This window comes from Microcaecilia unicolor, chromosome 3 (genome assembly GCF_901765095.1).
Source record: "Microcaecilia unicolor chromosome 3, aMicUni1.1, whole genome shotgun sequence".
Taxonomy (NCBI): Eukaryota; Metazoa; Chordata; class Amphibia; order Gymnophiona; family Siphonopidae; genus Microcaecilia; species Microcaecilia unicolor.
In genome coordinates, this window is record NC_044033.1 from 319,873,471 (window position 1) to 319,945,559 (window position 72,089).

The 72,089-nt window shown below is 40.2% G+C and overlaps 2 protein-coding genes and 1 long non-coding RNA gene across 3 annotated transcripts in view; all 3 read left to right on the plus strand.

Moving 5' to 3' along the window:
- Window positions 1–5,930, plus strand: part of LOC115464659 (olfactory receptor 2AP1-like) — a 6,681-nt gene extending 751 nt beyond the window's left edge. The window contains exon 2 of the mRNA XM_030195020.1: window positions 4,974–5,930. Coding sequence (XP_030050880.1) covers window positions 4,974–5,930 — 957 coding nt within the window. The remainder of the gene's footprint in view (window positions 1–4,973) is intronic.
- A 34,210-nt stretch (window positions 5,931–40,140) lies between these two features.
- LOC115464660 (olfactory receptor 2K2-like) lies at window positions 40,141–41,082 on the plus strand. The gene has a single exon (XM_030195022.1). The coding sequence runs from the start codon at window positions 40,141–40,143 to the stop codon at window positions 41,080–41,082; it is 942 nt and encodes a 313-aa protein (XP_030050882.1).
- Window positions 41,083–62,406: 21,324 nt separating this feature from the next.
- LOC115465082 lies at window positions 62,407–64,875 on the plus strand. The gene is made up of 3 exons (XR_003941318.1): window positions 62,407–62,491; window positions 62,663–62,665; window positions 64,864–64,875. It is a non-coding gene; the product is annotated as an uncharacterized LOC115465082 (long non-coding RNA).
- The last annotated feature ends 7,214 nt before the right edge of the window (window positions 64,876–72,089 follow it).

Genomic DNA, 72,089 nt, shown 5'->3' on the forward strand with positions numbered 1-72,089 from the left:
AAATAAAAACAGACATGGTTTTGTTTGCTAACAACAGGTTTGCAAACAACAGTCCCTGTCCCAAGCACTTCCCTCCCCTCCAACACACACAATCCAAACACCCCCTCGCATTTGGCCTACCACTCTAGTAGTCTAGAGGAGTCCATTGGGCAGGAGCAATGCTGATCTGCTTCTGTCTATAGCCACAATCACATCCAATATGGCAGCCATGACCTTCCTTCATAGTCTCACAATACTAATGGTACCATGAGACTATGAAGAAAGATCATGGCCACCATATTGAATGTTGCCATGGTCATTGGCAGGAGCAGATCAGAATAACTCCTGGCCCAACAGACCTCACTAGACTATCAGAAAGAAGAGACCAAGGAAGGCTTGGATGATGGGCAGTGTGGGGTGTGGGAAGAGCTTGGTTCAGGGGGAACCGACACATTGCTTGAGAAATGAGACATACATTTTCTGGCTGTCCAGCCCTACTAAGCTATGTTCTAACAGCTTTTATAATCAAACTCTGAGTTTAGTATCTGATAGGTTATGCTCTAAGTGGTGTTTATTTATTAGGTCTGCCATCTCTGTTTGGAATACCAATGATAAGACCCTTGATTGGCCTGCCTCTGGTTCTTTTGAACCTGCTAAATTGCGTGCCCTAATTGCCTATAATGACTCCCTTAAAACAGGGAAGTCCAGGGATAAACATCTCAATGCCATAAATAAATTTATCCTTATTGGAGAGCAAGAAGGCAAGTCCAGACCTCTGCTCACCTCCCAAACCCCAGCACATCCACCTTCCGATGGATAGACATGATCATCAAATGTACCTGGTACAGAGGCCTGTTTCTTCAGTCGGTGTGAAGAGGGTGAATGGAGTGAACCTAAGGAGGCAATTACTAGGGGAATTACCAATTTAACAAGGGCACAAGTTCCCTTCCAACTTCGGTGCAGGGTGTGATAAAGAGTGTTCGTTCCACAATACCACCATACATCAGTACGGGCTTGAGAAAAGGCAGTAAAATTTACCTGTTCAATACTGTAATGGGTAGTTTTGCAGGAAGTCAAATTACCTACAGTGGGCAGTTTATAATTGAGTGCCATGATTTAGGCATGCTGATGCTGCGTGCTGAGTGCTATTTCTATAATGGCATCTGTGAGTCAAGATAGCTGGCACAAATGTTAGCACCTTAGTTGCGACACTTTATTACATAACTTACAATATTCTATGTTGCATGTGTAACTGGGAGCTCCACCCATGTCTCACCCATGCTCCATCCACATCTGCACCCCCTTACACTTATACACTATCCCCAGATTCTGCACATGGCACCCAAAATTAGGCCTGCCATTCATTTGCCTGCATTTATGAGACTAGTGTTGAAATTAGTGCTATGCACCTAACTTTTTTCCCAATAGCCTACCTGTATATCCTCTCCTGTTGCCACCCATTTTTTATAGTCCTAAATTTCAGAGTTTAGCGAAATGTTGAGGTCAATATTTAAAGGTATTTAACTAGACAGGAGAGCCTAATGCCTGGTTAAACCCTGCTGAGCTGACCAGCTGCCAATATTCAGCAGCACAAACATACAATAGTTAAAAAAATCCTGCACAAACAATTAAGTAATTTCCAAGGCAGTTCAATGATAAATAAACATAAATGATTAAATACAAGTTTTGGCATGGCCATAAGGTAGATGCTGTTTAAACAGGCCAAGTGCATAGTGTCAACTATTCAAGACAAATCAAACATTAATTACTAGGACTGTCAAAATGGCAACTCGGCAGTACAAGAAAGCAGCTGTGTTGATTAGACATGCTACAAATACAGTAATAATCAGAATTTGTCATATCAATGAAAAAATCAGGGGTGGGCAACTTTATACACAGAAGGCCACAAGAATGACAGTACTATCCCTAGCGGGTTGGACACAGAAAATTAACAAATACACCATATAATTCACTGCCAAAAAGCTTAAAGCGATGACTGAATTATTACCAGAATGGTCTGCTACCATATACTGTTATTACTTTAAACGTTTAATGAGATCTCATCCACTATTCTGTAAATATTTGTGAAATGCATTATTTAAAATCACCAAAACTCTGGTTATTGAAGTTTGTATGGATATTTTCTGTGTATGCTATTTATTTATTTATTTATGTGTAGCATTTGTATCCCACATTTTCCCACCAATTTGCAGGCTCAACGTGGCTTACATTTGCCGTAGTGGCGGTTGCCATTTCCAGTTAACAGAATTACAAATGGTATTGCATAATGTGCGAATCAACAAAAAGAAGGTCCAAATCTCCTGTAGAATAAAATGAAAACAACAAAAAGGGCGGAAGATGAAACAAAACAAAACAGACCAGAAAAGGACCATAAGGAGTAAGAGCACCAGAAAAAGTTTTACCAGAAAAATGTTATTGGGACCCTACACGGTCCGTGTTTCGGCCAACAGGCCTTCCTCAGGGGTCCTGAATCTGACGTTTAAAGATGCACCTCCGAGATACTCATGAAACGAAAAGCAAAATATTGGACATTGAGGCATCCTCTGGCTTCATGGTTTTCTGGGTTCTGCTGGCTAGTCCAGCTCTTCTACACTACGTCAAGAAAGGGTCCCAATAAAATTTTTCTGGTGCTCTTACTCCTTATGGTCCTTTTCTGGTCTGTTTTGTTTCATTTTCCGCCCTTTTTGTTGTTTTCATTGCATAATGTGCGTACATACATGGTAAGGAATAATACATTATGGTATTGTATAAAGGTTTCTGAGTGATAGATTAGATTGTGGCATATGTTAGGTCATCAATTATAGAGAGATCGTTTCGACATAAGGATTAAAGTGGTATTGCATTAAGGTGCGTACATACATGGTAGAGAAGAATATGTAATGGTATTGCATATAGTCTTGTGGGCTGCCTAAAATTCAATGGTGGGTTGCAGGTTGCCTACTCCTGATAGAGATGCATCAGTTTGATAGGCTACATTTTTCATGTAGATCCAGTCTGTTGTAAAGGATACATTTCCCAGGACAATTTTCCTAATGGCCCACATTTTTTGCACAGTCCACATATACTTTTACCTACTACTACTACTATTTAACATTTCTAGAGCGCTACAAAGTGTACGCAGCGCTGTACAAACACAGAAGAAAGACAGTCCCTGCTCAAAGAGCTTACAATCTAATAGACAAAAAGTAAAGCATTTAAATTTAAAATATTTAAGCAGTCAAGCACAAGAGAACAGTCACAGAAGGACAGAAGATGTTGAAGGGTGGTCAGTGTGATTAGGTGTAACTCTGGTTGGAGTAGTGGGAGATCTTGTACCAATTTTCAGAGGGAAATTGAAAGAGATGTACTCTGTGAACACTGTCCCACCAAAAAGTAGCTGTAAACATTTGTATCTTCTTTTCTTGTATATATTTTTTTCTAAGGAAAATAACACATGTAGAGCTTCTTTTATTAAGCTGCATTTCATATGTTAGAGATTAGCACAGACCTGCATTATTATCTGCCATGCTTTAAAACTAGCAGCTTGGGACAAAACTCAGGCTAGTTGCTTAATCCAGGTAGGTTGTAGGAACCAGGCATGCCACATAGGTTGAAAGCATGGCCAGCTCTGACAGCTATAACTTAGTATGGTATCATGCGCTCCATGGCACAATTGCTGATAGCATGTCTGCTCTTTCTGCCACCTCAACCACAGGCAGTAAGTGCAGCTGCCCTGCTAGCAATCCTGTAGAACAGCTTCAATGAAGCTGCCACAGCAGCTGATTCTGCCATTCAACTCCCCCCCCCCCCATAGTATTCCTCTCTAATCTGATTCTCCCGGACACCCCTCAATCTGATCCCCCCCAAACTCTAATCCAATACTCCTTTTGACTCCACCACCCCTTTATCCAGTTTTCCCTATACCCTCAGTGCCCAAATGTAATGCCACCTGCATCTAAAAACCACCCACAGGTTGTAAAGCTAATTCTCTCCTCTGAACCCCCCCCCCCCCCCCCATTACAGAACTGCCATCATTCCCAACAGTTACCTGAAGGTGTTTCCTGGAAGTCTAGTAGGAACGGGTGGGTGTGGTCCCCCTCCACTTTTGCCCCAATTGGCTCCAGTGCCCATCGACACCTAGCTGTAGTCTTGTGGTACAATCTCGTCAACAATTAGGAGTGGCTTTACCTAGGTCTACCTTAATAACAGTTTATGAGCTTCACCTCCAGGAATTTGTCTATACATTTTTAAGAGCAATTTGCCTTTATATGGAAGGCTGACCCCAGCAGTAGAACTGTGAGAATACCATTAGGGGTCAGCAAATGCTATTTTACAAAAAGAGCCAGATGAGGAAGGAGTTGAGAGGGACCACCTCGTTCCAGCAGGCCACCAGGGAAGGCCCTCGGGTAAGTCCTGGTGATGTCTGTGGGTCCGGGGAAGGGGACTGGGGAGGAAGGTTGAATTTTCAATCTAGGGGTATGGCTTGGATGTGAGTAGAGGGATTGGATCAGGGGTGGGGGGATTCAGAGGATCAGATTGGAGGATCCAGAGGATTGGGTTAGGAGTGTTGTGGGGGATCAGGAGGATTGGATCATGAAGTGGAGGATCAGGAGAAGGGATGAGATGCGGTGTATGTGTAGGGAGGGGATAAAACCAATGTGGCAGAGGTGTGATTTTTTTTTTTTTAATGGTGAGTGGGCCTGCACCATGTTACCTGCATTTGCAGATATCACAGGCTCTCTGGCACCACAGGTAATGCAGTGCCATGTGGTAAGTGTGTACCCTGTGCGATAAATGCAGGGCTGATGCTTGACATGCCTCCCCCCCCCCCCCCCCCCGGCAGTAAATAGTTTTTGAAAATTGTTCTACCTATGTATTATACAGGTCTTTTATTCAATGATATATTATGAGTGACAATCTATCATCTGCTATGCAGAGATATTTTATGTCTGATACATTGTTAAAGACATTTTTCTTCTTTTATATCCCAACAGATTATGGATGTTGAATCAATAGGAAAGGAAAACAAGACTTCCATTACAGAATTCATTCTCCTGGGATTTTCTGACATTCCTCACCTGCAGCTCCTCATATCTGTCACAGTTTTTCTGATCTTCATGATCTCTGTGCTGGGAAACTTTATGTTTTTAATTTTAGTGTCTACTGACCCTCACCTGCAAAAACCTATGTACTTCTTCCTCAGTAACCTGTCCTTCCTCGATATCTGTAACACCTCTGTCTCTCTCTCTACACTGCTGCATAGCCTATTGACAGGGAAGACACTGATTTCTTTTTCTCTATGTTTAACACAGCTCTACTTCTTTATTTCATTCCTTGGTATAGAAATCTTCCTTCTCACTGCCATGGCCTACGATCGCTATGTTGCAATCTGTAACCCTTTGCGTTATGTGCTCATCATGAACAGGAGAATCTGTGTCCTTCTGTCATCGGTTTCTTGGATAATTGGTTTTATGGATGTAATACCTCATATATTTTTGACATCTCAGTTCTCTTTCTGTAGGGGCAATGAAATAAACCATTTCTTCTGTGATTTCTCAGTACTGTTAAAGCTGTCCTGCAGTGATATGAGCTACATTGAAACTGTGGTATTTACTGAAGGGGTTTTTGTATCATTTATTCCTTTTGGATTAACTCTGACATCCTACGTCTGCATCATCTCCAGCATCCTGAAAATGTGTTCCACAAAGGGGAGATATAAAGCCTTCTCCACCTGCTCCTCCCATCTCACCATTGTTATTCTATTCTATGGGACTTTAATATGCGTCTACATAAGACCAAGTTCAACGTATGCACCAGATCAAGACAAATTTTTCTCTCTTCTTTTCACAGCTCTGATTCCAATGTTAAACCCCATTATTTATAGCTTGAGAAATGAAGAAGTGAAAAGGGCCTTGAGAAAATATGTACCTATGAGTCACAATGGGGAATAATTGTATAAGAATTTATTGTATATAAGACAGCATTTTACATGCGGATGGGCAGCTCCATTTTAAATAGTCAAAACCAAAAGAACCAATCCCAATTTACCTTAAGGCAGTGGTTCCCAAACCTGGTCCTGGAGGCACCCCAGCCAGTCAGGTTTTAAAGATATCCACAATGAATATTTATAAGAGAGATTTGCATGTACTGCCTCCACTGCATGTACATTTATTTCATGCATATTCATTGTGGATATTCTGAAAATCTGACTGGCTGGGGTGCCTTCAGGACCAGGTTTGGGGACCACTGCCCTAAGGCAAACACAAGTACTGACAATATTGTAAATTTATGAAAGGAGTATAGGAGAATTCAGTATAGCTTCACCTGCAGCAGAGCTTAAGTTTCAGTGAACCTAGTCGATAAACAGCACACTTAACTGCTCTATACATCACCAATCTCCGTAACTTACTCCAATCTTGTGTATGGATTTTTTCAAGAAGAACGAGCAGGGCAGCGAATGTGGCTGCGCTGGAGACCGGCGCTGAAGAAGGTTTCGGCTGGCGGGGTTGAGGGGAAGTGGCAAGGAGGTGAGAGGGAATGACGAGGAGGTGAGGGGGAATGAAAAGGAGGTGTGGGGAGCAGCGAGGTGGCAGGGAGGCAAGGTGGCAGGGCAGCAGACTAAAATGTGCCCTCCCACCTTGGGCTCTGGCCCCCTCCCACCGCGAGGTCTGGCTACACCCCTGGTTGTAAGGAAGGGGAAGCAAACATCCAACTTGTCTTTCTCAGCTCAGCCTGCAATTTAGGTAGTGCACTCAAGGATTTTTCTCACTAACAGGAGATTAATATAATATTTTTTTAGCTCTGCAGATATCCATCAAATGGGATCTTCCAGTATTACCTTTAAAGAGCACAATTTAGAATAATCAATTAGAATCACTAATTTACACTACAATGCATTGTTTTACCCATATTAGTTGATGGAATTTCCTCTTTTTGCAGTACTGACAGCAGAGGCTGTTTTTTTTTTCTTTTTTGCAATATAGGCCCCCTTTTTGTCAAGCCGTGCTAGCAGCTGCCAGTGCAGTAATGCAGACAAGCTAATGTGGCTTGATAAACGAGGGGGATAGTAAGCTGTTGAATTTGTTTTCTAATTTCCTAACCTTAGTACTTTCCCCAGACCAGCATTTAAACCTTTCTCTCTCTCTCATTTCTAATTCTGTGTGGTTTCCTTTCACAACAGAATTTCTAGTCATTGTTTTTCCAATCCCCGGTACAGTCTCAGACTGTCAGGGGCGTAGCCAGACCTTACGGTGAGAGAGTGCCAGAGTCCGAGGTTGGGGGCACATTTTGAGTGCCCCCACCCCCACCGCCATGCCTCGCCTCACCTCCTCATCCCGCCCACTCCCCGTGCAGGACGTCAGGACTCACAGAAACAGAATCCAGATCAGCGAATGTGCTGGACTCGGACACCGGCGCTGAAGGGGACTTCGGCTGGTGGGAGTTGGGGAGGGGGTCAAAAGGGACGGGGGAGGGGCGGCGGTGCCGGAGGGGTCAAAAGTGGAGGAGGGGTCAGCAGTGCCGGGGGGGGGCTAAAATGTGCCCCCTCAGTTCCTGTTCTGGACCCCCCTCCCGCTGAAGTCTGGCTACACCCCTGCTTGAATCAGTTTCAGAACCAACACTGATTTGTACACTCTAAATACAGTTTGTATTCATTTTCATGCATTTTGAATAAACAGCAGAGCAAAGGAAGACATTAACAGGACAACACTCAGCAACACTGCTAAGTGCATTTCTGATTTTTATTCTTATAATTTCAACTGTCTGGCTATAGGTTCAGCTACCTATCTATTCTCTGGACTTTAATTGCTTAGTCAGATTGTACTGACTGTATCTATATTATGCTGTACTACTCTGTCTTCTATCCTTAAAATAAAAAAAAATCCACCTTTCTCTTCCTCTGCCTGGTCCCCTAGCTCAAAGAGGGATAGGCATTTCAAACTGTCTCTGATCTATCACTTTGTTAACTCTTGCTGAAGTTTCTAAATTTTGGTTCTGCAAAGTTTATTTTCTATTGTTAGGCCTAGTTAAAGAGAGTAGCTTTAATCTTCAACTGGTCTAATTTGTAATTAGAGATTACATTAAAGAAACTGCAACATTTATTGGGACCCTGAACATTGGGATTAAAGAAACTGTAATATTTATTGAGATTATTTGGTTTAAAGGAGAAAAAAGTTGAATTTCTAGCAAAACCTGGACTTTGTTTTACATTGTCTCATTGCTTGCCCCTCCCAAAGAACATTTTAATTGCAGGTACTTGGCTGAATCACTGTAGGATTTATAGTCCCACCCACTCCTGTGTTTTCTATTCACTATCTGGCAGCTTAGGTCTTGACCCATCTGTCTTCAATTTGCTAGCCTAAAAGAGGAGCTAAGCAAACTTAGGCAAGAATTGGATGCAATTAAAGCAGCTTCCAACACTACACAGAATCTTACCAATTTACCCTCCCCCCCCACCCACCCCCAGCCTCAAAGAATAAAACAACCCAGGAATATATGGTAAAAGTAGGATCAGGCAGATTAAGACATGTGACACAGAAGCACCCACCCTCACAACTGCTGTCCTTACATTTTTTTTTTTTACTGCACTAGAGCATTGTGAGGTACAAGAAAATAGAACTGAGATGGAACAAGAACTAATGAAGGTATCTCAAGAGAAAAGACACTCCCAAAGCACAAATAAAACTCAAACCAGAAAATTGTTACTGTTTGGAGATTCCATTATCAGAGGATTTATTTATATATTTATTTATTTGTTGCATTTGTATCCCACATTTTCCCACCTATTTGCAGGCTCAATGTGGCTTACATAGTACCGTGATGGCGAACGCCAATTCCGGTATGAGAAATACAGAGTGGTAATTGCGTTAAAGTACAGAGTGAATTAGCTGGTTAAGAGGAGAAATTAAGTGTCCTGGTCTGGTAACAAGTTTCGTTGTGTTGCATGATTTGGGTGTTTAGGTTGGATCATTATGGTATGCCTTCTTGAACAAATTGGTCTTTAATGATTTCCAAAAGATTGTTATGTCATGCATTGTTTTCAAGACGTTTGGTAATGCATTCCATAGTTGTGTGCTTATGTAGGAGAAGCTGGATGCATATGTTGATTTATATTTTAGTCCTTTGCAGCTTGGGTAGTGGAGGATTAGGTATGTGCGTGCTGAACATTTTGTATTTCTGGTTGGTAGATCTATTAGGTCTGCCATGTAGGTCGGAGCCTCGCCGTGAATAATTTTGTGAACCAGGGTGCAGATTTTGAATGCAATTCGTTCTTTGATTGGGAACCAATGTAGTTTTTCACGTAGGGATTTAGCTTTGGAACACAATTCAAAGGGCACAGCAACGTAAAATGCCTTCCTGGATCCTCAGATAGCAGGACTACTAGACAAATACTGATTATAATCAGAGAAGAGACTAATGGTTCTAACACTGATGTTGTTATCCACCTAGGTACAAATGATATAGCCAATAATACCCTGCTTAAAGCACAGAGAGCTTTCCAGGAGTTGGGGGGAGGAGTTAAAACCTTTAGTATAGACTGTAGCTTTTTCTGACGTTCTACCTACTTATGGAAAGGGAGAGGAAAGACTACAAAATACTGAGAACTTCAGTAAGTGGCTCAAAGCCTAGTGTTACCAAGAAGGTTTTAAGTACATTGGAGGAACAGGGCAATACATGGAAAAACAAATAACTATATCGCAATGATGGGGTGCATCTCACTGCGGGAAGAAAAAGAATCCTTGGTGAGAGATTCAGACAATATGTGTCAAGGCATTTAAACTGGAAGCTGGGGATGGCAGTTGGAAGCAGGTCAATTCAGGTAGGCACCCCCAGCAAAAGACCAGCTCCAAAAATCTTAACAATTCACTTCTTAGCAATACTACAGCAGGTGAGACTAAACAAAAAACTACACAGAAGATTAGACTGCTACTAAAATGCAGCTGGAAAGCGATGACCACAAATGCTCGCAGTCTAAGCAACAAAGTTCATGATCTGCAAGCCCTGAAGGCAGAGGCAGATTTAAATGTAGTCCCTAAAACTGAGAAATGGTTTAGTGACTCCTATGAATGGGACACAAACATACCAAGCTATAATCTATTTAGGAAGGATAGAGATGGTAGAAAAGGTGGAGGAGTAGCTCTGTATGTCAGAAACAATTATAAAAGCAACCTGAAATGCAGGGGGTCTGGGGAAAGGAAGAAGTGATATGGATTGCCTTGAAAAGAGAAGATGGAACCTCTATCCACATGGGTGATGTCTACAGACTTCCGACACAATCGGAACAGCTTGATCAAGATCTGGTTGCAGATGTCTAAAAGTTGGGAAAGAAAGGGGAAGTGCTGTTACTGGGTGATTTCAACTTTCCGGATGTGGACTGGAAATTTCCATCTGCAGAATTGGAAGGATGTAGGGAGTTAGTGGATGCCCTTCATAGTGCTCTGCTCAAATGGTGATGTATCCCACAAGGGAAGAAGTGACTCTGGATCTGGTGCTTACAAATGAGGAAAGTGAGTCTAATGTCAGAGTAGGTGCCCACCTGGGCAGTAGTGATCATAAAATGGTTTGGTTTGATATAACAGCTAGAGCAGAGGGCAGCCACTCAAAACTCAAACTCCTGGATTTAAAACAAACTGACTTTAACAAAATGGGAGCATATCTGAAAAAAAGAACTGATGGGATGTGAAGACATAGAAGTGGAAAGACAGTGGGTCCAGGCTAAAAGAAGCTATTAAAATAGTTAATGACATTTACATAAGTAGAGTAAATAAAAACAAGAAGAAAAGGTCACCGATATGGTTCTCCAAACAAGTGGCTGAGAAAATAAAGGCAAAAGAGGTGGCATTCATTACATAGAGGAAAACTCAAGAAGTGGAACACAGAAAAGTATACTGGGAGAAACTGAAAGAAGCCAAGAAGGAGACGCATCTAGTGAAAGTAGAGGCGGAACAGCAAATGCCTGGAAGTTCAAGGAGGAGACAAAAACTTTTTTCAGGTATATTAGTGAAAGATGGAAGGCTAGAAATGGAGACTGAAAGATGCTGTGGATGGCTATGTGGAGAGTGATGAAGAAAAAACGAACGTGCTAAACAAGTACTTTTCTTCTGTGTTCACGTAAGAAAATCCTGGAGAGGGACCACAAAGCCGCTCTAGCGATTCCCATGCAGCAAATGAGAGGAAGCCCATAGGAATTGAATGGGCTTCCACTCATTTACCATGTGGGAATCGCTAGTGTGGTTTGGTGAAAGAGGCCCCTAGTTCACTAACTTAAAAAAAAAAAGGCAAAGAATACAAATACAAAGTGATTCCTGCATGGAAAATAAATAACTAAATATAAAAGTAATGCACCATAAGTCTAATTAGCAATATATTTGTAGAGCAAACCATAATGAATGTACATTAGAGAATGTACCCATTTTTCTGCAATGTGTAATTCAAATTTGTGTGAGAATGCCACCAAAAGTGATTTTTTTTAAGCAAGTGTAGAGATTTCCAATTATGTAGAATTTGTTTTTGACCAACAGTAAGAAGTATATCAGACAGGTTTTTCTGAGAGTCAGGTAAGCAAATATGTGTTGAAGCAGATTTGACTATCACAGTTTGGGCCCAGTTTACCAAGCCGTGCTATAGGCACACAAACCTTTTAGCGTGCACTAAAAATTAGCACATGCTAACACAAGAGACACCCATAGGAATATAATGGGTGACTCTATTGTTAGTGCGTGCTAATTTTTAAGGTGTTCTAAAAAGATAGCACACCTACAGCATGGCTTAGTAAACAGGGCCCTTTATGTTTATGATTATTACAAGATTTGATATACCACTTTAGCTAATAAAAGATCAAAGTGGTGTATAACATTAACAATTCCAAACAAAATATAAATGGAAAAGAACTCCAAATTATGACAGGAAAGATCAGGTACGTACAGACAACAACATACAAAATTGCATGATTAAAATAAATTAAAGATAGAATTAAAATAAACACAAATGATTTGGATACTCTTCTAAGAAAATTGCCCAAGCGGCATCTCACAATAGTTAATGAATGGGCAAATTAAATGCCAGCTGAAAATAATACATTTTTAATGAAGATTTAAATTTTGGTAAAGAAAACTCAGCTCTGATATTGGGGGGGGGGGGGGGGGCGTCATTCCATAGCCTTGGTAGCAAGTAAAGAAAATGCTGAAGATCTGGTACTCTCGTAAGGTGTGAATTTTAGTGATGGCAGGAGTAAACGGTGGGCACCTAAGGAATGAAGGAATGTGTTGGGATATATGAAATAATTTTAGAGAAAAAGGAGACAGGTCATTAGAAAGACTAAGAGGACCTTTCACTTAGCCACATAGGTGCCAATGCACACCCAATGCATGCCAATTCAGAGTTACTACCCATCTACCGCATGGCCCGTGCGGTAATTTAAGTTTTTACATTAGTCTGCTACGCAAGCCAGAAAATATATTTTATTTTCTGGCGTGCGGTGAAAATTGGGCAGCAACTCCAACTTGGCATGTGTAGGCTATTACCACATGGTTAACACGAGAGACCTTACCACTAAGTCAATGGCTGGCATTAAGGTCTTAGACCCAAAATGGGCACGCGCCAATTTAAATTTTGCCGCATGTCCATTTTCGGCAAAAATTTTAAAAAGGCATTTTTTACAGGTGTGCTGAAAAATGGATCTGCGCACACCCAAAACCTGCGCCTACACTACCGCAAGCCATTTTCCAGCGCACCTTAGTAAAAGGACCCCTAAATGTATCTTTCATTGTTAATATATATCATTACAAAAATGTTTAGCAAAATTGCATTCATATAAAATATGGAGCAACATACCAGTTGAAGAGTTACAGCTTAAACATGTGTTACTTGTGATTAATTCAGCAATTGAAAATTTGTGAGGTGTCCATAAAGTTCTATGATATAACATATACATTGATTGAAGCATAGATACCAAAGAGAGAGGTCTCACTGTTTTAGTCCAAAAAAGATACCAGTGTTCTTCGGAGAGCTGTCCCTTCTCCACTACTGCCAACTCCAGACTTCGCGCCTTCTGTCTCGCTGCACCCTACGCCTGGAATAAACTTCCTGAGCCCCTACGTCTTGCCCCATCCTTGGCCACCTTTAAATCTAGACTGAAAGCCCACCTCTTTAACATTGCTTTTGACTCGTAACCACTTGTAACCACTTGCCTCCACCTACCCTCCTCTCTTCCTTCCGTTCACATTAATTGATTTGATTTGCTTACTTTATTTATTTTTGTCTATTAGATTGTAAGCTCTTTGAGCAGGGACTGTCTTTCTTCTATGTTTGTGCAGCACTGTGTACGCCTTGTAGCATTATAGAAATGCTAAATAGTAGTAGTAGTAGTAGTAGTAGTAGCTGTATATGAAGGTCAGATTCCCAGACATGTTGGAGATAGTAACTTGCTTAGGTGCTGACAAAATGAGATTTGATATATATAGAAGAGGCAATGTGACCACATGATAAAAGCCATAGTGCCTTGGTTATTACAGAAGGAATTTCTTTATGAGCTGTAATGAGAATTGTAACCACTTAAATATGTAAGAATTTGTAAGGGTGTACTGAGACTTTAATTTATCAAAGGGAAGCAAAATGGATTTTTGTCACATAGGTCCTTTAGAGTCCAAATCTCTTTATCTGCCCAGTTTTTCCAATATACAGTAGAATTATCTATTGTTATAAAAGGATTGTACCACAAAGAGAAGTATAAAGCAGTTTTAAAGGAAAATTGAAACAAGTGATCAAACTGCAATAGACAATAATATGTATCTCTTATTAAATAATTGCTTTACACTAATAAATGTATTCAAGTGGAGATGAGTAGATGTAATGGGATTGCTCTGAATAAAGATTTTTTTTCGAAGGATAACCAAAGTGGAACATATTGTATTTCAGTGGATAACCAATTACAACCTTGTTATAGTATGAATGTTTTATGATAAAATCTGGAAAAAAACACATCTACCTCCTTTTTTTTTTTATAAGTTTAATTAGAGCAATTTTGGGGTTGCCTGATTTCCACAGAAAGGAAGACAGCATCTTACCTATCTAAATATAAAAAGTGTTTGAAAAAAAGAATAGGGATTATAATTTGAACACAATTAATTTTGGGTGCTATCATCATTTTTATAGTTTCTAATCTCACCCACCATAAGAGATGTAAAGGATGCCATAAATGAAGGAGATCTTTCACATTTTTCATAATTCTATTATTCCCTAAGGTGACATTTAAGTCTATAAAGAAATCTATGCCTAAATACATGATCTTAGAGGAGGACCACATTAAATTGAATAGTTTAATCTGTTTTTTATAATCCCTATGTCCACTGAAGATCGTATTCTTCTTTTGCTTTCACTCGCTGCCAGCTGACACTCAGACAAGCACTTTATTTTCACACTTCCATTACAAACCTTATTAGGTTTCCACACTAACCCTTCAAATTCCAGGAAGTCTCAGGAATTTGGTCATCTGTTATACAATTCAGTCAAATGTTCTGATTTTTTTTTTCATTCACACTTCAAGCAGGCTAACTTTCACACATCCCAAGACCAAAATACACTTTTAAAAACTTTAAAACAAACTGGTCACACTTGGGACTTGTTCCAGATTTCACAGAAACACACTTTAACCACTTTGACTATACTCAGCCCACTTCAACTGAGCTTTCTTCTCTCACACTTCAGAGACATTGGAAAACACTTCTGCTTCTCTCAGTCTCCACAGCTCTTCTGACCAACAGCCAGAGAATCTGTTTCATAGGAGACACTTCCTCAGCTGGGCCACCTGACCTGGCTCGGCCAATCACACAGCCTGCATGGAACCTTTAAGTTTTTTTTTTCTCCAAACACTTGGAACACTGTTTGAACTAAGCCAGTCTCAATTTTGGATTTAACTTTTCCCACAGGAAACAACGGTAAAATTACTGTTAATGACATTTACCACAAAACTCTCATTAATTTTAATAAAAATCATTTCCCTGATCTATCCATTTCATACTGTCCATACCATGCTTTAACATTTTCAAATACATAAAATAGTGAGTATTATTCATTTTCCATCAATAAAGTGACTTAAATCCACTTAAAACCTTTCAACATACCCCTTAAAAATGTAAATAATATCTCAGACTGTAGTCTGTTGAGGAATTCACAAAAGAACTCACCATAAGCCTTAAAACCATTACCTTGGTTTTATTTAGGTAAATTAATGAGTGAGATCCCACAGGGTGAGCATATCACAGAGATTTTCTTGGCAGCTATAGATTATCCAATGAGATGTGTCTGAATGTAAAGGGATTGCACTCAACAGTGAAAACTGTGATAAATGAATTTTTAGTTTAAAAGAGCTAGTCTTGGACTGCAAACCTGATGTCCCCCCCAACAGAACAGAAAAAATAATCTAGCAAAAAGGGATTGTAAGGAACAAACCCTAGTGGCTCATAGAGAGTCATGTACTTATAAAAATTCTAGAGTCATCTATGACAAAAGAGCTTTGGGTCATGGTTTTAGCACACTGCCATATGGTTACTGATCAGGTCCATTTCCTCAAATCTTCTTTGTTAAAAACTGCTAGCGAAGCAACACATGTATAAGAATTAACATTAAACTACTCTTACATTCCACAACTTTAATTACAAATTTTTCTTCACTCAACGTGGAATTAAACATTGGAATTCATTGCCAGAGAATGTGGTAAAGGCGGTTAGCTTAGTGGGGTTTAGAAAAGGTCTGGATGGTTTCCTAAAGGAAACGTTCATAGACTTGGGGAAAATCCACTGCTTATTTCTGGGATAAGTAGCATAAAATGTATTGAACTTTTTTGGGATCTTGCCAGGTATTTGTGACCTGGATTGGCCACTGTTGGAAACAGGATGCTGGGCTTGATGAACCTTTGGTCTGTCCCAGTGTGGCAATACTTATGTACTTATAACCACCGTGAGGTTCAATGCAGATTCCAGTTGAAAGAACCAGGCATTACTGGAAAAAATTGCAATTGTGCTTTAAATTGGTCATAACAATTGAATCCCAAATGTTTCTCTAAAAAAAAGGTTCAATATCTTCTTGAAGTGCAAATAAGCTTGTATCATCCTGGTCTGAGGTAGTAACATATTTTATACCATCACTGTTTGATAGACTAAGTTAGAAGTAAAAATACTCTTAAATTGTACAGATTTAGGATTCAGAAAATGATGCTGCAATGTATTCTGCAAAGTTATAGATTCTTGCATATAAGATGGGGCTCTTACATATAAGAATCTGAAAATCATAGCACATAATTTAAAATGGACTTGAGCTTCAATGGGCAACCAGTGAAGTAAAGGGGTAATCCTGTCATGTCTATGAGCCACTACTATCCATAGAGCACACCAATTTGATCACATCTCTCCATTGCTCCAATTTGTACAGTGACTCCCTGTGTCGCCATTCAGTCTCTTCAAAATTTTGTTCTTGGTCTTTAAGGGCTGTCAACCATCAGCTCTTACCTATCTCAACTGTTTACTACAACCATATTGTCCAAATGACATACTTCACTCCTCTCAGCAGTCACTCTTATACCTCACACTTCCCTTGTGCCTCACCTACAGATTTCCCATGAGTCAGCATTTAGCTATTTAGGTCTGAAACTGTGGAACTCTATTCCACTGGCTCTAAAAATGAAAAATCTTATTCAAAATTCAAAATATTTGCTCAAAACACACCTATTCCATCAGTTGTTTCTCACCACTCTAACTTCTCTTCTACTCCTCTGTCCTAACTCTAACTCTAATTTCTCTCTCTCTCTCTCTCTCTCTCTCTCTCTCTCTTTCTTTCTTTCTTTGTAAACCACATTGAAGCATTATTGCTTAGCAAATAGAGATATACCAAAACATTTGTATCTAAAATAACCAAAAGGCTATTGGGTTTAATAGCTTCATATCCTCTTTAATTTGCTAAGTAACAACAAAGATTTCTTCTCCAGTGCATTAACCTGAAGTTGAAAACTCAAAGAACTGGTCAGAAAAACTCCCCAAATCTTTAAACAGGCCTCAAATTTGAAACTAGGATTACCCAGTATATTATTAATTCCAAATTACTTCTGATTGTCCAATCATCAGGAATTGTTCTATAAGTATTATTCCATAAAATCAATTTGCTTACCTGTAACTTTTCCAATAAATAAAAACAGTATAGATGAAATGCTTTTCAAATGCATGGGGGCTGCCATGTTTTTGTGATCAGCAACATTCGTTCAGACAGTCAACCTCTGCCCCCACCCCTCTCTCTTTTCAAGCAGGTCAGTCCCTGTCTCATGACAGTGTTTCCCCAGTGAGGACTGGGCTCCAGTTCCTTCCTCTTCCCCCCACTTCCTGGCACTGCACTAACTTTGGGATTCTGTTCCCCCTGGGTTGGGTAGCCCATTTACCCCTTGTTTTTAGATCTTTTTACCACCACCCCAAATTATTATGTACAAGCCACCCACAATTTGGAATGATAAAAGACCAAGGCAACGTATGAGAAAAGCAATTTTTTTATTACTTACACAATACAGATATCATTAATGATTTTCTCAATGGGAGAACAGAACTACTACACAAAAGCGTATGCTGCCCTCACTTCTCCAAAGTAATACTCTGATCAAGCTGCTTATATACTGAAATTGACAAGCTAACAATTCATTTACTTCTGCAAGTTATTTTCTACTTTTACTGGGTACTTTCCACAGAGGTTCCTACAGTTCTCTTTTTCCAAGGATCTATTTCCCTTATGTATTCCCCTTAGGTTGTTAAACCACATTATCTTGTTTATGAGGTTTTTATGACTTCTCTTTTCTCTGAAATGCCTGTACCCTTTTGGTACTTCTGTTTTCCCAGAACAAAGGGTGTCTTCAGCATCTCATAAGTTTCTCAAGTCATGCAGGTTGGTTAACTGTTTATTCTTTTAGGCCCTGGTCTTAAGGCTCATGGCTGTGTCCATATTCTACACCCTGTAGCCAGTTCTCCGTGAGAAATGTCTCTCCTTTCCTTAGGCAGATTGCTCTCCTTCCTCTGTCTCACTCTTTCAGGCAACAGTAGGCTTTTTACCTAGGTATCTTCCATGAGAGAACAGGCCCAATCCATTTCCTAGCCTCACTTTGGCTTCCAGTATATACTGCTTAGTGAGCCAGAGGAAATGGCTTTCATCTAAACCCTGGCTCATCCCTAAGGACTGACTCCTTTCCTTTCAGGAAAGCACTATAGGTGTGGCGCACCTCCCTTCCTGAGGCCATGCCAGGTTTTCTCCCTTCCTGGGGTTCTGTGCCTGTCCTGGGAAGGACAGCATTAAACATTACGGGGAAGGGTTTTGAACCTTGGGAGACTACCTCATGGTATTATGATCACCCTTCTTGTGCTGCAACCATTCAAAGGATGCAGCCTTAGCTATTAAGGTAAATTCTTCTCCCCTCAAATTGTATTTGTAGTGGCAGTCAGGTATGAAAAAGACAACAGGAAGACCAGGAGGGTATCCTATACATCACAATGTGCATAACTTTGGATATAAGGTGACAGTTTTCAAAGAATAAAGTAGTATGCTTGCCTTTTTGAAAGCTAGTCAAAAAATGTATTACGTTAGTACAGTAAGAAAGGTATCATCTTCTTTTCTTTGACTTTGTTTTGTTTTATTTCTATTAGCTTTCAAATGGAAACCCCACATGGATTTTGCCTTTGAAAACGGGCTTATAGGAACAATATCTCCACAAGCCTACATGTCCTGGTGACTGTGTAAAGGTTATCCTGCAAATTATTCCAAATAAAGAAACATAATTGCCTGTCCTCTGAGTTTCCACAACTATGACGTTCCCAGAGTCTCAGCCATCTGGTCCCATAAGCATTTGTAGTCTTTTTAAAGGAGCCAATCACAACCTCTGCATCTTTGAGGAAGAAGTTACTGTCTGTCCTGCAGATAGAGCCAGTAAGTCAGCCTCAGAAATGTGTTATTATGTATTATGTTTGTCTGTTTAAGATTTAAATTTGAATATCTTATGTCTTCTGTCCATTATTTAGGAACATATTCCTGGCAGTAAAAATCAGTGATGAACAATCTTAGACATAACACATAAAATTTCCAGGCAGAGAATTTGCCTTTAGAATAGATTATGACAAAGTATTATTTGGACTATTTTGTAATAAGGGTTCTTTTTCATAATTACATTTCATTTATATATGGTAAATGGCAAAAACACTGCAGCATTTGTACTAGGGAAAGAAATGTCTATCTTAGGTCAAACAAAATCCCATATTACTATTTGTGTATATATTACTATTGTAGTAATTCTCTGTTTAATTTACTGTACTTTTGATGAGTCATCAAATCAACAGTGTTTACTAGTATAATATTATTAGGTGCTCATAGACTTACAAAGTTACATGGTAACCTATGTAAGTCAGGGGCCTTTTTACTAAGATGCGGGAAAAGAGAGCTTGCGCTAGCATCAGCACATGTTTTTGATGTGCACTGAGGCCCCCTTTTACCATAGCGGATAAAAGGCTGTCTTTTGCTGTCCAAAGGAAATGACCATGCATTGCCGCTTACCGCACAGCCATTTCAGGGAAGAGCCCTTACTGCCACCCATTGAGTTAGCAGTAAGGGCTCCTACGCTAGCCTGATGGTAACTTGGCAGCGTGCAGCGCTGGCCGATTATTGCCGGTTAAGTTCCGGAGCTACAAAAATAGAAAATATTTCTATAGACAGAAATGGTGCACGCTGGAGGTGGGAACTATCGCCAGGCTCATCCAGTAACTTGGCAGTAGTTTTGTATTGACGCACACCAACCCTTTAGTGAAAGAGTGCTTTGAAAATGAGCCTCCACATTTTACTTATTTATTTTATTTCTATAGTTACCATATCACATTAACCACTCATTTTTGAGTTCAAATCTTCTTTATTAAAGTATTTAGAAAAGAAAACAATAAGTATTAACAAGAAAGAGGGAATAATATCATTGTATTAGTTTACAGTTTATGAAGCAGAACATCTTAAGTAGAGGAGTGTGTTAGCTTATTTTCTTTTCCATGTTATATTTTGTTTGATTTCTATTGAAGCAGAACATAAAGTTCAGAGGTATTTTTCAAATGGTAACAATATTCACAGTATCATAAAATCATAAAATGAAATATATATATATATACAGAGAGAGAGGGATGTATTATTGACAATGCAGCAACTAGTAATAACAACAAACAGAAGAACATAAGAGTAGCCATACTGGATCAGACCAATGGTCCATCTAGCCCAGTATCCTGTTTCCAACAGTGGGCAAGCCAGGTCACAAGTACCTGGCAGAAATCCCAAATCGTGGCAACACTCCATACTACAAATCCCAGACAAGCAGGTTGCTTCCCATATCTGTCTCAAGCAGAATGATTCCAGTGGTTCCCATAAGAAATTTGCAAGTAGCGTTAGATTTCTCTGCTAACTTTGCCTCATATTTTATATATAAGGCATACCTAATTCCACCAGAGGTGAAAGATACTTTACCATTATTTATTATTTATTTGTTTACATTTGTATCCCACATTTTCCCACCTATTTGCAGGCTCAATGTGGCTTACATATACCACTAGAGGCGCCATATCCTTCCATTCATTTAGAATAGTTTTCAAAGCAATAGTAAGTAAATATCATACAGTTTGCCCTTTTTCAGGAGACAAATATTCCTCAGGGCAAAGAGAATGGAAAATAATGGTTTTATATTCTAATGAGGAATTTTCTATTCAATAATTTTGAAATTCTATACCATCCATAGTCCAAAAAAGATTGCAAATTGGAAGAAGAGAATAACATATGCTGCAGTGCACCTATATCTGGGTTGCATGACCAACATAAATTAGACAATTTGTTATTGACTATTAATAGGAGTCCAGATGGCCTTATACAAGATAAAGTAAAGTGATTCTAGTATAGAAGCTGAAGCTATAGGTCTATTAATTTTTAGACCAAAAAAGTGACCACTGAGAAACATCAATGAAACAGAGACAGTCCTCACTCCAGAGATGCTATACATGTATTATTGTGATGCTGAGATTTGGACAGAAATAAATTATAAAACTGAGATGCAGATTTACCCTTGACAAGGACATCTGAGAGAACATAATGATCTCTGGAGAACAGCTTTATTTGTATCAAGGCGCTTAGTAGAACTTAAAGCAGATTTAATTTGTAAGTATTTAAAGAATTTTAATTTGGTTAGAGAAAACTCTATTTGAAAATAGGTCAAAAATAAATTACGTTATCCAAGATATCAGAAATACAATGTATACTTTGTGAAATCTATAGGTTCCATGTAACCATTCTCCTGTTTAATGAATAGATTTTCCCATAAAAGGGCAAAAGTTGTGCATAGAATAGGATGATTTTGAACCTTGTCTTGCAATAAATCCTTCTCATCATGCTTATTAATGATAGTAGTCTCTATTCTATATTTTTAAGGAATGAGATATGATAATTGTGGGAGGAGTAGCCTAGTGGTTAGTGCAGTGGACTTTGACCCTGGGAGGAGTAGCCTAGTGGTTAGTGCAGTGGACTTTGATCCTGGGGAACTGAGTTCATTTCCCCCTGCAGCTTCCTGTGACTCTGGGGAAGTCACTTAACCCTCTATTGCCCCAGGTACAAAATAAATACCTGAATATATGTAAACTGCTTTGAATGTAGTTGCAAAAACCTCAGAAAGACAGTATATCAAGTTCCATTTCTCTTCCCTAATGTGCTATGACCCACCAAGTGGTGGCTATTTATAAGAAAGCTTGGTTATGAATTCAAATTTAGGGAATTTGAAAACTCCCCCAATTTTTGGAAGATCTCAGTCTGTAGAGAACAATCTGAGATATTTTATTGTTCTATAAGAATTGAGAACATATTTTATCAATTTTTACAACAAAAATGATTTGGGGAATTATATAGGCACATGCTCAAGAAATATAATATCTGGGTTGACAGCATCATTTTTATAGTTTCCAGTTTCCCCACCAAGAGAGATGTAAGGGATTCCACTTCTGACAGGAGGATTTAACTAAGTTAAGTACCTTATTCATATTTTCAGTCATGGTTTCTTGTTATAGATTTAAATAATAATCCTAAATATTTAATACCAGATTTACACCAGCATATAGGGATAGATGGACATTTTTCTTGAATACAATATACATTGTGGAAATATTTCAGTTTTTGTCCAGTTAATAGTGTATTCAGACAATGCACCAATGTCTTCAATAATTTGAAAAATATTGGGCATTGAGATGTTTGGGGAGGACGCATATAATAAAACATCAGCATAAGCTGATAGATTGGTTAACATGTTTATAATGTTAATACCATGGATAAGGTGTGAGATATGAATAGTAATTAACAGTGGCTCCAGAACTAATATAAAAAGAATTGGGAAAAGTGAGCAACCATGCCTAGTACCTCTAGTTAATGGGAATTGTTGAGTAATAGTAATAAACAGACAGGCAGAAGGATTGGAATATACACTTTTTATCATACTGATAAACGTATCTCCCAAATTAAATCAATCTAATACTGAAAAAAGGAATTTCCTTTCTATGTAATCAACTGCTTTTTGGCGTCTACTGATATTACACTGTCAGGCTTATTTTCGAAAGACAAGGCTGCCCATCTTTTGACACAAACCGGGAGATAGGCGTCCTTCTCTCAGGGTCGCCCAAATTGGCATAATCGAAAGCCGATTTTGGGTGTCCCCAACTGCTTCCCGTCGCAGGGATGACCAAAGTTCCTGGGGCGTGTCAGAGGCGTAGCGAAGGCGGTACTGGGGGCGTGCCTAACAGATGGGCATCCTCGAGTGATAATGGAAAAAAGAAGGGTGTCCCTGATGAGCACTTGGCCAACTTTACTTGGTCCATTTTTTTCTTACGACCAAGCCTGAAAATGGTGCCCGACTGACCAGATGACAACCGGAGGGAATCGGGGATGACCTGCCCCTATTCCCCCAGTGGTCACTAACCTACTTTTCTTAACTCTGTAATCCATGTAGAACGTGGTGGTTATTGCAGACTAAAAGAATACATTGTATTGTATTGTTTCTGTGTATATGACTGTCTTTCTAAAATCAGGATTTCATGTGAGGTAGTTTGCAATTTCTATGTGCAAATCTTGATAAGCCTTGTTAAAATTACCTCCATGATGTAGCTGGATTTTTAGAAGACATTAATAAAGGTCTTAGGGATGGCAAGGAGCAAAGAATGTTTGATTCATTCGAATGGTGGGGGGGTAGTCCTGATTTTTATATATTTTTCCATTTGTTTCACATTGGTTTCATAAAACTATTTAATGCACATCAGAAATGTTTGTGCAGATCAGTTTAACTTGCTTGAGTTCATAGGTAAATGTATGATAAAATATGTTTGCATGAATTTAATTTTTTTTAGGATCACAAATGAACCAAATATATATATCCCTACAAAGCCCCTCACGAAAGATTTCCTCAAACACTGAAAAGTCATAGGATAAAGGCAGCATTCTGTTGTTTTTTTCTTTTAATATGGCATTTTATTTGTTACTCCAAATGTTCTACTTCATACCAGTATGGCTTGTTTTTCTTGAAGTTTATATTATATTGATTTTATTTTGGAATGGTCAAGTGTTTTAATTGTTTTTAGATGTAGCATACCTGATGCAGACATTATGTGGCTAAGTCAGGTTTTTTCTTGACATTAGCATGCGTTGACACTAGAGACACCTATAGGAATATATGGGTGTTTCTAACATTAGCGTGCGCTAATTTTTAGCATGTGCTAAAAATGCTATCAAACCTACAGTGGAGCTTTGTAAACAGGGCCCCAAATTTTTTCTTTCTGTCATACTGGTCATTCTTGATTTCTTGTGTGGTTTTCCTAGTGTCTCCCAATTAGGTTGTCCTGGGTCAGAATTGTTTACGCCTTTGATGGGTCAAGATTTTACGCACATTTGGTGAACTGTTGGAGAATAAAGAGTTTTTAAGCTTGGACTTCATTTTTGTCTAATCTCTTCGGAACATCCTCCTTTGACCATTTTTGTTTTCTTCTCAATTAGGTTGGACTTCTTTGATTGCCTATGAATAAAGTGTGGGCATTGAATAAGTAAGCCAAGCACGTACTGCCCTATTCAACTAAGACAAGGAAAGTGGTAAGTGTTAGAATTATCAGAATGGCAACACGGCAATAAGTCAAACAGATGCGTTCATCTACAATACTGCAATTAGAGAAGGGAAGTATACCCAGAAAGTTGTATTTGATATTTTTAAAAATAATTTCCATGCAGAAATGAACGGTATTAAGAGTGTGCACTGTCCCCCAGATGCTATATAAGTAGCCCAAAAATGGGCATGCAAATTAGAGCACAGATCAAACGTCCACGGTAAACTAATTACAGTACAATCTTGATTATCCAAACCAAATGGGACCGAGCTGTTGTCGGATAAGTGAACAGTTGGATAATATGGAAAACAATGGTAACCCCTGAAAAAATGCATGGAAAATATACTTTATGCATAAATAACAGGCATAGGATATCTGTATCTAAAATAAAGAAATGTTTATTAACACTAACCAGCCACATGTGAAGCTGGAAAACAGGACAAGATCTCGCACACTTCTTAACAGCAATGCAATGATGTCACCTGGGGGTCTGTAGAATATGATGGATGGTCAGATTAGCAAATGTTAGATAATTGAGACTGTATTGTAGTTAATAAGGCATTAACAATCAATAATTGGTGTTAATTGGCATCATTTGGAGTTACCTGTGGATCTGCCTTATGCTTAGTTCTATAATAGATGCCTCTAGATTGCATAGTGTGCAACTCAAAAGGGGGTATGTCCATGGGAAGGGCAAGGATGGGCCAGGGGCTTTCCCAAAATTAAGCATGATGTTACAGATCAGTGTTCCCAAGTCCGGTCCCAGAGTACCCCTTGCCAGTCAGGTTTTCAGGATATCCATGATGAATATAAATGAAAGAGATTTGCATATAATTTAGGCATTGTATGCAAATCATTCAATGTGGAAATCCTGAAAACCTGACTGGCAAGAGATACTCCAGGACTGGAGTTAGGAAACACTATTATAGAATGCCTGATTTTGCGTGCCTAACTGCTATCAGCTGGGTATGAGCATTTACACTAGCTTTTGGCAGCCATAAGTGCTTGCACTCAAAGTGAGGTGCAAAAAGCATGTGTATAAGTACATAAGTATTGCCATACTGGGACAGACTGAAGGTCCATCAAGCCCAGCATCCTGTTTCCAACAGTGGCCAATCCAGGTCACAAATACCTGGTAAGATCCCCCCAAAAAGTACAAAACATTTTATGCTGCTTATCCCAGAAATAAGCAGTGGATTTTCCCCAAATCCATTTTAATAATGCTAAGCTAATATTCTGTAAAGGTTGCTCCGCACAGAGTAACCTTTACAGAATACGATTTTAGTGCAAAGCATAATGGTGACTATGAGCAGGCCTAATTCCAGATGCCTACATTTAGGAGTGGATATGCGCTACGCGCAAACCTATAAAGGATGCATACCTGTTATAGAATCACACTAAGCGTGTTTTTTTGGTGCAGATTTTGTAGAGGCCAAATATAGAATTTGGTCCATAGTGTGTGCCCTTTGCTCATGCGTGTTCTTTTCCATACCGGAACCATTGTGCATGTGTAAACCACTGTGCACTATGTCAAATAGTGTACAGTTTTAAAGGAGAGCATTCACTATGTGTGCATAGTGCACACTCATATTGGTGGATGACATTAATTTCAAACAACAGTCTATCCCAAAAGTACAGTAACTGCAAGGGCTGGTGGTCAGTCTGGCAGGCTACACAGTCCTCATTTTGATCCGGTCTAGGAAGTAGACAGGTAGGTGAGATGGTTACAATCTGAGGAATTAGGGTAATCCTGACTATCTGACTATGTTTATGAAACTAAGGCTGAATCTAGGGCAGTGTTTCCCAAGTCCGGTCCTGGAGTACCCCTTGTCAGTCAGGTTTTCAGGATATCCACAATGAATATGTATGAACTTGATTTACATATACTGCCGCCATTATATGCTAATCTCTTTCATGCATATTCATTGTGAATAGGGTCCAAGAAAACAAAGGGGCAGACGATCTGCAAACTCCAAAGTGGAAACTGTACAAAGCAGATCGTTGATAAACCAAGATATGTTTTATTAATGTAGCAAAATTAAAATATGCATACAGAAACTCATATGCATATACATATAATAGCCCGACACAGGCCGTGTTTCGCCCTACTGGGCTGCTTCAGGGGCTAGAAAATAAGATAATAAATAATAAATAATACGTCTTAACATCTAAATAAAAACGTAAAGTAATAACATAGAAATTACATAAATTAAACATTTAAATTTTTTTTTTAAAAAGAATGACATTAAAATCAAATATAAATTTGTAACATCAGAAACCAAATAACAATAAAAAAAAAAAAAATAAAAAAAATATATATATATATATATATATATATATGATCACATATAAATTCATACCATTAAAATCTATAACATCAAAATCCCACAGACTCATTGTACATGATGAAGAGACATGATAGTTAAGTTATCAAAAATTGCATATATTGGTCACAAATAATTAATATATCTACAACATATATATACAGATACATGTTACAGAAATCCAAAAGGGGTGATTATGGAGCGTCCAAAGAAACACACGAAAAATATATACAGGAAAGTAATTATAGACATAACAATACATTTAGACATCAGACAGCCATCTTTAATAATATGATTCAAAAGGCACCCACCTATATAGTGGTACTCCACCATCAAACCAGAAATTTGCAGGTAAAAGCAGCTAGAGAAATGCAAAAAATAGAAAAATGTAAAAATAAAAATAAAAATGAGTATGACCAACTATGAGGAAGGAGAGTAATGTGATAGAAAAATGATATAAGAAAGGATCCATAATAGAGTAAAAAAACTCACGTATGAACCAAGATGGCGGCCTGAAGGGAGGACTGCGAGGCAGCTCGGCGGTGTTTTGCTTACCTAACTACTGTTTGCCTGGAGAATGCCAAAGAGGAAGGGTAAGCGGGTGCCTGGTCCTGGGGCACTCGCGGGACCCGCTCTGGGAACGCTGGACCGCTTCGTTGTGGTGGGCGGCAGCCAGCTGAGTTCGGGTGTCTCGTTGTCGGGAGGGGCGGAGAGAGGCGAAGCGTCCCTGCTGCCTGAGATGGACCTCAGCCAGGAGGTGCGGGAACCGCCTCCCATGCCTGCGTCGGTTCGGGCTGTAAGCGGACCGGGTTTCCTGGCTCCCGAAGAAGGGGCGGTTGGCTCTGTGATGGGACCCGCTGCAGCTGGGAGCACGCAAGATTCCCCGGAAGGGGGGAGTTTCAGCTTGCAGGGAGAAACTGCTTTGGTGGGATCGCTTCTGGAGGAGGGAGCTGGTATTGCCTTGGGATCCGAGAGGAGTGCTGCAGTCTTGAGTAAGTCCTCACTGTTGCCTAAGCCTCCTAACTTTACGTTGGAAACGATTTGGGATGCTTTACTAACACTGGAAACTTCATTATCTACTAAAATGTTGTTACTGTCGCAGGCCTCTCAGCTTCCAACTGAGACTGTTACTCAGTTGGGTCTGCAAGTGAAGAAGGTGGGAGACAGAATTGAGGCCCATGACCGGGCCATTCAATCGGTTCAAGAGGTGCAAGCAACCATGATAACGGAAAATAAATGGTTGCATAGGAAGATTGAGGCGCTTGAAAACCGGCAGAGGGTAAATACTCTGCGGTTGATTAATTTTCCTAAGGTACAGCTGACTGCACCGCTACAGTCTTTTACAAAATACCTTATTGAAGTGTTAAAAGTGCCTGAACCGGCATGCCCGCCTATCTCGCAGATTTATTATCTGCAGCCCTTTAAGCGAGCGGTCCAGGGTGAGCGGGCTGCTGGTGAGGATATCACTGGGCAGTTTGACACATTGGACTTTATTCGGGAGTTGGAGGGTGAAGAGGAGCGGCAGGAGCGAGCTACTCTTATAGTGACATTTGTTTCTCAGTTTGATAGAGATAGGATTTTGAAGTTATTCTTTAAGTTTCGGAAAGAAAAGTTTCTGAATGTACAAGTACGGATGTATCCTGATGTGACCAAGGTAACGCAGAGGAGGCGACAAGCTTTTCTTAAGTTGCGCCCTACTGTGTTTCAGTTGGGGGGCCTCTTTTGGCTCAATTATCCCTGTAAATGTGTGGTGAAGATGAACGCTGTTAAGTATGTGTTTTTTGACCCTATGCAGTTGAAAGCATTCCTGGAGTCCTGGGGGGATAGGGGAGCGCCTTCTCTGGAGGCAGGGGCAGAGAATGCATCCCCACCTCAGTTATAATTGCTGCCACTACTCCCTTCAGAGTCATTTTTTGTGTTGGATTATATGGTTTTAATTTGCCCAAGATGGTGATTGGTTCCTTGGCTCTATTTGTGGACTAATGGGGGAGGCGGGTGAGTGTGTGTGGGTTGTGATTTCCTGTGAAAAGATGTTCTTACAGTTCTCCTAGATTGTACAAGAGGTGTTCTTGTTCTTGTATATGTGAAATGTATAAATAAAGAATTAAAAAAAAAACTCACGTATACAATCAATATTCTGAAAAAACGGCTCATCTGGAAATGCAGAAACAATTGGTTATGGACCTGTGTAAAATGATATTATATATAAAAATTAATATGATAAGGAAAGAGATAAAAATGTGTATGATTATATATTTAAAGATATATAGTAGAAACAGCCCACAGCCAGTCTTCAGAGATACCCAAAGGGAAGCTGTATAATTAGAGGTCAGTCACAACGATCTTCTTTAATATGTATGAACTGAGGTGAAAAAAGTTTCCAAAGCCTCTAAAAACCATTATAGCGTTACTCTATATATGTACGAACTGAGGTGAAAAAAGTTTCCAAAGCCTCTAAAAACCATTATAGCGTCACTCTATTTGGTCCTGCTTAATATAGAGGAAGAGGGATATCCCTCTTCCTCTATATTAAGCAGGACCAAATAGAGTGACGCTATAATGGTTTTTAGAGGCTTTGGAAACTTTTTTCACCTCAGTTCATACATATTAAAGAAGATCGTTGTGACTGACCTCTAATTATACAGCTTCCCTTTGGGTATCTCTGAAGACTGGCTGTGGGCTGTTTCTACTATATATCTTTAAATATATAATCATACACATTTTTATCTCTTTCCTTATCATATTAATTTTTATATATAATATCATTTTACACAGGTCCATAACCAATTGTTTCTGCATTTCCAGATGAGCCGTTTTTTCAGAATATTGATTGTATACGTGAGTTTTTTTACTCTATTATGGATCCTTTCTTATATCATTTTTCTATCACATTACTCTCCTTCCTCATAGTTGGTCATGCTCATTTTTATTTTTACATTTTTCTATTTTTTGCATTTCTCTAGCTGCTTTTACCTGCAAATTTCTGGTTTGATGGTGGAGTACCACTATATAGGTGGGTGCCTTTTGAATCATATTATTGAAGATGGCTGTCTGATGTCTAAATGTATTGTTATGTCTATAATTACTTTCCTGTATATATTTTTCGTGTGTTTCTTTGGACGCTCCATAATCACCCCTTTTGGATTTCTGTAACATGTATCTGTATATATATGTTGTAGGTATATTAATTATTTGTGACCAATATACGCAATTTTTGATAACTTAACTGTCATGTCTCTTCATCATGTACAATGAGTCTGTGGGATTTTGATGTTATAGATTTTAATGGTATGAATTTATATGTGATCATATATATATATATATATTTTTTTTATTGTTATTTGGTTTCTGATGTTACAAATTTATATTTGATTTTAATGTCATTCTTTTTTAAAAAAAAATGTTTAAATGTTTAATTTATGTAATTTCTATGTTATTACTTTACGTTTTTATTTAGATGTTAAGACGTATTATTTATTATTTATTATCTTATTTTCTAGCCCCTGAAGCAGCCCAGTAGGGCGAAACACGGCCTGTGTCGGGCTATTATATGTATATTCATATGAGTTTCTGTATGCATATATTCATTGTGAATATCCTGAAAACCTGACTGGCAAGGGGTAATCCAGGACCGGACCTGGGAAACACCGATCTAGGGAAGTTAGAGTTAGGATGTAGTAATCAGTATTTTATTTAATAAAGTTTATGGTCTGTTAATTTTGTTATGCTTGCCTTGTGTTCATTTTCTTAAACATCAAAGGAAAAAGGAAGAGAACAGAACTGGGAACATGGGAAGGACACACACAGACCATGCTGGAAAGGAAAACAAGACCTCTGTTACAGAATTCATTCTCCTGGGATTCTCTGACCATCCTCACCTGCAGCTCTTCATTTCTGTCACAGTTTTCTTGATCTTCCTGATGTCTGTGCTGGGAAACTTGATGTTTTTAATGTTAGTATGCGCTGACTCTCACTTGCAAAAACCCATGTACTTCTTCCTCAGTAATCTGTCCTTCCTCGATATCTGTAACACCTCTGTCACTCTCTCTACACTGCTGCACAGTCTATTGACAGGAGAGAAACTGATTTCTTTTTCTTTATGTATGGCACAGCTCTACTTTTTTATTTGTTTCACAAGCATAGAATTCTTCCTTCTTGCTGTCATGGCCTACGATCGCTATGTTGCTATCTGTAACCCTTTACGTTATATGCTCGTCATGAACAGGAAAGTCTGTGTCCTTCTGGCATCTTCTTCTTGGGTCATAGGCTTTATGGACAGTGTACCCCATGTATTTTTGACATCTCAGTTTTCTTTCTGCAAGGGCAATGAGATTAACCATTTCTACTGTGATTTCACAGTATTAATGAAACTCTCCTGTAGTGATATACTTACTCTTGAAATTGTGCTATTTACTGAGGGTGTGATTCTGGCAGTTATTCCCTCTGTATTAACTCTGACATCATATGTGCATATCATCTCTACCATTCTGAAAATCCAGTCCGCAAAGGGAAGACACAAAGCCTTCTCTACCTGCTCCTCCCACCTTACGGTGGTTTTGCTATTTTATGGGACTCTAATGTCTGTCTACATGAGACCAGCTTCAATGTATTCACCAGACCAAGACAAACTGTTCTCCCTATTGTACACAGCTTTGATTCCAATGTTAAATCCCATTATTTATAGTATGAGAAATGAAGAAGTGAAAAAAGCCCTGAGAAAACTCATATTCAGTGCTTAACCAGATGAGTTTAACTGTCAAATAACACCGCATAAATAGCTGTCATATCATTAACCACTGCAAATTAACTGGTTAGCACTGAATATTGGCAAAACCAGTTAACTTTTTAAAAAAATGGATTTTCAATAATGGTTGCAGGAAATGGCCCAACATTGAAAATTCAGGTTTAACGCCGACAACGGACAGCAGAAGTGCTCCGAGCTGCCAACTGAATATCGGGCCCTAAATGACCAAATACGTCTTCTTTTCCCCACAATTATATACAAACAGATATTATGATGTTCACAGATGAAGCTTCATATTTAGTAAAATTTATTGCACATAAAAAAGATAAAACAATTAAAATTTAGCAAGAAGAGAACACTGTTTGGAGGTGGGGTTTTTTGAGCTAATGATAGAAAAAATGCTAGATGTGGTTGAGGATATTAAATGAATTCCCTTCGAACAAACTATATTTGTAGTAATGAATAAGACAACATTGATTCTTCAGTGAAGACTATCAGTCATTCCACTGTTTTATAAAGAAAGCAAATACTTTGGCCACAATTCTATAACTGGGCACTTCCAGTTAGGTGACCTGAGACAATTTAGTAAGAGCCTGTTCTAGAACAGAACCTAGTACTGTAAGGCTGTTATTAGAAGTGGCAGTGGCCATTTTGAGGCTGGAGCCATGAGGGGCAGGTGAGAATAAGGCATCGCTACTACCCATAGCACTCTCTAGACCACCAGGGATATAAAAGTAGGCTCAGGGGGCCTACAGCAATTAGGGGGAAGGGGCTTGTCAGATATTTTTTTGCTTTGAGGGGGGCTTTGGAGGAAGAGGGATCTTGGAGGTGATTAGGGCACCTGTTCCCCTTATATGGGTCCAAATTAATATTCAGCCAGTGCTCGCATACCTGTCTCATGCAGGTGCCATCTGAATATTGGTCCTGGACCTGTGTAAGATACGACTGCCAGCACATGCTAGGATGACCCTAGATATTCAATACTGGTTCTCCAACATTGTCTGGCATTGAATATTGAGGTCTAATTCTGCCTTTGTTGGCCAGCCTTTAAAAAAAAACACTGTTCATCATCAGATGAATATTGACCAGGTAAAATTTAGAATTTTAGTTGTGAGTTTTTAATAGTGAACACTCTTCAGAAAGAATGTGCCCTTTTTTGAAAGAAAATGTACACTTTTTGCAAAAACGACAAACATATGACAAAGCCTGTGTACTCTTACTGAACGAGTGCATTTTTTCCTGATAGTGTACACAGGATTACACCATTGTGATTGTGACAATAGTGAACATGTGCACACACTAACAGAAAAGAGTGCACACTACTGACAATATTGTTCCTGTAACAAAATAAATAAATAAATAAATAAGACATAGCAATGATTCAAAACAAAAATTTGGGGGCTACATACCTCTATCAGTTGCTTGTATATTCAGCAATATTTTACTTAATCCACTTTGTTCTAGTTGTTGAGGAATGCCATCACCCACCTTCCAGTTTATTTTAAGTTTTACTACCTTGCCCTATGGAAAACCTTCAGAGAGGCTTACAATTTAAACACAGAAAGATTTAAAAGTATCATGAGGACATAATGTGAGCAGAGAAGGATAGGAGGGTTGGAATTACAATATTAATAGGATAGCGTGTATGTGAAAAACAAAAGGGGTGCTTCAAATGCTCGCTAATAAGACTGAGGGGGGAATTAATAAAAAGTGTCTGTAAATAGATAAGTCTTAAGATCAGCCTTGAAGTTATGTGAGATAGTCTGCAGCTGAAGGGAGATCCATAACTGTGGACTGTGAACAGAGAAAATTGCATGTCTAGCATTTTCATGCACTGTTTTGCAGTAGCTGGGCTGATTCTGATGAGCCGATCTGAGTGTTGTGGCTGGAGTAGCTTCATTGTGTGCCCTCTAGTCCTAGTATTTTTGGAAAGAGTAAACAAGTGATTCATGTCTACCCATTCCACTGCACTCAGTATTTTTTAGATCCCTATCATATATCCCCTCAGCTAGTGGTGTGCTGGAGCAGGCTCTCACAGGCTCGCAAGAGCCGGTTGTTAAGTTTTTAAGAATTTTGGGAGCCGGTTGTTAAAGAAGGGCCCTCCATGGCTACTTTAACAACTGGCTCCCAAAATGTGGGCTTGGGCCCCCTGCTGAATTATCTTTTACTTTGCTGGTGGGGATGCTGAGCCCTGCCAGCCAAGTCAATAGACTACTGCTGCTCCCCGCTCCTTGTTTCCAGCTCTTGGCAGCAGGCTGGAACTTCTCAAGCATGTGAGAGAAGTTCCAGCATGCTGCTCAGAGCAAGATGTTGGGAGTGGTGGCAGTCCATTTATTGGCTGCCAGCAAAGGTATGCCTAGCATGCCCGCACGAAGGGAGGGAGGAGAGAGAGAGGCAAGTGTTGCTCCCCCACCCCACCCCACCCCTGGCCCTTCCAACTGCAGAGCTGGCTATGTCCGGAGAAAGAGCCTGTTGTTAAAAATTTACCAGCACACCCCTGCCCTCAGCTGTCTCTTCTCCAAGCTGAAGAGCCTTAGTTGCTTTAGCCTTTCCTCATAGGGAAGCAGGACCCAGTGATGTGCTGGAGCCGGCTTGCACCAGCTCACCAGAGCCGGTTGTTATTTTTTTCAAAAATTTAGCAATCCAGCTGTTAAAACAGGAACCTGGCTCTATCAGCAGCAATTGCAACAGGCTCTCTTCAGCCAGCCTCTGGTCCTTCCCTCTGTTGCAATTTTCTGTTGCTGTGTGGGAAGGATCCCACAGAGGGAAAGATTTTTAGCAACTGCTGGAGGGAGGCAGATGTTCCACTCAATGTGGAAACTAAAAAGAATAAGACCTTTCTTCCCAAGAACCGTCTTCCGCAACCTGATACAATCAATGGTACTCAGTCATCTAGATTACTGCAATGCACTCTATGCCGGCTGCAAAGAGCAAATAATCAAGAAACTTCAGACAGCTCAGAATACTGCAGCTAGATTCATATTCGGTAAAACAAAATACGAAAGCGCTAAACCCCTACAAGAAAAACTGCACTGGCTCCCACTCAAAGAACATTTCACGTTCAAAATATGCACCGTAGTTCACAAAATTATTCACGGAGACGCACCAGCCTACATGTCAGACCTGATAGAATTACCACCCAGGAATGCTAAAAAATCATCCCGCACATTCCTTAATCTTCACTTCCCAAATTGTAAAGGTCTTAAATACAAACTAACGCATGCGTCAACCTTTTCCTACCTGAGCACACAATTCTGGAATGCGCTGCCGCGAAACCTAAAAATGATCTATGAACAAGCCAACTTCCGAATTCTACTGAAGACCCATCTCTTCAACAAGGCATACAACAAGGATCAACAAATATGAACTCCTGTACACATATCCAGAACTGCCCTTGCTATTACCAAATGCACATTTTCTATATAATTCTTAATATTTCTTACTATGATTGCTTGCTAAAATACTATCATGTTTTATCATTATCATGTTACCCAAAATCCTTTTGTTATTACTAAATGTATACTTTCTCATGTATTCTCACTATTCATGATGTATTGTAAGCCACATTGAGCCTGCAAAGAGGTGGGAAAATGTGGGATACAAATGCAACAAATAAATATGCCCTACTTCCCTCTGCAGCTTCACACTCAGAAACTGCAGGAGGGAAGGAAGGAGTGAGAGAAAGTGAGAGATAGAAAGAGAAGCAGACTGGTATAGAGAGAAAAGCCAGCACTGAACTCCCTGATTCATGCCCTCCCCTCATGATGGGTGTTACGTGTGTAACAGTCCTCTTAAGTGCACAGAAGTGTATCCTCTTTGATTGCCTGGTTTTGTAGCCCTGAACTAAGTGCAGGATGTGAGGGCAAGCAACCAATTAAAAAGGAGGCAGCCTGTAGGAGTGGAGCAGCAGGGAGTCAGCCCCACCAGACTGTAGAAAGGGCAGTGGTGTTTACAGAGCCAGTGAGCTGGGCTGCTGGTGCAGGGCTTTGCAATCACTCCTTGCCTGGGCAGAGGCAGCACAAACCCTCCAGTGTCTTGGATCCCGCTGCCCAATGGAGGCCATGCAGGTTAGGGAATATATCTAAAGGATATACCGGGGAAAGGGTGCAATCAGTGACACCCTGCATGATGCAAGCCCATTGGTCTTCAGAAATCTGCCTGGATGCAGTGTAGTAAATGGGGTCCTAAATAATTTAAACTAAGGGGCAATTTTCAAACTTTTCACAGTGATGCAAAGACCACATGTACTTTCTCTCATGATTTTCAAAGGGGATATATGTGAGGACTTTTATTTTGAAAATTGCTGTGGACAAAAGTGCATGTGTATACCTGTACCTGTTTTTTTTTGAGCAGGTAGAATTTTTATGGGGGAAATATCCACATAGATTTGAACATATCCCATTGCTGGCTATATTAGCCTCCAATATTCATGCTAGTCCCAGCACTGACTATCTGGGGCTAAATATTGTTGCACTGGCCACCAGAGCTTATGCTGGTCCCAGCCAATAGTGAACCGGGGCTCGCATAAGACAGTTATGCAGGCCCTGACTGAATATCGACTGAGCCCTCATACCAATGTCTTGCCATACAATTAATGCAAAAAAAGTTATTATTTATTTATTTTTACTATGTATTAAGGGGCCATAAGTCACATTATTTGGCCCTTAATGGAGTGGAGGAGTGGCCTAGTGGTTACAGTGGTGGACTTTGATCCTGGGGAACTGGGTTTGATTCCCACTGCAGGCACAGGCAGTTCCTTGTGACTCTGGGCAAGTCACTTAACCCTCCGTTGCCCCAGGTACAAATAAGTACCTAAGCCGCATTGAGCCTGCCATGAGTGGGAAAGCACAGGGTACAAATAAAAAAGAAATGTCACTGAAACAACTCTAATGCCATCTGACTAAAATGACCACAGTGAATTCAAGTCATCGCGGGTTAGGCAGTAATAAAATACAAAATATGCAAATGCTGTGATACACCACAAGTCATATTAGGGCCTTAAAATCATAGCAAAATAATTCCAGTTTTTTGTTGAGGTTATTTCACTGCTCAGTAGCATTAAGCTATAAAGCCATGGTTCAATGAACCTAGGCTAGCAGAGCAGGGTCCCCCCTCATGGGTCAAGACCCATCTGTTCAGAACCTCTCCTGGCATAAGACCCTCCCGGCTGAAGCCCTCCTTCCCCCACATGGGCTACCTTTGAAAGCACTGGTGGTCCAGGGGGGATCTTCAGGCAGGTGTGAGGCCTAGTCACTCCTGCCCAAGCTGGCGCCTTTGGTAAAATGGCACCCATAGCAGTAGTCGCTAGTGGTCATGTTTCCTTATAACACTGCTTGAGTGTTATTCTTTTAAAACAGGATTCAGCAATCTGCTGTACTGAAATCCCACAGGTTGCTGAATCAGGCAGTGAATCAAGTGTGGCAAAAGGTGATCTTTTACCACACTTTGATTAATATCCCCCTAGATATGGCTAAATGTATGTGCATTGTTGAATAATACATACTGTAAACTATGTTGAGAATGAACAGTTTGTGGACATTCATTTAATATGGAATGTTTTTTATTTGCCTCTGGAAAATTGTATTGAAGATTGCCCTCTCGATAAGCAGGATTGACTATAAATGTCAGTAGACATGCTAATCAATGTTCTTTATAATTAAACTATCAAATCTAACATTATTACAAAGTAACATTTCTGGGCCGGACTTACTGTTTACATGTGTTGGACAAACGTATGCTTCTTTCTCAAAGACTAATAGTTCATGAATCAGCTTTATTAAGTAACTGAAAATGCTTCTGGGTCCTGGTTGCTGTAACATAGGGGAATTCACACCTTAAAAAAAAAAAAGGAATCCCACGTGTGAATTCCCCTATGTTACAGCAATCAGGACCCAGAAGCATTTTCATTTACTTAATAAAGCTGATTCATGAACTATTAGTCTTTGAGAAAGAAGCATACGTTTGTCCAGCACATGTAAACAGTAAGTCCGTCTCAGAAATGTTATCATTATGTTCTAATGATTTCAGTCTTGATTTCTAACTTTTCAACCTATGTATTAGAATATATTCCTGACACAAGAAATCGATGATGAACTAACTCAAATCTCACATGTTAAATTTATTGGCAGAGAGGTAGTCTGTTACCACCTTCTCCTTCTTCTGAGGATGATGGTGATTATTATTATTAAATCAAGATGATAATGTGTGATAACCTCAAGGCAGCGATATAGGGAGGAAAGGAGTCATTCAGATCCTAGGGTGCATAGGGAAAGGCATAATCAGTAGAAAAAAGGAGATGATTATACTTATGTACAGTCATAGGTGAGGCTTCATATTGAATACTGCATTCTGTTTTGGAGGCCATTTCTCAGAAAGGATTAGAGGTAGTAGAAATGGTCTGGCAAAAGAAAGACAAAATAGTACAATGTGTATGCCCTAGAAGAGAGGACAGGCAGTGGCATATGGCACAGGCATTTAAGTGCTTGAAAAGTATTTACGCATAAAATGCAAACAGTCATCAATGGAAAGGAAGTCATAGAAGTTGAGTCATGATATAAAACTCCAAAGAGGTAGACTCAATACATCGGCAAGTACTTTTTAACAAGAGAAAGTAATAGATATGTGACATGGCCTTCCGCAGTAAGCAATGAAGACAAAATAGTAACTAAATTAAATAATCTCTCTCTCTCTATATATATATATATATGTATATATTCAAACAAACCCTCATAAAGAACAACCATATCTCATACAGTTAATTATTACCTCAATTGGCTTTGACTCAATTTACCATTAACCTTCTCTTGGCTTCATGTACAATTTCTCATTCATAATAGATTTTCTAAATATTAAACATCCATACCTATCCCAGTATGTTTATGATACTGTATTGTAAAATTGGATTCTTACAACAAATTACTTTCTTATGCATTATTCTTTGTTATGTATCCTATTCTGTTTATTGTAAGCCACATTGAACTCAAACTTGTTTGGGATAATGTGGGATATAAATGTCACAAATAATTTATATATATAAACAAGAGTATCCCTGATCTCTGAGAAGAGAGTTGAAATGGCATGAAACAGCACTTCAGTTCCTAATAGCAGTGGTATGACCGCTTTCTGTTTATACAAAGACACCATAACCTGCATGGAGCAGTGGTTATAACCATAAACAGCAGTAATATGATTTCATTGAGCATCCACAAAAAGGTTTGAGGTAATGTACATGGAGTGCTGTTTATAGCATTAGGTACAGCATTAGGCTTCCAAGAATGCTGAGGTGACTTACAACAGGTAATGGTTAAATCCCAAACCTCGATGAGCTGGTTCATAATAGTCACTACAATACCACTAACAGTTGTGACTGTGGAGAATACTGAAAAACATGGGGCCCTTTTACAAAGGAGTGTAAGAGTGGTAATTCTGATTTTGGCGCATGCTGAAAACATGCGGTAGAAAATATTTTCTATTTTCTACCGCAAGGTGCTTACCCAGTGGAGAACAGCAGTTTAACACATGCTGGCTGCTTACTGCCTGCTTAGTGTGTGAGACCTTACCACTGAGTCAATGGGTGGCGGTAAGGTCTTCAGGCCGAAAATGGACGCGCGCTGATTTTAATTTTGCTGCACGTCCATTTTTGGCCACAAAAAAAATGGGCATGCTGAAAAATGGACCTGTGCACGTCCAAAACACTTACCTACACCAGCGCAGGACACTTTTAGGTGCACCTTAGTAAAAGGGTCCCCAAGTCCTTAATTTGCGTGAGTATTTTCCCTAGATGCCCAATTTTGGGTGACCTATATAGATTTTGAAATTTGTGTATATATTTTTTTAATTACATAGGGGCCGATATTGAGACTATGGGAGGGAGCCCGTCTAACTTCCATGGTTGGCAGAGAACCAGGAAATTCAATGCTGGGCTGTATACGCCTACCGGTATTGAGTTTCCAGGGGTTTTTTGACCACTAAAACATAGCCAGTAAAAACGATATTCATCGACTGACTGGGTAAGTTATAGCAGCCAAAGATAGACCTGCTATTTACGTGGGTATATCTGGCAGCTAAACTCAGTAGGTCAGCCAATAAATACTGGCACTAACCAGCTGTCTCTCATGACATAGCCGGTGACTGAGCTAGCTGCTAAGCACTAATATTCAGATAAGATAGCCAGCTATCTCTCGCTGAATATTAGTGCTTTGCCAGCTTAAGGCTATTTAACTAGCCAAGAGCCATTCCTGGCCAGTTATATAGTTTTAACTATTGGCCAGATAGGCTACAGAAATTTCTCCTTTAATGGGCCTTATCCACTATACGGTCAATATTCAGCTGGTAGAGATCATTGTTTCTTTCAATTCTGACCACTGCTGGTTAAATCAGACCCAGATATTCAGTACTGGACCATATCTGGGCATCAGCACTGAATATCCAGGTCATCGTCAGTGCCCAGAAGATATATGCAGTCCAACTTGTCTGGTTAGCTATGTCTGATTGTCTATGTGAGCACCAACTCTGAATATTGCTGGTGCCGTATAACTCCCACTCCTCCCAGACTCAGCTCCACATTGCCTTGGCACTAACTGTTGAATGCCATGATGGTTAGAGACAACATTCAGTGGCCTGTTTGGTTAATTGCCATTGAATATTGGCTTTTGGCCTGCCAGCTCAGCATGGTTTAAATGAGCAGAAGCTTCTCTTGTCCATTCAAACCATGCTGAAAATTAACCCTATATATATTTGTTCCCAAGAATACGAAGTAGGAATTGTTCTCATGACTAATAAAATGTAGATCGGAAATAAATTATATTGTCCTGATACGATAGCATATTTATATAAAAGTCTATTATGGTACAAGATTTGATTTCTGTTATAGTGTCTAATATATTTCTTTACCCCTAAATCCCAACAGTTTAAGAATGTTGAATCTATGGCAAAGGAAAACAAGACTACAGTTACAGAATTCATTCTCCTGGGATTCTCTGATCATCCTCATCTGCAGATCCTCATTTCTGTCACAGTTTTCCCAACCTTCCTGATCTCTGTGCTGGGAAACTTGATGTTTATAATGTTAGTATGTGCTGACCTTCAACTGCAAAAACCCATGTACTTCTTCCTCAGTAACCTCTCCTTTCTTGATATCTGTAACACCTCTGTCTCCCTCTCTACACTGCTGCACAGTCTTATGACAGGAGAGACACTGGTTTCTTTTTCTGTGTGTATAGCACAGCTCTATGTTTTCTCATCTCTCACAAGTACAGAATTCTTCCTTCTCACTGCCATGGCCTATGATCGTTATGTTGCAATCTGCAACCCTTTACGTTATGTGCTCATCATGAACAGGAGAGTCTGTGTCCTTCTGGCATCTGCTTCTTGGTTACTCGGCGTTCTGATTGTGGCAACCGAGGCAGTTTTCATATTACAATTCTCTTTCTGTAGAGGCAATGTGATTAATCATTTCTTCTGTGAGATGACAGCGTTGATGAAACTCTCCTGTACTAATATGCACAACATTGAAATTGTGATATTTACTGAAGGGGTGTTTGGGACAGTTATTCCTTCTGTATTAACTGTAATATCATATGTCTATATCATCTCAAGAATTCTGAAAATCCATTCTGTAAAAGGAAGAAGAAAAGCCTTCTCCACCTGCTCCTCTCATCTCATAGTTGTTTTTCTATTTTATGGGACTCTGTTCTGTGTTTACATGAGGCCGACCTCAAAACATTCACCAGAACAGGACAAACTGTTCTCCCTGCTGTACACAGCTTTGATTCCTATGTTAAACCCCATCATTTATAGCTTAAGAAATGAAGAAGTGAAGAAAGCCCTTACAAAAGTCATAGGTACTAACAACTGTATAGATTTTTAGCAACATTGGGGTAATTTTCAGCCTGTGGCATTGAATATCCAGGTATGTGCACTAACCTGGAAGTTAAACAGTCACCAGCCAATATACAGACTACTGCCCAGTTACTTGGCGCATAATGTTAGAACAGCCTTTTTGCTGTCCTAACTTTATGCATTTACTTAGCCAGTTAGGTGTCTACCCTGTTGTAGATTTTTGGTAGCACCTGCAAAGAGGCAAACCTAAACAGACAGCCCTTCAGCAATATCGCTTACAAAACTGTTAAAAAGAACTGGCCTGAGAACCAAACTTTGCAGCACACCCCAAGTAAGATCTTTTTCCTTAAAATGAGCTCCATTTGCCACTACCCTTGGTGGCCTTCCACTCAACCAGTCAGTCACTTTAGGGCCCATACCAAGTGCACTCAGTTTAATTATTTGTTGTCTATGCAGAACTGTGTCAAATGCTTTGCAAGAATCTAAATACACCATGTCTAATACTCTCCCTCGATCCAACTATCTTGTCATCCAGTCAAAGAAATGAATCATATATGTCTGAGAAGACTTGCCTCTAGTGAAACCATGTTGCCTCTGGTCCTGTAAACCATTGGATTCCAAAAACTTTACTATTTGTTTTAAAAGGGTTTCCATTAATTTACTTCCATAGAAGTCAGCCTTCCCAACCTCTTCCATACTTCCATGGAAGTATGGAACCTCTTCCATACTTCCACTTTTGGAGAGAGGTTCCACATCTGCTCTTCTCCAGTCCTCCAGGATAACTCCCAACTCTAGAGATGCATTGAAAACGTCAGCCAGTGGAACTGTTAGAACTTCCCAAAGTTAATTCAGTACACTCAGATGTATTCCATCTCGCCCCATTGCTTTAGTTTAGTTCAGCCAGATCCTCATAAACACAGTCCTCTGAAAATTTTTCATGGACTACCACCCCTCCAATCCTATTTGTATTTGTCTTCTGTGGTCCTGCTCCCAGACCTTCAGCTGTGAACACAGAACAAAAATATTTGTTAAGCAATTCCACCTTATCTTTATCAGTTTCTATATATCCCCCCCTTCACCTTTGAGTCTCACAATACCACTTTTGCACTGCCTCCTATCACTAACATAAAAAAAATCTTATCCCCCTCCCCCCCCCCCCCCCCCCCCACAATTTTAACATATTTGGCTATTTTTTCTTCTATTTCCATCTTTGCTTTCCTGATTATTCTACCATCTTCTCTTAGCTTTTCCAGATATTGTTGCCTGTCTTCCTTTTTCTGCGCTCTTGTAGTTTATAAAGGCTAACCTTTTTTTCTTTACCTTTTCAGCTACTACTTTTGAGAACCAAAGTGGCCTCCTTTTCCTCTTACTTTTGTTGATTTTCCTTACAAAAAGGTTTGCTGCTCTTATAATAGCTCCTTTCAGTTTTGTCCACTGATTTCCAACTTCTTCCAGATGTTCCCATCCAGACAACAATTTCTTGAAGCAATCCACCATCTGAACAGTTATATATTTTTTTAAAGTCTAGAATCTTCAATTTTGAATGAACCTTCTCCACACCTATCTTAATATTAAACCACACCATCTGGGCTCCATTACAAACTGCTAGAATAGATCCCCCTGTAGAGAATCCAGGATCTCCCTGCTTATAAAAGACCCTACAATATGGATACCACAATCAACATCTGACAAAATCATATTCAAAATCACAGCTATATTTTGAATGTCTTCAATGTCTTTTTCTGTCTGTGAAGGAGGCCTATATATCACACCAATATAAATACATTTGCCATTCCCTCTTTCTAGATTGACCCACAGTGCCTCTTCCTTATCTTGCAGGTCCTGAAATTGTGTGGCTTTAATATTATCTTTAACATATAATGCCCCTACCCCTCCCTTTCTTTCATACACTGTCTTTCCTGAACAGATTATTGCCCAGTATAACTATATCCCAGTCATGGTGCTCTGTGAACCATGTCTCTGTGATTGCCATTTAATACAAATCAGCCTCCTCCATCACAGCCTCAAGATCTAAAACCTTATTTCCCATACTTCAGGCATTAGTATATACTGCTTTCCATATGTTGCCCCTTTTTTCCATTTGTGTAGAGATATTTAATGCTTTATTTACCTGAAGGCTTGTGCTTACCTGGCAGCTTTGATCATCCTGCCCCAACGATTCTAGTTTAAAGCCCTCTTCAGTAGGTTAGCTAGTCTGTTGGTGAAGATACTTATTCTCTTCATTGGCAGATGGAAACCATCTCTGCTCAGCAGCCCTTGAAAAGCATAGGAATCCAGAATGCTCTTGATGACACCATCTGTGCAGCCACATATTCATCTCCAGGATGTTCACTTTTGCTGGGAGGTGGGGATGGGCAGTGGGGTAAGGCAGGTGTGCCTTTGGGTGGCTGCATGACATTTTTTGAGCAGCTGGAAATGTTACCATTAGTGTGTATGTATAAGACAGCATGCTGGGGGAGAGGGGGTTCAGATATGTGCAGCCCCTCATTTCAGCTTAGTGGAGGGAGCACATGATTACTCTGGATTTCAGCAGTTTTGTTACTCTGTATAATGACAACTGTAGAAACTGCTCTGCATTAGCAAAGAAACTCACTGTATGTGACACTGCCCATATACAGTGCTTGCACATGAGTGGTGATATGAACCTAGGAGGCACTGCTTCACACTCATCTTTCCAGGCTGCTCCTTATGGATCTCCATGCCCTCATGGAGACATTGTGGGGTGACAAATGGTTGTGGTGCTTGAAGATCTCTCAGGAGGTTCAGGAGCTCAGACTCCTACACTGAAAAATGTGTCTTCCTGCACATAAACATTGTTGTGCACACTGAGGAACGTCCCTCCACATGCAGAGGTATGTACGCACTTTTTGTACATGGAGGGAATGTCCTGCCATTGCCATGGACCAGTACCGCTGTTGCGGGTTTTGCATATTGTATTTGCAATTGGCAGAGATGTTTTATCAAAATGTCTATAATGTTTGCAGTAAGTCTTTATTAAATGTTTTTTTCTGTGTATTTGTCAATATCAGAAAACATTTATTTGCTCCTTCTATTATGGACTTGCTTTTCTACGTGTTTTTTGTTATTTTTTGGGGGCTATTTGACAGCATATCAAAAATGCCCCTCAAGACATATGAAAATATGAGAGTTAAGAAAATGAGAATTGCTCTAGCGAAATATTTAAAGAAGAAAAATATAAGAGAGAATAATATTGAATAGTCACAGAGGACAGTTACCGTGGATATTCTTAATGGAAAAAGTTAGAATAGTGAAACAAAAGAGAGTAAAAAGAAGATATAAGAAGCAGAAAAATTGCTCAAAGAAGATTTTGTGAAAGTCTATCTGAAAGTGGAAGAAGGCAATTGATAGAGTAGAGCTAAATTATCTTTTTGCAGTCTTACAATGGTTTATAGCACCTTCTCAATTCATTCAAAAAATTTAAGTTCTCTATGCAAATCCTGCTGCATGGGTTTTGACTAATAAGACTTTGTCTGACATTAGCAGGCTTATTTTCAAAAGAGAAGGACATCCATCTTTCGACACAAATTGGGAGATGGGCGTCCTTCTCCCAGGGCCACCCAAATCGGCATAATCAAAAGCTGATTTTGGGTGTCCTCAACTGCTTTCCATCGCGGGGACGACCAAAGTTCCCAGGGGCATGTTGGAAGCATAGTGAAGGCGGGACTGGGGCGTGCTTAACACATAGGCATCCTCAGCCGATAATGGAAAAAAGAAGGGCGTCCCTGACGAGCACTTGGCCGACTTTACTTGGTTCATTTTTTCTTGCGACCAAGCCTCAAAAAGGTGCCCGAACTGACCAGATGACCACCAGAGGAAATCGGGGATGACCTCCCGTTACTCCCCCAGTGGTCACTAACCCCTTTCCACCCTAAAAACATCTTTCAAAATATTTTTTGCCAGCCTCTATGCCAGCCTCAAATGTCATACCCAGCTCCCTGACAGCAGTATGCATGTCCCTGGAGCAGTTTTACTGGGTGCAGTGCACTTCAGGCAGGTGGACCCAGGCCCATCCCCCCTACCTGTTACACTTGTGGTGGTAAATGTGAGCCCTTCAAAACCCACCTGAAACCCTCTGTACCCACATGTAGGTGCCCCCCTTTACCCCTTAGGGCTATGGTAGTGTTGTACAGTTGTGGAGAGTGAGGTTTGGGGGGCTCAGCACACAAAGTAAGGGAGCAATGCACCTGGGAGCAATTTCTGAAGTCTATTGCAGTGCCCCCTAGGGTGCCCGGTTGGTGTCCTGGCATGTTAGGGGAACTAGTGCACTACGAATGCTGGCTCCTCCCACAACCAAAATACTTGGATTTGGTCGTTTCTGAGATTGGTGTCCTTGGTTTCCATTATCGCTGAAAACCGGGGACCACCATCTCTAAGGTCAACCTAAATGTGGAGATTTGGGCATCCCTGACCATATTATCAAAACAAAAGATGGACGCCCATCTTGTTTCGATAATATGGGTTTCCCTGCCCCTTTGCGAAGACATCCTGCAAGGACGCCCTTAGGAAAACTTGGGCGCCCCGTTCAATTATGCCCCTCCACATACAGTGGGGGAAATAAGTATTTGATCCCTTGCTGATTTTGTAAGTGTGCCCACTGACAAAGACATGAGCAGCCCATAATTGAAGGGTAGGTTATTGGTAACAGTGAGAGATAGCACATCACAAATTAAATCCGGAAAATCACATTGTGGAAAGTATATGAATTTATTTGCATTCTGCAGAGGGAAATAAGTATTTAATCCCTCTGGCAAACAAGACCTAATACTTGGTGGCAAAACCCTTGTTGGCAAGCACAGCGGTCAGACGTCTTCTGTAGTTGATGATGAGGTTTGCACACATGTCAGGAGGAATTTTGGTCCACTCCTCTTTGCAGATCATCTCTAAATCATTAAGAGTTCTGGGCTGTCGCTTGGCAACTCGCAGCTTCAGCTCCCTCCATAAGTTTTCAATGGGATTAAGGTCTGGTGACTGGCTAGGCCACTCCATGACCCTAATGTGCTTCTTCCTGAGCCACTCCTTTGTTGCCTTGGCTGTATGTTTTGGGTCATTGTCGTGCTGGAAGACCCAGCCACGACCCATTTTTAAGGCCCTGGCGGAGGGAAGGAGGTTGTCACTCAGAATTGTACGGTACATGGCCCCATCCATTCTCCCATTGATGCGGTGAAGTAGTCCTGTGCCCTTAGCAGAGAAACACCCCCAAAACATAACATTTCCACCTCCATGCTTGACAGTGGGGACGGTGTTCTTTGGGTCATAGGCAGCATTTCTCTTCCTCCAAACACGGCGAGTTGAGTTCATGCCAAACAGCTCAATTTTTGTCTCATCTGACCACAGCACCTTCTCCCAATCACTCTCGGCATCATCCAGGTGTTCACTGGCAAACTTCAGATGGGCCGTCACATGTGCCTTCCGGAGCAGGGGGACCTTGCGGGCACTGCAGGATTGCAATCCGTTATGTCGTAATGTGTTACCAATGGTTTTCGTGGTGACAGTGGTCCCAGCTGCCTTGAGATCATTGACAAGTTCCCCCCTTGTAGTTGTAGGCTGATTTCTAACCTTCCTCATGATCAAGGATACCCCACGAGGTGAGATTTTGCGTGGAGCCCCAGATCTTTGTCGATTGACAGTCATTTTGTACTTCTTCCATTTTCTTACTATGGCACCAACAGTTGTCTCCTTCTCGCCCAGCGTCTTACTGATGGTTTTGTAGCCCATTCCAGCCTTGTGCAGGTGTATGATCTTGTCCCTGACATCCTTAGACAGCTCCTTGCTCTTGGCCATTTTGTAGAGGTTAGAGTCTGACTGATTCACTGAGTCTGTGGACAGGTGTCTTTCATACAGGTGACCATTGCCGACAGCTGTCTGTCATGCAGGTAACGAGTTGATTTGGAGCATCTACCTGGTCTGTAGGGGCCAGATCTCTTACTGGTTGGTGGGGGATCAAATACTTATTTCCCTCTGCAGAATGCAAATAAATTCATATACTTTCCACAATGTGATTTTCCGGATTTAATTTGTGATGTGCTATCTCTCACTGTTACCAATAACCTACCCTTCAATTATGGGCTGCTCATGTCTTTGTCAGTGGGCAAACTTACAAAATCAGCAAGGGATCAAATACTTATTTCCCCCACTGTATCTTAAACGTGGCACTAGACAGGGTTGAAATCAGAAACTTAAATAACTCAAGATTTAAATATACAAACAGTGAAAAAAATAAAAACAAATTTTATGATATGTGCTCAATTTTAGGTGTATACACTTAAACTCAGGAACTGAGATGTTATAGCACCTTTCCATACATCATAGCACACCCTGCCTCCTCCTGATAAGTTTTGGCTCAATCAAATCTTCAAAGTAAACCAAAAAAAATTTCTGATACAAATGGCACTGTTATTTAGCGCTGTTACTTAGCTTAATCAGTGGGTTTGATGCAGTCAGTGGTGTGTATGAGTCGTTTCATGCAGATTCCTGGTTAGTGTATAACTTTTTTTATATAGTGCAAAACTTCTTTATTCAAAACATCCAATAAAGACAACACAACTTCCCAACTTTCTACATCTAAAGAACACTTCAATGAGTCAGCGATGGATCTGTACAGTAGGTTTAAGACTCGAGCATACCCTAGCAAGGTGATTAAGAGAGCTTTTAAACAAGCAACCAATGCTGATCGCCAATGGCTGTTGAATCAGCCTTTAAAAGCTTCTGATAATAAAAATGACCGGCTGGTATGTGTATTGCCTCATTCTCGTCAGACATTTATGATTAAGAAAATTATTACTAAACACTGGGGCATGTTAGCTGAACTTGACTTTGACCAAATACCAATGTTTGCTTACACACGTGATCACAACCTGGGTGAAATATTTTCTTTCACTAAACCATTCTCACGAAGTTATACTAACTCTGGTTTGGGCGAACATAAAAGTTGTGGCAAATGTGTGTACTGCCAGCATGCCTGGCAAACCTCTGAGGTGGTGAATCCCAAGTCAGGCAAAGCATTTTATCTTAAGAGCCACACAGACTGTAACTCTTCACGGGTGGTGTATGGTATAGTGTGCCCCTGCACCAAGTGGTACATAGGGCACACTAAAAGAAGAGTCAAACTAAGGATTGCAGAACATTTAAGTAATCTGAGAATTAATAAACCTGAAGCTCCACTTGTGGATCATTGGTTACAGTTTCATCATAAGCTTACAGATTTAAAATTTGTGGTGCTCTTTTTCAGCTTAGTTTGCCTCTGGGGGGAGATGCCTCACGTATTTTGCTTAGAAAAGAACAAGAATTTATTTTTCGCTGGCAAACAGTGACCCCCAGTGGTCTGAATCGAGAAATCGAGTGGCAGGCATTTGCTTAGCTGCAGTTTCCCGCGCTAGGCTATCAGCTGATCTTTATTACTTCCTTTAATTTCCTTATATAAACTGCGCATGTGTGGGCGTTTTTTTCACAGGCTAAGACCAATTTGGAGAAGGTTTCCTTCTGAAGTTGCTGTATCATGAGTAAAGAGTTTTTGAGATAAGATTGAAATTCTGTGGGGATTGAATAAGTTTGTACAAAGGATTATGTTGCAGCTTTTAGAATTGGAAACATTTTTGTTTTTTACAGTTGAGTTCCCCTGAAGATGCCGTTTGATTGGCGAAAAATGGCCCATGTAGGGAACTTGGGAAGTTGTGTTGTCTTTATTGGATGTTTTGAATGAAGAAGTTTTGCACTATATAAAAAAAGTTATACACTAACCAGGAATCTGCATGAAACGACTCATACACACCTCTGACTGCATCAAACCCACTGATTAAGCTAAGTATCAGCACTAAATAACAGCGCCATTTATATCAGAAATGTTTTTGGTTTACTTTGAAGATTTGATTGAGCCAAAACTTATCAGGAGGAGGCAGGGTGTGCTATGATGTATGGAAAGGTGCTATAACATCTCAGTTCCTGAGTTTAAGCTTATACACCTAAAACTGAGCACGTATCATTAAAAAAAATTTTTTTTTCACTGTTTGTATATTTAAATCTTGAGTTATTTAAGTTTCTGATTTCTACTTATATTCATAAATAAGAAACTGACTTTAGGAATACCCAGTGTATATACTCATACTAGACAGGGTTGCCCACTATCTCCTTTTTATTTAATATCACATTAGAACCCCTTCTCATTGATCCCAGGTCTCACCCCCTAATTACTGGCATTACCATTAAGGATTTAGAAGTTAAAACTTCAGTATATGCTGATGATGTTCTTCTATATTTAACTAATCCAAACACTTCCATCCTTGCTGTATTTCAGTTTATCAATCATTCCGTTTTTTCAGGTTATAAAGTTAACCAACAAAAAACGTAAGTTCTCCCTCTCAATCACCTTGTTCACTCTAATTTAACTTACTTGGTCTGAAGGGAAAATAAGATATTTGGGAATTGATTTACTACTGAATATGAAAGACATCCTAAAAACTAATAGTGACCATATTCTTGACTTCCTCAAAACTCTATTACTTTTATGGCACTCTCTGAATTGTCTTGGTGGGGTAGATTAGAAACACTAAAAATGATGGTAGTTCCTGAAGTTAATTTTATTCTTAGTATGATCCCAATTCTTTTTCTCACTAAATTTTATTCACAAATTGATAAACTTTTATTTTCTATTTTATGGATATCTAAACAACCTAGAATTTCCCTTCAAAAATTAAAAAAATACACAGTCTAACGGAGGTGTTGCTTTTCCAGACTTCACTACATATCATAGGGGGTCTTTTACTAAAGCTTAGCTTGAGTTATCTGCAACAGGGCCAATTTTATTCTTATGGGCCCTGCTGTAGATAGCTTAAGCTAAGCTTTAGGTAAAGACCCCCATAAAGTGTTTACTTCAGCAAGGTTGTAACTGGTTCTTTACTGCTCTGATTATACTTTTAGGAGGGCAGAGTGGAGGAGGTTGCTGACCTCATCAAGAAGAGAACCAGTACTGTGAACTCCTCCTCAGTCCACTCCTTCTGTGGCCTCCACATCTTGGAGATTCTTGGGTGGCGGACAGAGGGGATCCTGCTTCTCTCAGACAGATATACTCCTCTGGCCTGCCCTCGGCAGCAGTGGACCCAGAAGGCCCAGCCAGCTCCACAGTCTAAGCAGGGGACGAACGTTTGACTGGCTCCAGGAGGTTGGGAATTAGACCTGTCAGTCTGACCTCATTGGTGAGTAAACTAATGGAAACGCTTCTAAAGCAGAGCATTGTGAGGTTTCTCGCATCGAATGGACTTCAGGACCTGAGGCAGCATGGCTTCACTAGGAGCAGATCATGTCAGACAAATCTGATTGATTTCTTTGGGTGACCAAATAGCTGGACGTGGGGGGGGGGGGGGGGGGGGGGAGGAGGCTAGATGTGGTGTACTTGAATTTTACCAAAGCCCTTGACATGGTTCCACACAGGCGACCATTAAACTGAGTGCCCTTCCTACCCTTCCTCTCCAAAATACTTGAGCGTACCGTTCACAGCCGCTGTCTTGATTTTCTCTCCTCTCAGGCCATCCTCTATCCGCTTCAATCTGGTTTTCGCCCTCTACACTCGACAGAAACAGCACTCTCTAAAGTCTGTAATGACCTGTTCCTTGCCAAATCCAGAGGCCACTACTCCATCCTCATCCTCATCGATCTATCTGCCGCTTTTGACACTGTCAATCATGATTTACTTCTTGCCACACTGTCCTCATTTGGGTTCCAGGGCTCTGTCCTCTCCTGGTTCTCCTCCTATCTCTCCCACCGAACCTTCAAAGTACACTCTCATGGATCTTCCTCCACCCCCATCCCGCTCTCTGTTGGAGTTCCCCAGGGATCTGTCCTTGGACCCCTTCTTTTTCAATCTACACTTCTTCCCTGGGCTCTCTGATCTCATCTCATGGTTTTCAGTATCATCTTTACGCTGATGACACCCAGCTGTATCTCTCCACACCAGACAGCACCGTGGAGACCCAGGCCAAGGTATCGGCCTGCTTATCCGATATTGCTGCATGGATGTCCAACTGCCACCTGAAACTGAACATGGCCAAGACCGAGCTTATCGTCTTTCCACCAAAACCCACTTCTCCTCTTCCTCCGCTCTTGATCTCTGTTGATAACACCCTCATCCTCCCCGTCTCATCCGCCCGCAACCTCGGAGTCATCTTCTACTCCTCCCTCTCCTTCTCTGCACATATCCAGCAGACAGCCAAGACCTGTCGCCTCTTCCTCTTTAACATCAGCAAAATTCACCCTGTCCTCTCTGAGCACACCACCCGAACTCTCATCCACGCTCTCATCACCTCTCGCCTTGACTACTGCAACCTACTCCTCACTGGCCTCCCACTTAACCATCTATCCCCCCTTCAATCCGTTCAGAACTCTGCTGCACGTCTTATATTCCGCCTGAACTGATATACTCGTATCACCCCTCTCCTCAGGTCACTTCACTGGCTTCCGATCAAATACCGCACTCAGTCTACAGCCCCTCATTACCTCTCTACCCTCATCTCCCCTTACGTTCCCGCCCGAAACCTCCGCTCACAGGACAGATCCCTCCTCTCAGTACCCTTCTCCACCACCGCCAACTCCAGGCTCCGCCCATTCTGCCTCGCCTCTCCCTATGCTTGGAATAAACTTCCTGAGCCCTTACGCCAAGCCCCCTCCCTACCCATCTTCAAATCCTTACTCAAAGCCCACCTCTTCAATGTTGCTTTCGGCACCTAACCTTTATACCTTTCATGAAATCTAGACTGCCCCAATTTGACTACCCCTACTTGACTGACTGTACATTTGTCCTTTAGATTGTAAGCTCTTTGAGCAGGGACTGTCCTTCTATGTTAAATTGTACAGCGCTGCATAACCCTAGTAGCGCTTTATAAATGTCAAATAGTAGTAGTAGTAGTAATATAGAAGAAACACTTATAGAATCTTTTAATCTACCCTATTTAATTTCTAGTTCATTTAATATGAAAAATAGCAAGTACATCTGATTTTAGTTCATTGTCATTTCATACTCTATTAAGTAATAATTTTTTTAAAGGGAGGAAAAGACCTCAGATGCTCAGCCTATTGTGTCTATATTTCACCATTGTGGCCAGGCGAATGTCCTCATAGGTAAAAAAAAAAAAACCTCCTCTTTTTTACTTTTTTTTTTCAAAATATTTTTCTTTGAGTTTTTTTCTGATCGTGTGCTGATTGTGCTTATTGATAAAAACAATTTTTACTACTACTACTACTATTTAGCATTTCTATAGCACTACAAGGCTTATGCAGCGCTGCACAAACAATCTTCCCGTTCTAAATATATTCTTAGGATTTGAAAACACTTACCTGTTTCCCGAGGATTCTGCTTTTGCTTGTTCAGTTAGCTCAACAGAATACCTCTGTTTCACAGTATGCTTCTTCAGGAGCTGAACCACTAGCTTTGCTGTCTTGAAATCCTAGTCGCAGAGGTCCTGACTCCTTCATGATCCAGCAGCCTCCCATGCTGAAGGATTTCTTGAAAAAAAAAGAGGTTTTTTTTTTAGTACTTTCTAGTTTTCGTGTTTAAAGTATTCGTAGGAGCAAGATATTAGCCATATTAGTTCATTTAACACCAATCTATTCAATAATCAAATAACATCTACAGTGAAATGTCTTATTGAATTTGAAAATCATTTGTACTATCCAGTTAATTCTACTATTCATAAAACAATATAGTATAACCCACATATACGTACAAAATAAATCTCAATTTTATTGGAAGGAATGGATAGATATATTGACTATCAAAGACATTTTGGCTGAGGATAATCAAACAATGCTACCCTTTCCACTCCTTCAGGCTCATTAATAATTACTACAAATGGCTTCAACTATATCATTGTCTACATGCTTAACAACATATAGACTCATCTACTTCAGAAGAACCTTCTATCTTTTCAACTGCACTTATAATAAATGGGCATCTGCTTCTACCATTTACAAGACTATTACGTGTAAATCTCATAAATATGTTACGGTTTTACAAAACTCTTGGGGAAATGATACTAGTCATATGCTCACAGAACAGCACTGGACCCATATATGGACCTCAGGGATAAAGCCATTGGCTTCTGCGACTTTTCTACAATCCAATTTTTTATTATATCATAAATCAATATGGACCCCATGAAAACTCTTTGTTGCTGGATTATCTTCTTCTGACAAATGTTGGAATTGTTCTTCTGAAAGTGGAACTTTATCACATGATTTTTGAATGGCAATCACTGCAACTATTTTGGAATGATATTTGGCGAATAATTCAAAAAATGATCAATTTGACATGTACTCTTTCATATTCTATTATACTTTATAAATCAAGCTCACCACTGGTTACTCTTCCAGATCATTTTGATAGTCTACTATCCATTGCACTAAAACTTATCCTGTCAAATTGGAAATCAGCAAAATGTTCATTATTGGTGTCAATCAGTCCTGCTTTATCAGAAACTTGAATTCTCAATTGCAGAAAAATTAGGTTCTATATTAAGTAAAAGGAAATGCTAGTCACCTATAGAGTCATACCTTGATAATATAGTTAATAACCAATGAAAACTATCTTTCATGTTTCCCTCAATCATATTTCTCATTATGTTGACAAATGTACAAATTGTACTATATTTACTAGCAGTGTATCTATATGAAAGTTATTTTATCTTTTTTGTTATGACACTATTTTCTTGTGTCTTTCATTGTTATTGTTTTTTTTTTTAGAAAATCAATAAAACTTCATGAGAAAAAAAAAGAAAGTGCTCCTAATCGGTCAGGTTCTCAAGATTTCCACAGTGAATATGCATGAAATATATCTGTATGCACTGCCTCCATTGTATGTAAATCTATCTCATGCATATTCATTTAGGATATCCTGAAAACTAGATTGACTGGGTTGAGAACCCCAGAGTTAGAAGAAACAGTATCTAAGGTTTCTTGGGTTGACACAGATATATGGAAATGTAATAGAAAGTTTGGTATTGCTTAACATGAACATATTTTTAAAAGAAAAATTATAATGATAATTTTAATGACTTTAGACTTACCATGAGATTTGTGTTAGAGAAAATAAATTTAAGTTAAAAAATGGATAGAAATTTATGTGAAGAAAAATGCTGATATAGCTGGAGAGAAATTATATTTTAGAGCAAAGATCAAAATTTCAGTTCCTTATTGCCTTTCTCACTCAGCCTCTCACTACATAGCCTTCTCTCACAAAGACCTGCAGAAGCGCTAACTATGACCTAGTTCTATGACATTTTCAACTGCACACATGTGCCCATCAGGCCCCTAAGAGGGTAGGAACCCATCAATTGCAGCAAAAGTCCTGTCACTCCCTAAACATGCCTGGATTCTGCCATGATTCCTACATTCTTGCACACTGCGATCTGTGAGAGCTTTGGCAGCTGGATGCACACCTCTGATTTTACAAGATATGAAGTACCAGTCAACTTCTAACACACATGCAGAACCAGCCTATCAGTCCCTAATCACAACTGCTCAGAACCCCTGATATACGACTGATGATTTTTGTGTTCTATCCCTGATAGATTATGGGGGATACCACCAAAGCAGCTGGCTCCTGATTCCCCAACATGGCAAAACACTCTGAGGCACCAAAGCACTTTAGCCAGGTCCACCGGCAAACTAGGGTGATCACTGAGATATCCTTTGCCCTGCTGAAAAAACATTTATGCTGTCTTGACTGCTCAGAAGCTGAAATGATATATTAGCCAGCACTCTAAGCTGAGCAGGAGTCCTCTACCTACAGTTCTGCCAGTGTGTGTGTGTGTGTGTGGGGGGGGGGGGGGGCAGTTTCACTGTCACATTTTCAATAACAAGGGACAGGCAAGCTCTGCAGAACTCCAGGAGACCTTCCTGTCCTTATCCATTGAAAACACAATATTGATGCACTGCTACCCAGCAATGCAGTTGGATGACTTCTACTCAGCTTGTAGGGAACTGTGTTGGCCAGTGAAGGTCTGTCAGATTTTCATAGCTTGCTGTATAGTGCACAATTTAGCACATAAGCATCACCATACTGAGAAAAGACCAAGGGTCCATCAAGCCCAGCATCCCATCTCCAACAGTGGCCAATCCAGGCTCCAAGAACCCGGCAACCCCCCCCCCCCCCCCCCAAAAAAAAAAAAAAAAAAATTGAATAATGTTCAATGGACTTTTCCTTCAGGAATCCATCCAAATCCCCCTTAAACTCCAGCAACGAGTTCCAGAGTCCAACTACACGCTGAGTAAAGAAAAACTTTTTCCTATTTGTTTTAAATCTACCATATTCTAGCTTCATCTTGTGTCCCCTGGTTCTATGAAGAGCCCTAACCATCTTAGCCTTTCCTCAAAGATTGTAAGCACTGTCGAGCAGGGACTGTCTCTTCATGTTCAAGTGTACAGTGCTGCGTACATCTAGTAGTGCTATAGAAATGATAAGTAATGGTAGTAGTAGTAAGTCATTCCATCCCTTTTATCATTTTCGTCGCCCTTTTCTGCACCTTCTCCAATTCCTTTATATCTTGAGATGCGGCGACCAGAATTGGACACAATATTCGAGGTGTGGTCACACCATGGAGCGATACAACGGCATTATAACATCCTCGTGTTTGTTTTCCATCCCTTTCCTAACATTCTGTGCACTTTCTTAACCGCCGCAGCACACTGAGCAGAAGTTTTCAATGTCTTATCAACGATGACTCCCAGATCCCTTTCTAGGTCTGTGACTCCTAACGCGGAACCTTTCATGACATAGCTGTAATTCAGGTTCCTCTTACCCACTTGCATCACTTTGCCCTTGTCAACATTGAACTTCATCTGCCACTTGGATGCCCAATCCCCCAGTCTCGTGAGGTCTTCCTGTAATCTTTCCCACTCCTGCGACTTGACGACCCTGAATAACTTTGCATCATCTGTGAATTTAATTACCTCACTAGTTACTCCCATCTCTAGGTCATTTATAAATATGTTAAAAAGCAGCGGTCCCAACACAGACCCCTGAGGGACCCCACTAACTACCCTTCTCCATTGAGAATACTTACCATTCAATCCTACTCTCTGCTTCCTATCCTTCAACCAGCTCTTAATCCATAGTAATACCCTACCTCTGATCCCATGACTCTTCAGTTTCCTGTGGAGTCTTTCATGAGGCAGTTTGTCAAATGCCTTCTGAAAATCCAAATACACAATATCCACCGGCTCCCCACTGTCCACATGTTTGTTCACCCCCTCAAAAAAATGCAGTAGATTGGTGAGGCAAGACTTCCCTTCACTAAATTCGTGCTGACTTTGGGATGACTACCATCTGGTTATTAAGAGCCGGTTATTAAATTTTGGTCAGACTTGCGAGCCCGGTTGTTGAAAAGCGCAAGCCGGTTCTCCCTCCCTCCTCCCTCCGGATCCGGTCCCAAATCCTCCTCGGTGAAGACCGAAGCAAAGAATTTATTTAATTTCTCCGCTATGGCTTTGTCTTCCCTGATCGCCCCTTTAACACCACTTTCAACCAGCGTTCCAACCGATTCTTTAGCCGGCTTCCTGCTTTTAATGTATTAAAAAAAATTTTACTATGTATTTTCGCTTCTAACGCTAACTTTTTTTCAAAGTCCTTTTTTACTCCCCTTATCTCCGCTTTGCGTTTGGCTTGGCATTCCTTATGTTTTATCTTATTACAAGCCGTTGAGCCCATTAAAACGGGCAAGAAAGCGGTTGGAGCAAAGCCGGGTGCAGCCGAGCCCCCACCCAGGAAAGCCGCCCCAGGGGATGGTGGCAGAGGAAAGCGCCCGGGTAACAGCAGTGGCGGCTGCGGTGGCAGCAGCTTATCGTACCTGTTGGATACGGAGTGCGCCTCGGAGCTGCTGTCGGACGATCCCTGCCCGGTGCTCGCCGGTCAACGTCGAAACTCGGAAGAGATTTGTGACATGACGTGCATGTGCAGAACAGCTGCGCGGCACGTCGGTCACTCTTCATTTATATAGTAGGATTTTTAGTTGGTTCTCTTCTCCATTTTCTGAAGGATTGTTTTTTGGCTCTAATGGCTTCCTTTACCTTACTGTTTAGCCATGCCGGCTGACATTTGGTCTTTTTTTCCTCTTTTTCTAATACGCGGAATATATTTGTCCTGTACCTCTAGGATGGTCTTTTTGAACAGCATCCACGCCTGATGCAAGTTTTTTACCCTGTGAGCTGCTCCTTTCAGTCTTTTTTTACAGTTTTTCTCATTTTATCGTAATCTCCTTTTCTGAAGTTAAACGCTAGTGTATTTGATTTCCTAAGTTCACTTTCTTCAATGCCAATATGAAAACTGATCATATTATGATCACTGTTATCAAGTGGCCCTCGCACCGTTACCCGCCGCACCAGATCATGAGCTCCACTAAGGACTAAGTCTAGTATTTTTCCTTCTCTTGTCGGCTCCTGAACCAGCTGTTCCATGAAGCTGTCCTTGATTTCATCAAGAAATTTTATCTCCCTGGCATGTACCGATGTTACATTAACCCAGTCTGTATCCGGATAATTGAAATCACCCATTATTATTACATTACTCATTTTATTTGCTTCACTAATTTCCTTTGACATTGCTACATCCATCTGCTCGTCCTGGCCAGGCGGATGGTAGTACACTCCTATCACCATTCCCCCCCCCCCCCCTTTTCACGTGGAATTTCAATCCACAAAGATTCCAATAGGGGTTTTGTATCCTGCAATATTTGCAGCCTATCTGAGTCAAGGTTCTCATTAATATACAGTGCTACCCTTCCTCCAATCCTATCTACCCTATCACTATGATATAATTTGTAGCCCGGTATGACTGTGTCCCATTGGTTATCTTCCTTCTACAAGGTCTCAGAGATGCCTATAATATCCAATTTTTCATTGTGTGCAATGTATTCCAGCTCTCCCATCTTATGTCTCAGGATCCTTGCGTTTGTGTATAGACATTTCAATGCATGCTTGTTGCTCAGTTTTATATCACGTTTAATACATGGCATTATTAATATGTTATCTTCTGTCTAGTTATTATTAATTTTACCTAAGGCCATCTGATCTACTACGGTCTCTTTGACATCCTGACTTACAAGGAACTTTTTCTTCCCTGTTTGGATGATATCTTCTAAAGATACCTTATCCTGAACCATGCCCTTTTGAGCGACTGTCGGCCTTCCCCCTGTTTCTAGTTTAAAAGCTGTCCTAGTTCCTTTTTAAATGTTGATGCCAGCAGCATGTCCCACCCTGATTAAGGTGAAGCCCATCAGATCGGAATAGACTCTCCCTTCCCCAGAATGCTGCCCAGTTCCTGACAAATCCAAAACCCTCATCCCCGCACCATCATCTCTTCCACGCATTGAGACTCCGGATCTCTGCCTGTCGCTTGGGCCCTGCGCATGGAACAGTTGGTATTTCAGAAAAATGCTACCCTAGAGGACTAGGGGTCATGCGATGAAACTACAGTGTAGTAAATTTAAAACAAATCGGAGAAAATGTTTCTTTACCCAACACATAATTAAACTCTGGAATTCATTGCCGGAGAACGTGGTGAAGGCGGTTAGCTTAGCAGAGTTTAAAAAGGGGTTAGACGGCTTTCTAAAGGACAAGTCCATAAACCACTACTAAATGGACTTGGGAAAAATCCACAATTCCAGGAATAGCAGGTATAGAATGTTTGTACGTTTGGAAAGCTTGCCAGGTGCCCTTGGCCTGGATTGGCCGCTGTCATGGACAGGATGCTGGGCTCGATGGACCCTTGGTCTTTTCCCAGTGAGGCATTACTTATGTACTAAATTTGGCTTCCAGAACCTCTCTCCCACATTTTCCTAAGTCGTTGGTACCCATGTGTACCAAGATGGCCGGCTCCTCCCCAGCACTATCTAAAATTTTGTCTATGTGTTGCCAACAAACCAAACCAGCTCAGAAATCCTCTGCTCAGCCCACAGGTCAGGCACTCTTCCCCCTTTCTCCTCTTTATGTAGTCCTGACTGCATACAATTAGCCCCTCCTCCCACGTGGTGCTAAGATCCCTGCTGGAATCCTATCTGCTAAGGTATGTTACTCAGCACACTCATCTCAGGAACTAAACCCAGCCCAGAGAACTCCTTTCAGGCAGCCCAGCCCCGAAACACAGGAATCACAGTTTCAGAGAAAAAGAAAAAGTACCCAGCAAAAATTGCAGTTTTTAGGCAATAGGATAACAGACAGAAAGGTTTAAAGAGGACACACCCTAGTAAAACAACAGATGAAGTAGAAGTGCTATAGCAGGACACTGAGGATATTGAATCACTCACACACATTGACAAATCACTGTAAAAGCAGCAGGACCTGAGGGCAAGAAATAAACTCACACATAGGCATTTCATGTGAAAGTAAGTGTATTTCTTTTTCGCAGCAGTGCATTTAATGAGACATGCCCACATTCCCTATCCAAACATGTTCCCCCTCCTTGACCTCTCCCCATTCACATAAGTTAATCCTCCTTCACGCTATTTCTTGCCATTTCCCTTACCCTTTTGTCACCCCCTTGCCAGGCCCTTCGCCCTTTTCCCTGCTTCCAAGGCATGCTGTACAGAGATATGAGATGATATATCACCACTATTGGACAATCTGAGTGACTCCTCATCCTACAACCTTCACATTCATCTGCCCCTATGAAGTCTTGGAAAACCATTTTCCCCCAGCTATTAATGTAAGAGACAGGTGCTAACTGTAAGGGTGGAGGCTTTGGATAGGTGAATGATGGCCCAGTATCCACAGAAGTTAGGAAGGTAGTTTTTGTAGATCTCAATGGCCAGTCTCTTGGCAGCAGATGCAGCAAGACCAAAGGGCGTTGGTGTTCCCGGCAACTGTTCTGTGAAGAGATGCAGGGGTGGAAGGTTGGGTGTATGGCTCTGAAAAATGGACCCAGTTATGAGTCAGGATTTCATTCACTAATGTTCTCTATGTTTTTTTCAAACTGTTTCTCCTGTACGGCCACCATTCTCTCATTTTGCTGAAGCTTACATTTCAACTGATTAGGGAAGAGGTGATAATGTTCAAGAGGCACTCAGCACAGGTGATCAACTGCTGCTCCGTCACCTGCCTACTTTTGGACCTTCTGGGGCTCTATATGCAGCCATAGTGTCATCAAAGGCCAAAGGTGAATGAAGAGGTTTGTATCCCACTACCTCCTCCTCATTCACGGTGCCTACATCAACATTTAAATTGCCAGATGCTGCAGGCTCCTCCTCTCCCTGGCTCTCTGTGACCAGTGTGGCCTGCATCATGAGGTGGTACATTGCTGTGGTATCTACCTTCTGCCTGTCCTCTTGGATCCTTCTCTGGATCATATGCCATCCTTTCTGAAATTAAGCCAACATAAGCACAGTCTAACCAATCAAATCACAGAACAATCCACAAAATATTTAGCTCAGTCAGTGCTAACAGTCAACGATAATATCTTATCCCATGGGAATAATACTATCCGGGGGGGGGGGGGGGGGGGGGGAACCCACAGGAAGACTGTAAGCTGATTAAAGTTTCTTCTGCAGTCACTGGAGTTGTTCCAGGAATGTGGTCCTGGTCGCCTTGCTGGAAATACAGAATCATTCCAAGCAGCGCCTTTCCTCCTTGATTCTAAGAATAGGTGAAAGATTGTCTTAGTCATAGTGCACAGTTTGTACAGCTACTCTCATAGCAAATGCTCCTAGACTTCTCCTTACTGATTGTCCTGACTAGGATAACCAGCTATCTCTTACTCCTATACTTGCTTTGGATTGCATTGCTATGTCTTTGGACTGCAAGGCTCTCCCCTCACATTCAGGTCATTTAGCTGGGGGTGGGGGTATGGTCAAAGAAAAAAAGACAGGGATTTGAATTGAACAGAAGATTTTATACACATTCCCTCCAAAACAAGTCTCCTCCCCTCTTTATAACATTAGACCTCCTGGAAGCTTCTTCTTTCTTGCAGCTAGTGATGTTATAGATAAGCAAAAACATATTTTAGCAGAGTATCTAGCTGTCATTGCTAGCACCCCATAGCAGGACCCTAGCTTCTCTACAACAGCTATTACAAAGAACCGCTAGTTACCATGGCTTTGCAGTAGCTGTTAATGAGTGCTATATTGAATGCTAACTGCTTACCGCACTTTGGCACTGTTAGGCTTCTCACGGAAACACTGGGTTTGTGAGCCCTTGGACCACTGCCGAGGAGCGGCAGTGGCAGGCAAAACCACCCCAAACCAGAGACAAGGCAGAACAGGACTGGAACCCCAGACTGAAGTTGCAGCTGAGGCAAACAAGCTGGAACAGGCAGAGCAGGAACAGCTAGACTTTACCAGCACTTGACCACCGTTCCTCAGGAGTTGAGCCCCTGAGTGCAGGCGGCCGGCCAGACTTACAGGACTGGGCAGGAACTGGATACCAACAGGATACACACAACAGAGTCAGGACTAAAAGCTGCCAGGCAGCCACTAAGACAGAAACACAGACAGGTGAGAGTCAGGACTGAAAGCTGCCTAGCAGCCACTAAGAAAGAAACACAGACAACCCTGAATTAGACAAGGAATACAGACCAGAAACAAGACTAGGAAGTAAGCAATAAAACCAAAGCTAAACTACACATAGACTAACTAGAACCAGACAAGGAACTCAGTCAAGAAACTGGACTAGGCAGAAGTGCACAGAGCACACCAACATACCAGGGACCTTAGACGATGCAAAGGCAAACACAGAAGTTTCCAGGGAGTTAATAAAGCCCATTAGCAACTGAAGTTCAGCTGCAGGAATCACAAGGCAGGTACGGGTGCTGTTCAGGCACAAACAAGAAAAGCAAGTCTGGCAGCCCAGAAGATCTGGACCAGACTAGGCTGAAGTCTGGAACGGGTGACAGTCCATAGCAGCCACTGGTTCTGGCCACCAGAGGGCGAGGGGAGCACAGACAAGGAAACAGTCACCATCGTGACAGGCACAAGGGTCTGTAAGTTTTCATAGTTTATTACATAAGCTTGTGTGGGTACTGTACTGACTACTGAGTAGAAGATTCAGTCTCCCAACTGAAAATTCAGTATACTCAGCTTCTAGGCAGTGTACACATTAAGACACTTATTTTTGGAGCATATAGATGTCCTGAAATGGACATCCATGTGCTTAAAACGCCCAAAGGCAGGATTTGAATATCTAACACTGCCATATGTCCAAACAACAAGGGAGTGTGTTGTAGGTGTGTTTTCAGCACTTTTTGGAGGGCCCAAAATCAGAATGTCCAACAGTGATTACCGAAGGGGAAGAAATGTCCAAGTCTAAAAAGAAAGACGTCCTTATTTAGACCTATTTCTGGAAAGTCAAGGGTACAAAAAGATGCTCTTATTTAGCAGCTGACCACTGGAGGGATTAAGGCATGACACCTCCTTAATCCCCCAGTGGTTACTATCCCACTCCCTTTCCCCTGAAAGTGAAATTGAAAGGGAACCTTAGGGAGGGAGGTGTGGCCTAATGGTTAGCACAGCAAGCTTTGATCCTGGCGACCTGTGTTCAATTCCCACTGCAGCTCCAAAGTCACCTAACCCTCCATTGCCTCAGGTACAAAAACTTAGATTGTGATCCTTCTAGGAACAGAGAAAGTACCTGCATATAATGTGTACAGTACTATAGAAATGATTAGTAGTAGTAGATTCATGACAGCCTCAGATATTGTGGGCATTTTTATCATAGCAGGAAGTAAATCTAAGGAGCAGCCAAGTGGTTAGTGTAGTTCAAATTCTATTTTAACTTTTAACTTTAAAAATATTTATATGAGCCCTCCAGTAACAAAAAAATACTTACTGTACCTAAATATATGTCACCCGTCTGTGGTAAGACTTCACACAGTATCAAAATACCTCTAATATGTAGTCGCGCCAGCCGAGGGAACTAACTGTGCTCAGGTCACCAGAGACAGAGTGAACATAGAATAAAACATCATCCTTAAAAGATAATACCGGATGAATGCATAAAGGTGAACATAAATTCCTGTGAATGGAATCAATTTGATTTACAATAAATCTAGATACTACTCACTTATATATGTAACAAGAAATTATTTATTAAAGTGGAATGAAATTATTTAACTGTACTGGTAAACAGAAAGAAATACTCTTCAGTTAGTTTGTACAGGATTAGACCAGTAAAACTGCTGATTCCCTACTGGATCCAGTATACACTCTAATTTCTTTACTAACCAAACATTTATTCTCCTAACCAAATTACAAGTCAGTATAACACTTCAAAGATTTCCAACTCAAAATAGGAATGTTCCTTAGGTGTATTTCATGTAAAATCTCAGTTCACTTGTGTGGTAAACAGGAGTTTCAGAAAAAATGTGAATTGTCTCTCTCTGTACTTAGCTGAAGGAAACTTCCAGTTGCAGACTCAACTTCCAGTTACTGACTCAACTTCCAGTTGCAGACTCAGTCTTCAAGAGATCTCTCCTTTAAAAGTTGTCTTCTTCCTAAACTTAATCTGAAAATAAAATAAAAGGAGAAATACTGCCTCCCTGCAGTGAGTGTGTCTTTTAGATCAGCCTGCCTGAAACTGGAACCTGGACTGAGTGCTAAACTATGAAAAAATAAAATAAATTGAATTTCCTCAGTTCTAATTTCCTAAGTAGCTTTATTATAACTTTACCCTGACTATCTAAAAAGCAACCCTTTTTGTTTCTTCCAAGCTGCTGAGATCTTGAAGCCCACTGCTGGGTCTCATCCACACACACACACATTCATAGATCCACTCCTCTCTCAGCAGAAAAAAACTCAAGCTTGTAAATCTCAACTAATCTCTTTCAGAAATAAATCTTTTTCCTTAAATGTTTAATGATTTCTGATCCTTACTATTAGGACCAAATCAACTTGAAAACTCACAATCCTTTCCTCAGGAGAGAGAACTAAAACTTTCAAATCTAGTACAAACCTCTCCTCAATTTCCTGCTTTACTTCAAACAAGTCGATCACTCTTTTAATATATCAGTCAAATTTTATCAATTCTTTCTTTCAATTCTTACACCCAGAGCTCACAGAATGCAGGTCCTGGCTCAGTCAAATCTTCAGTTGCTCTTTCTGCTCTATTCCCGGGCAAAATTCTAACAAGAGCTGCTCAGCCAATCAGAGAGCTCTATTTGAATGTAGATTAACATAGACACTCTAATTGGAATTTCCAGTCAAAAAACACCAGATAAACCCTTCGTTTTTGGATCAAATTCCACATTTTTGATCAGTCATGTCCTAGCATTAAGGCTGTAAACATTTCTAACAATTTTTATCCATATGCAAATGAGAACCTCCCAAAAACAGACTAATTTGCATATGATTTAAACAAATTTGAGTACATAGCATATCAATTCCATCTCCTAACACCTAAATTCTGCAATTAGATTTAATGCAAATACTTTTCAAACTTATTTTTAGCACTTTTAAAATCTTAGGTGTCAGTGCAAATCTCTATGGTATGTTCTGCTCATGTGCAGGAGTCTCTATGGTATCAACTGCTCATGTGCAGGAAGTCCTCCTGGCTGAATATTTCCATAGCAAGTCAGGACACCTCTAGCAAACCCCCCTGCTCTCTCAACAGTAAGGTAAACACATTAAACCAATTTCTACAACTGGTTACATATATAAGCTATCTGCAAGCCTGAAGGCTACTGAAGTAGTGTTTGTTCAGGTATAGTAGATATTTTTCTGTTCCCAGAGGGCTCACAATTTCAAGTTAAAGTTGGATTTGAATCTAGGTCCCTTGATTTACAGTCCACTGCACTAACCACTAGGCTGCCCCCTCTGCTCTGCATGGATATCTGTGTGACCATTTTCTGAGAAGATGTCAATGTCCCTTATTCCCCCTCCCCCCACCCAATTCATAATTTGGATATTTACAGTTTGTAAAATGGCTGTCCTTGCTGGACCTCTTTAGCACATGGATATCCATCTTATGTATTTTCAAACAGGAAATCTTGTTCAAAAACACATGTGAGATGAACCTCTTTTTGGAGAATTCTGACCTGGACGTCCCTGTTCTAACTTTGACTTCCTTTCAAAATGTGCCTCCATGCTTGTTATACCAACTAACCATTTCAAAAGCTTATTTCCAAAACCTGCTAAGTCCATTTTAGTTGCATCAGAGAAAAGTTGATTCTCCATGTAAACATACATATTTTGTAAACTGAACTCTTTTAATGCTGATGATATAAAATATCATATATCTCTTGTAAACCCCTTTTCTTTAAAACATACTCCTCAGACCTGTGCTAAACATGACAATTATTTTTCCTTCATTTATTCTTTTAGGAGCCACATGGTGTATGTGATTCCAGTGGCTATAGAAGCATTCATAATTAAACCAGTAGATCAAAGTTTCCAAGCATCAACAGCAGCAAAATGGAATGAAAGATTCCAAACACAATTGTTTTTTTTTTTTACAAGTCTGTCATATGTGAAGTGAAATTATGAGTGTAGTGCTTGTCTGTGCATAACTGAAGAAGCATTACTGAGGGTGGAGTTGGGGAAGGTTTTGCACTTACATTATTGGGATTTTCAAAAGTATGCAAACCTTTTGTTTTGTTTTTTAATAGGTAAACTCTGCGTAAGTTAACAGGTGTAAATATGGGCACTTAATTATAGCTGGATAATTTTCAAAATGAAAATATGTGTATGCTTTCACTTTGAAAATCTAGCAAAGTTCAAAGAGTGAAAAATTTCTGCGTACTTTTTCCTGATGAGAAAAGTTATAAATTACCTCTTTAATAGTTACCTGTTATCAAAATGAAAGATCATAAACTGTGTAATACTTCAGTACACAGCTTTTGAGAAACTCCTGGACAACTAGGTAGCAACATATTTGCAACAAAATAGATGCTATCTTTCCTAAAAATTAAAGATTTCCAAACTAAAAATGTTCTCTGTAGACAAGAGTAATCATGCACTGTTTTAAATTACTTATCGGGATAAAAATACCCAATGATAGAACTGCATAACATGACTTTTAAACTAAATTATCAGTATTTAAAAACACACTGGATCAAATGCTGTTCCTCTGAGTTCCAGTGACTGTAAGGTCCCAGAAGCATTGGTGGTGTTTTAAAGAGGACAGATCCACCATCTGTGTTTTTGAGAAAGAAGGCACTACCTGTTCTACACGTGAGCAGTAAGTTAGTCCTAATAATTTCTTATAATATATTGTTGTAGGTTTAAGATTAATGTGTAGAATTCTCTTAGCTCATACCTCTGCTTTAGGTATACATTTCTGGCACTTCCAGATGTGTAACTGAGTCAGACTGTAATAGCAAAAGCAACACAGAGGCTTATGGCATCTTATAGAAGAAAATGCTGCACCTGACACATAAAATACATATTCTATATAAAGTTTACTGACATCCTTACAGAGGACTGTTTCTAAACTTCCTGTACTACACACGATTTAACTAATTAGAGACATTAGTTTTTAAGTTGTTTCATAACTTTGGAGAGATGTACTTACCCACTGAATTTCTTTTACAACTTTGAGTTTTTTGAGACTGTGGGTTACAGTAAATCCAGCAGGTTTGCTCTTTAAATTGTATACTTTCCTTAGCCCACCAAACTGTAACTATTTTATTTATTTATTTATGGGAAGGAAAACAAAAAGTGAGGAGAGTGGATGAGGATACCAACAATTGTATATTTATTTGCTAAAAAATAGAAATTTTAAAAAAATAGCACTGTACATAAAAATTTCTATTTTTTAGCAAATAAATATACAATTGTTGGTATCCTCATCCACTCTCCTCACTTTTTGTTTTCCTTTCCACGGTTCCGTGAGGGTTTTCACCTCCTTTTTGTTTTTGCTTTTTTTTGATTTATTTATTTATTACATTTGTACCCCGCACTTTCCCACACAATGCAGGTTCAATGCAGCTTACATAGTAATTCGAAATACAAAGTCTTATAACAGAAATTTCAAAACGGTAGTGAAACATTATGAAGTTGAGCTTGAATAATTTATGATAAGTTGAGTTTGATAATGTATGATTAGGATAAAATAGGGTAGACAGGATAGGATAGTATAAGTTAGGAGAAGGGGTAAGGAAGGATATAATAAAGGGGAGATGGAGAAGAGAAGGATAGGATGTGTAGAGGGGGAATGGGGAGGAGGGATAAGTAAAACCAATGATGAGGTCAGTATCTAAGTCAGAACAGAATTGGGAATGGAGGTTGGTAAGATTAGGTTGGGACATTAGAGTAGGCTTGCTTAAAGAGGTGAGCTTTCAACATTTTTCTAAAGGGCAAGTAGTCGTTGTCTGACAGAATAGTTTAGTACATTGATAAAGATGGATTTATATAAATTGTTCTCACTTTGCCAAATTTGAAAATACTTTTTCTTTGGCTATGTAAAATTCTTGTACAAGCCTTAATTTTGACACATCTAGATTTTTGTGATGATCTATAGGTAGGTTGCTTGGCTAAACTACTACTACTATAAATCATTTCTATAGCGCTACCAGTTGTATGCAGCGCTTCACAATTGAACATGAAGAAAGAAAAGACAGTCCCTGCTCAAAAGAGCTTACAATCTAAACCAGGACAGACAGGACCAATAAGGATAAGGGTAGGACAGACAAAAGGACACATAGGGAAAGAAACATATTACAAACATTACAAAAAAACATTACAAAATACAACTGCTCTCATGATCTGCGGAGCAAAAACATTTGAAAGAATGTCTGCACTTCTGACCAGAACTATATTCAAACTATGGGGCCCTTTTACTAAGCAGCGTGTCTACGTGCGCCCAACGTGCACCAAAATACAGTAACCACCCAGCTACCGTGTGGATCTTGCGGTCATTTCATTTTTTATTTTCGGATGCATGTATTGGGCACGCAGCAAGTGACATTTGACGCGCGTAGGTCATTACCGCCCAGTTACCACGTGAGTCTTTATCGCTAGGTCAATGGCTGGCAGTAAGGACTCAGACCCAAAATGGACGTGCAGCAATTTTCATTTTGCCGCACGTCCATTTTCAGCAAAAATTTTAAACAGGCTTTCCTTACAGGTGTGCTGAAAAATGATTCTGCATGTGCCCAAAACACTCGTCCACACTACCACAGGCCATATTTTAGCATGCCTTTGTAAAAGGGTATCTATGTACATTTGTTTCCAGGGTTTATTAGAACTTTGGTCCAGCATATTTGGTCAAACTTTTAGAATTTGCTCTTTTAAGCAATTCTACTCATCAATGTAGATCCCCTTTTCTTTATTACCCTTCGGTGAAAGGAATTAAGTCTAAGGAACTATTGTCTTCCTCTATGCTGCATATTGGTGGAATTGTGTTCATTAGACATTAGGTGCAGTTTAGTTATATGACATTTTGGAAGAAATTAAAAACTTGTTTCAGAATTTTTAATAGAATTCTAGTCAGTTTCATTGATTTTGTTTATACTTCTAGTCCCTTGTTTATAAACCATGTCGAACCAGTGATACTGGGGTACTGTGGTCTATAAGAACTTTATTGTATTGTATTGTATAGAATACGTTTTTACTGGTACACCTAAAATTTACTTCCTTGGTGAATGGGATCTTCAAAAGATATCTTTGTGATGATCATACAGTGGTATAGTGTAGAACTTTTTTTTAATATTTATTGTGAAAAATTGTGAAAAGCCAACAGAATAGATGATCATTTAGGAGACATTTGAGAAGCACTGCTGTAGTAAGATACAAATTAGCTGAACCCTTAAATTCAATTGTTAACATATAATGACACACATCTCAGTGGAAACTAAATTGGTGTTATGTGGTCTATCCGTTGTGTATCTATGAGCAATTGGGCAGCTGGAGGGGGTAGTTTAGGGGACAGTTGATCAGTTAGAAAGCATAGTTTTGTGGGGTAAGTGCAGATTCTGGTATGGTGGGGCAGTTATTGGGTAGTTTGGGCGTACATGGGTATTTCCAGGGTGGTGGGGTTATTTGGTGGCATGGGTAGTATTAGGTTTAGGAACCAGGCAATTTGGGGGTGTTAGATCAGCTGGGCAAATAGTTTTGAAATGTGTGGGCAGTTGATATGGGAAGGTGCAGTTACAGAGGATAGTTTTTGGGGTGGAGGCAGTTTGAAGGGTGGTGGGACTGTTGCAAAGGGTTAATTTTTTGGGTGGAGCAGAGAACAAGGCGAAGCAATTAGAAAGGATTAGTTCCTTAACCCCTGTGTTTCGCTTTATGTTCATTTCTAGATTGAAGAAATTAGAACTGCTTCTCACATACAAATGCATTTAGCTTTTATTTCTTGGGGGGGGGGGGGGGTAGGCGTGGACTTATATCCTTGGAATCCCTTGTCCAGTCTGCCCCTTTTTGAACTCAAAGTATCTTTTCACTGTTTTTGCCCACTCCAAGTTTCATCTCATTCCATTAAATTTTGTTCTATAGTCATTTAGACTAGATTCTATATATGGCGCCTGAAAAATCAGCACCAAAAATAATTCCGCCTATGTATATTCTGTAAATTGTGCCTAGATTTAGGCACAGTTTATAGAATATGCCTAGGTGTGTTCTCTAGAATACGCCTAATGACACCTAAGATAGATGTGGAGCAGGTGCATTCTATAACCCTGCGCATAGATTTTTGGAATGCCCCTGGCCCACCCATTCCACACTCATAGCCATGCTCCCATTTGGCAGCGTGCACTAGAAATTATGCAACTACTTTAAAGAATACACCTAGCAAGTTGTGAGGGTAAATTCTAATCAATACCAATTAGTATAAAAAAAAAAAGTACTTGTTAATTGCCAATTATTGCTGCTGATTGGCTTTTTAAGTAATTTAATTGCATGTACAAATCCATAATATGACCAGATTTGCACACACAATCATGCTATATAGAATCTGGGAGTTTCCCCCAGACAGACAATTCAGATGATTTTTGCAACATCTGTTGGGTTGAAAAGAATAATAAAACTAGTTGGATTGTGTAGATAGAAAGACATTGACCAGTGACAGATGAAAATGATTTATGAAAGTGTGGTCCCACTCAATCACATGCAAACATTGTTGGTCCAGTGTATGGTCCAATAGTATCACAAAAAACTGCTAGATAAGGTAGTGCCTATCAAGCATGAAAATTTAGTAACATTCAGGCTGATGTTATGGAGAAAGGAAAATAATAGCTTCTATTCTAATATAATTAGAAAATCCGAGGATCTCAATTTTATCTGATTCTTAATATAAATTGAATGAAAAGGCTTTTCTACAGGGCAAGTTTAAACAAAAGACAAGACAACTTCTAGGGAGCAGCAAAAGGCAGCTGCAGTTAAAGCAAAATAGTAGGTCTTGACTGCCATAAATCAAAGCATCATCATTGTATACAGTACTTGTACCTGTAAGGTAATTTTCAAATATCCCATTTATCCAAGTAAATGACTTTTGGAACTTGTCTAAAAAAGAACCCAGGAGTAAGGTGTCTGATGGCACTCCCAGCCACAGATGCCAAGCCCCTGATTCTATAAAGGTTGCAGAAAATTGGGCACACAAATTCAGGTGTGTTCCTGATTTGCGTGAGCAGTTTAAAAGAATAGCGAGCCAATTAGTGCCAGTAGTTGACTTTTTAAGAAGCAATTAGTGGCACTAATTAGATTTATTTGGAGGTTGTGTTCCCAAAATTTAGGTTCAGTCCAAAAAAGGAGGGCACAGAAAGGAGATGGTCATGAGCGTTTTGGGGTGGAATGGGAGCATAGTTTTGAATTACATGCGTAACTACAGAATAATGGTGCTGAGTGTATACATTTAGGTACAAGCATTTCCACCATGTTTTTGTTGCAAATCGTGGCACCTAAATTTATTCATGACCAATAACACTTAAGCATTATTCTATAAATTGTGCTCAACTTATAGAATAATGCTTAAATGGGGGGGGGGGGGGGGGGGGGGTGCATCATATATAGAATCTGGCCCCAAATGAAATAAATAAAAAGTTTATTGTGATGGATTCACTACTGAAATTCAACACGGTGCCATAATTCAAGGGAATCTTTAAAAAATTGCTGTGAACAAACAGATGAAAATACGTTAAAAAAAAAGTGCACAGCTGATGAAAGCTTCTTTTGAGCCACTAGACTCCTGTCATCTGAAGTACCTGACCTTGAAGGTCTTGCTTTTGGTGGCATTCAGCTTCCAGAGTTAGTGAGCTTCAAGCCTTAGGAGCTGATCCACCTTACACTAGATTTCATCATAACAGGGTAGTTCTCTACATGCATCCTAAGGTGGTGTCGGAGTTCTATCATAACCAATCTATCATTCTGCCAACATTCTTCTGAAAACCTGATGCTCATCCTAGTGAAAGAGCACTACATACCTTGGACCACAAGCAAACCTTATCCTTGTATCTGGAGCACACTAAAGCCCATAGATAGTCCACCCAGCTTTTTATTTATTTTGATCCTACAGAATGGGGGACAGCCATTGGTAAGTGTACTTTATCCGTTGGTTAGCAGATTGCATATCCTTTACTTATGCCCAGGCTGAGCTGATTCTTGTGGTCATGTCTCAGCTCACAATGTCAGAGTCATGGCTGCATTGGTAGCCCATTTGAGGCCAGCCTCCACTGAGGATATACACAAGGCTGTAACTTGGTCTTCAGTCCACTGTGATAAATAAGACCACATCCTTGAATCCCCATTACCTTCTCACTACAAGATTATCCCCAAGGGTGCTGTAAGACAGCTTTTGAACTCCAGCGTCAGAGGAGAAACCTTGACTGGCTTCAAGAAGGGGGAGGATTTTAAGACTCAATAGGTTCTGAAGACATATAGTGGGTAGGGGGTAGTATGAAGGATGAGGACAATGTTTTATTATGAGAATTAGGACCAGGCAATAGAAAGGGAAAATAAACCCTATTACCTGATAAAGGGGCAACTGCCAGAAATCCCATCTAGCAGCCAGGATTGGGAAAGAAGCTGCTGTGATCCTTAGGGGAGGGGCTATTGTAGTGTAACCTCAGAAAGCAGATAGCTTGAACCTGGGAGTACTCGA

What these genes read in the sequence shown, in the direction of transcription:
- LOC115464660 (XM_030195022.1), top strand. Translation starts at nt 40,141, where the DNA reads ATGGCAAAGGAAAACAAGACTACAGTTACAGAATTCATTCTCCTGGGA.